General features: G+C 42.9%; 1 protein-coding gene across 5 annotated transcripts; it reads right to left on the bottom strand.

The window, feature by feature from the left end:
- Window positions 1–10,437: 10,437 nt before the first annotated feature.
- LOC125740615 (corticotropin-releasing factor receptor 2) lies at window positions 10,438–59,846 on the bottom strand. Of its 5 annotated transcripts, XM_049012041.1 has the most exons (14): window positions 59,560–59,846; window positions 59,150–59,233; window positions 57,743–57,824; window positions 52,563–52,682; window positions 32,795–32,880; window positions 32,143–32,249; window positions 29,451–29,568; window positions 27,993–28,146; window positions 26,377–26,437; window positions 22,317–22,389; window positions 20,467–20,552; window positions 17,147–17,282; window positions 16,439–16,480; window positions 10,438–14,969 (listed from the first exon to the last, which is right to left on the bottom strand). In XM_049012041.1, the coding sequence occupies exons 2-14, from the start codon at window positions 59,189–59,191 to the stop codon at window positions 14,829–14,831; spliced, it is 1,248 nt and encodes a 415-aa protein (XP_048867998.1). In that variant the 5' UTR covers window positions 59,192–59,233; window positions 59,560–59,846; the 3' UTR covers window positions 10,438–14,828. The 5 variants fall into 5 exon arrangements, with proteins under 5 accessions (XP_048867998.1, XP_048867996.1, XP_048867999.1 ...); XM_049012039.1 differs by having other exon boundaries at window positions 59,150–59,846; XM_049012042.1 differs by lacking the exons at window positions 57,743–57,824; window positions 59,150–59,233; window positions 59,560–59,846 and adding an exon at window positions 52,798–53,001.
- Between the last annotated feature and the right edge of the window lie 3,703 nt (window positions 59,847–63,549).

The raw sequence follows: 63,549 nt of genomic DNA, 5'->3' as shown, positions 1-63,549 counted from the left end.
GGCCCTCTAAAATAGACAAACGAAAATACATTGTTGATAAGCATTGCAAATTGTTTTGGGCTAGGGGCCCCACGGGCCCCCTGCACTCCAAGGGCCCCTGGGCAGCGGCCCCGCTGGCCCGGTCCGTAATCCGTCCCTGGGCATAGGTGTGCTTGTCCCTGTGGCTTTGACAGTGTTACCGGCGCCCCTAGAGGACAGAGCATAGTATTGCGGCTCCTGAACGGCCTTGTCAGCTGGCTTGCTGTGCTGCTAAGATTCTCCGATTATAGCCTCTTCGTTATCTCCCATGTGAAATCCCACTAATGACATGGCAGTGTGTGAACTGGAAGTGGACTCTGGGTGGGATTCGAATTACAAACAACGGGCGAGTGCTTTGATTGCAGGGCTGAAATTAAGCATTAGGCAATTAAGAGCAAGAGAAAGACAGAGCCGCTCTACTGGCTGTGTCTGGTCCCTGGACAGAGTTTGTCATTAACAGAATATTAAAGTAAATATGAAAGACAGGGCTAGGACTGCGCGTATGCCCTTTGCGAGCAGAGCACAGTCACGCTGAAAACTGCGTGCAGAGTCATACTGCCCCCCAGAGGCACAGTGAAGCCGGTGCAGGGAACTCAGAAAGTAGATAAAACGCTTGTAATAAGTACAGTGGTCTTTGATTACATCATGCCCTCAACTTCCTGGGATTGGCTGCAGGAACGTAGCCACCCTCCCCCTGGATGATCAGATTGGACAAATGAGCTGATGGATGCGTTGTGGATGGCGTCTCTGTGCCACGTGAAAATTGCCATTATTCACAGACACAAACAGTCTGTTTCATAAAGTAGAAAGTGTCTGTTCAAGTGAAAATCCTTTAGGGTATTTTATTACAATTGTTATTATTTATCCATGCATGCAACGATAAGATAAGATAAGAAAAAACTTTATTTATCCCGAGGGAAATTCTTTTGTCCTTTACATGCTCAGTGCAACAATAGGAGTAAAGGTAAGGTGAAGAAAATAATAGTGCAAAATAGCTATGAGTGATACTGTATTGTAACTTTATATAAATACACATAAATACTCATACTCTGTAGAAAGTTAAAAAAGAAAAAAAAACTATAACTAAGCTATAACAAACATAATAAAATAACAGATTATTAGTGCATGTGTAATGAAAAGTGACTAAGTGTTTGTGCCTTGAATAATTGCAATAGCAGCATGTGATGATGGATAAAACAAACATTCGATAAACAGAGGAGTAATATTGCACGATCCAAATGAGTCTTGATGACAGATTCTGAAAAGGTCATCTACAGAATGAGGAAGAGTTATACAGTCTTATTGCCACCGGTAGAAAGGATTTCCTGTGGCGTTCGGTTCTGCATTTGGAGGCAGTTAGCCTTTTGCTGTGGGAGCTCTGATGACCCATCATGGCAGCGTGCATGGGGTGGGAGGGGTGGTTCATGACACTGAGAAGCTATTTCAGCATTCTCCTCTCAGACACCTCCGCCAGGTTCTCCAGTCTGACCCCCAGGACAGAACCAGCCTTTTTAATCAGCATCTATCTGTCCATCCACCATCTTCTAACTGTGCATCCCAATCGTGGGGGGGGGGGCAAACATTGCACGCCACATGTATTGACACACAGTCATACAAAGAGGATCACCTATCCTGAGCAGAGCTAGAATCTGATCCGACTGTTTATATATTAATTTATATATATATATATATTAATTATTATATTAATAATAAAGTGTCTGTCATTACAAATCGTCCCCTTTTCACTGATGTAAGGAAACGTATTTATTCCTGTTGTACACTAAAGAGGACATGCTGTGAAATTAAAAATAAAAATAAATCTAAATTGCAAGATGTCTTATTTCCTCCAAAGACATAGAAAATCAAAATAACCAAGAATTGAAGGACACTTTTTTTCCTTGGGTCTCAGGAGGATATATATATATATATATATGCAATTCACAGATTTTTATAAAACTGAGGTTTATCCAAATGGGGACCCGAAGAAGTGTCCCCTAAAGTAAGGAGGTTTCAGGTTTTACCGAACTTTGGGGACATTTTGGTCCATAAATGTGATCTATGCAAACCCACACACACACTTTGCACGTTTTTGATAGTTAAAACCTGCGTACACTTGAAGAATTACATCTATTTCTAGCTGCGTACACTAGATGGCAGTAACAAACCAAATATAAGCACATTCAAAATATGAAACAAATATAGTTCAAAATACAAGTACAGATGATGGAAATGTACTCCAGATAGAAATACCTTACATTACTTATTTATTTGCCAGCACCTTGTGCCCAAAGTGACATACAAGTGTGGATCAGGGAGCAGCAATTGGGGTTAAGGGCCTTGCTCAAAATATGTTTCACACTGTCACAGATAATCATGACCATTTTTCTGGAAACACCTACTCACCCAACATCTAGCACTTCAATAATCCACCACAGGCGTGTTTTGGGCCACAGGTCCAAAGATGATTTAACTCTCTATTGGCACTCTGACCAGGAGGCTATGTGTGCTTGTCTGAGAAATCTCCCTGATTGCAGTTATGCGTCATGCTCAAGCCACTCATGGGGGTTAGTTACTTAGCAGCCAGTGGAGCATCATGGGAAATGTCACCCAGACGATATACGAATCCCAATCACAGAGTCCCATGTTTATCTTAAATCTCACCATACATTTGAGCCTCAAGGTGAAATCCGCAATCATCTATGAGGTGCATTAGAGGGTTAGAAAGTTCTTTAATGAGTCTCGTGTGATCACGGCTCATTGAATTGCCAATTACATTTTTAACCAGCACGTTGACAGCTCTGTGCAGTGCGGGTTAAATTGTAATCATGCTCCTCTTCAGATGAGCCGCGCCTGTTTTCCACACCGTCACTCTGCCTTGCTGTTTACAGGCTAAAGTGTCTCCCAATCCCAAGATCACCTGCGTGCCCTCGATGCCCCCCGAAGCACTTTAAATGTGGATGCTTTTCAGCATGACCAGAACACTCCCGGATCATTCCAGAAGAATCGTACAGACGGGTGGAAATTGTGCGGTGCACCGTGCACAGAGCACTTTCTCATCAACCTCACGGCGTGCTTTACGAAATGTGCTGTTACCGTACCAGGCCGAGCGAGCAAATTTAGCAACATGACCTCCTTTGAGATCATTCGGCTTGTGGGGCATGTGTGTATGTCCCAGTAACTCCTACCTTTACTACTCATACTAGTACTACTAGCACTACATCTTGTTAGTGCCTTCTTCAGAAGTATCGTAAATGTACGAATGTTTGTACGATACATTCCCACATTAAGTATTAAATGATTCTCACTGTTCGTTTAGAGTGTGTTTTGCAAAAAAACACAGTAATTACCACACTGCTATTTTCTATTTTGTCGAAGCGCCCGTTTTGAAAACTAAACATTTTCGCGTGCTTGGCGTTGAAGCTGAACAATCCGGGATCCTGAGGACAATGTTAATTGCAATCGTTGATATCAAAAGCAATACAGGTTAATACCAGTTTGAACATCAGCCATCCTTGCATCCAAGCATGCTTTCCTGGGAAGCTGCCGCACTAAGTACATGTCACAAGCGGCCAGGACCTACTTGTCAGCTGCTAACTTTCCAAGTTGCATTTTTTATATAGGCGCACTTTTGCCTTGAGAATCGCTTCAAGGGTTTGATGGGCTGTGTGTCCAGAGAAGTCGTTCAGGACACCGCTGTTGTACTGAGGTGCTATTTTCGCTCTTGCAGCCTTCCTGTTAGCTCTAACGAGACTGACCATCCAGGCCTCTTCTTCCTCTCATTAGCAAGCCGTTTTTGGCCACAGAATTACTGTTAACTGGGTGTTTTTTTTTCCGTTTGTTCATCACACCATTCTCTGCGAACTGTAGACACTGCAGTGCATGAAAATCCCAGTTGGGTGTCTCTTCCCACCGCATTTGATACCACCAATCACACCACACTCAGAATTACGTAAACCAGGCATCTTGATCATTATAAAGCACATATAAACAATAACTGAACACTGTAAGCCTGCCTGCATGCTGAACACATGCCCAGCAGTACAGTGAAGAGTCTATCTATCTATCTATCTATCTATCTATCTATCTATCTATCTATCTATCTATCTATCTATCTATCTATCTATCTATCTATCTATCTATCTATCTATCTATCTATCTATCTATCTATCTATCTATCTATCTAAATAAACACATAATTCAGCATAACATAGTTTGCTGAACCCAAAGTCACGTTCAAGTCTACATTTTCAAATCCTCACAAATCCACTAGATTGATTGCCTGGATGAGTGTGAGCTAACTAACGTAGCAAACGCCTGTTGGGTTGCGTTGTACATGGCGAATTTCCTACGGAATTTTAAGAAGGTGTCTTGCTGCTCTGTTGGTAAACGTTGTCATCTCTGTTGAAATCAAGTTCAGAGAGTCGTTATTATGCGATGGGGTGTGATGGTACGGGTTTCCCGGGGGCTGTTGATCAGTTAGTGTGTGTCTGGTGTAATGATGCACTTGTTAAACAATCGTAAAGCTGTGCGCAGCATACGTAATTTTTTTTGCATTAAGTGACCACCTTCTCTCTACATTTCAATTGCCCACCCCCAGCCCCCCCCCCCCCCCCCCCCATTCATTTTCCACTGGCGCCAACTCCGGCTGCACATATTAATTTGCAGATGCATGATTCGTTAATTATCTGGTCACTAAGCGTATATTATAGAAAATGTACATTTGGGGGCCATTTTAGTTACATTTTGAGAAACCAGAGCATGCTGTTTGGCACGCTGAGATTTCTGGGAATTGAAGTCTAATTTTCGCAGCAATTGTTTCTTCAAAAATCCCAGCCTCTATATTTTAACCAGTTCCCATTGATGGATAGCTTCCTATTATCAGATTAGGCTGAGGGGGGGGCTAAAAAAAGATCAGGCCGGAGAACTGTCATGAACTGTTCTGTGTTTACATTTATTTGGGTATGATAACAGGGTGTACACCGATTAAACACCTTTGGACGTTAATAAAACTCATATGCAGCTGGGGTCTGTCTATTTGAACAAAATGTGAATGTTTTCACAACTAATGAGAGGACTTTATGAGTTACAAGGCATTTCCCCCTCTTAATCCTAGAGACCTAATTAAACACGGGCGTATAAAAAAATAACGTCAGAATAAAAGACCCTGAGCAGAAGAACAGGTCACTGGGTAATTTCAACTGGCATGGTCCTTCTCACTGATGCCCTGCCTCCCAATCAACTGCCCCTGGGGCAGGATCGGATGGGGCGATATGTCTCAAAATGAAAGAAACCGATTCAGAGCTGGGAAAATTGCAGCTTTATGTTCTTATTACTAGGACTCCAGTAACCAGAGGTGGAGATTTCAGGTCCAGAGAGTAAAAATCCAGACCAGGATTTTGTTTCAACCAACCAGTTGCGCATAAAGAGTCACAGTCACAGAGCACTCAACTGATTGGTTGAAACAAAATCCTGGGCTGGATTTGTACTTTCAGGACCTGAAATTTCCACCTCTGCCAGTGAGTTAGTCATTTTCTGGCTAGTAGTTATGGGATGGCATGGTGGCATGGTGATAGATTCAAATCCAGGCTCTGCTGTGAGTGTGTTGTCCAGTACTCTCTGTGTCATGTGCATATCCACTAATACTTGACTAATCCCCATGGGGAAATTCAGATTTCACCCAACCCCCATCTTGTTTTCCACGAGACACATAAACAGGTGAGAGACAGCTTGGGGGTTGGGGGAGTGTCACAGTGCAGGGTTAGCACCTCTGGAGTTGGGGGTTAGGGGCCTTGCTTAGGGTCACAACAGTTCCATCAGTCTGCTGGCCTTGGCAATCAAACAAGTGACCTTCTGATCACACACAGAGAGGTTCTGCCCACTGAAGCTCAGATATGCAGTTAGGCAGCATCTGTAAATAGCTCCTGTGCTGTGATAGTGTGTGTCTGCCTTGTGATGGACTGGAATTACTTCAAAGGCCATTCCGTACCTCTGTACCCTGTGTTTCCTGAAATCTTTTAAATGGATGATTCAGGACCCCCCCGCCCCACCATACCCCTGTACATGATGGAAGATAGACGGATAATATAGTCACGCATGGTACTTTTGACAATAAAATCATTAAGCATATCCATAAATCCAATTAAACGGTGCAATGACTTTCACTAAAAATCGAATATCCCGGGTAATGATGTACAGTTGGCAGGTGCTTTGAGGAATGAGAGTGGGACCGCTGGCTGGGCCAAGAAGATGAAGCGGAAAATTCTAGAACCAAGAACTCATAATGCTTTTGCTACTTGCGCCGACTGCAAACAGCGGGGAATTCGCCATCTTTGCTCACGTTAAATTCATCAGTGTCAGATACCTTCCTGTTTCATCTGCCGACCTTCGCTGTTTTTCGGATCTCTTCGGCAGGACCTCTCGCTGAAGAGCTTTAAAACAAGCGTGGGAGGTGTTTGCCAGTGATCTGTACACCTCCATAATGACCTTATGTTATGGTGCGACATGTGTTTGTGTCTGTGAATAGATCACATGTCGTGTCTTAGATTTTACTCTCAGTAAGTCGATATACGGTGTCACTTTCGTCAGATATAACCGGGAAGAAATCACACACACACACACACACACAAACACACACACACATAAATTAAAATATGCTTAATTAACTTTGCCTGGTGACTGAGTGATTGTGGGGTTGACAGCCCCCCCGGAGGACAGACAGGACACCGACGCTTTTGCTAAATGTTACGCTCTATCCATTCTCTGACTGGGTCGGTAACCTGTCAGCGCAGTGTCTCAGTGTCATTAGGGGCCCTGAATCAACCAGGGGGCCGGGGGGGGGGGGGGGGTGTTTTCTAAGAGGGGCTCCAACAGCTCTTAACAAAAGTAGCTTGTAAAAGGTATTAGGAAATGCAGTAACACTTCACTGAAGGCATCCACATATATTGCATGATAAATACCTTTAAAATGCATGATAATGCATTCATACTATTATACACGTGGCTATACTTATAAATAGACATAACACATTATAGCCATGCTAATTATGCATGATGGACGCTCTGTGAAGCTATCATCTATAATGCATTATAAATACCTTCAAAATGCATTGGCTTATATTGACCATTATAATGTATTATGAAGGTATTAATAGTGCATTATAGATGAGAACTATTCATAATGCATAATAAACTTGGCTATACTGTGTTATGCCATTTATAAATAGTTATAGCCGTGTGTATAATGCTTTATGAATGAATTATTACCCATTATGAAGGTATCCATAATGAATTATGACTGTTTTCAGTAAAGTGTTTCCAGAAAACACAGACAGAACTGTTTCTCAGCAATGCTACAAAACTCTACCTAGCCTCCTGTTTCCTTGTGATTTCCATGATATTATTACATATTTGAAGTCTGGCAAAGCTTTTAATGTACTTCAAAGAATGGCTTTGGCAACGCCATATATATTAGGAATCCATGGATGCTATAACATGTAACCAGACAGTGAAAAAACACCAGGACAATGTAGTGTTGTGTTTTTGTTCGAAGAGTATAAATAAAAACAATATTAATGCATTCTAATTAACTTACATGCCATGACTGACATTTGATGGCGCCCCAAAAGGCATTAGCATCACTATGTAAGTGATGAATAATTCATACTGAGTCACCCCATATGTGTTAGCATTCAGTATTTGCTCGCGGCTGTTTTGCACAGACAACTTGGCTTCTTCTCTCCTTTAGCCTATTTAAAGAAATTCCACACAACACATCTGTCATAATTAATTGTCCTATATCTATGCAGCCCGTGGCACTGAATTGGACCAATCAGACCCTCTCTGGCATTTTTGGTCACCTCAATTTGTTGTAATATGCTTGTGATCATACCCTTGCTTGCAAGAGAAAAGCCTACCATAGTGACCTGTAAGGTTACGTGGCATAGAATCGTCAGCCCTAACGACCGGCATTCCGAATATTTACCTTCTGCACTTTCATCGAGTCATGTGATGTCGTCCGATCGAGTCATGTGATATTGTCCGATCGAGTCATGTGATGTTGTCCGATTGAGTCATGTGATGTCATCCATACAGCTCCAACAAGCATATAACATTTCTGCTGCATCGCCCAATGAGTAGATCAGCAGACAAAGATGGAAAGAAAAGCAATCATAAAGAAAAGAAAAGCCGTCCTGGGTTGATAACTGGCTGCATGGCTGATTTTAAAACTTTATTTTGCAGTTTGGTCTTTTTGGTTTTCAGTCTCTGTCACTTTAAAATCACCTCTGAGTTTTTCTGAACGGTGTTACCTGACTCCCTTGCAGGTAAAACCCATTTTTCTATTTAAATGTTATGTATTCAGGTTGCACAAATACCTGCAGTTACATACCCAGAGAGATGAACTGACCCAAGAAAACGATGGTAGAGTAAAACACACTTACTACGGCAGGATAAAATTATTTAATTGTTACTGGACACTACCTATCTCATAATGTAAAACAGAACCTTCTCTAACGACATAATTATACTAAATTACTCTCTGTAAAGGATGAGAGCAAAATTTTAACACGGTGCATTCCTTGACTTTCTACAAAGGCAAGTTGAGAGCACATTTAAGCTTGGTAGGTAGAATAAGAGACATTCTTGTAGCAATTAGCCTTGCTGTCTGTATAGGTTTTCTGCAAACACCGTTATGTAAGCTAGCAAATACTGGGAGGGAGTCTGAAAGAGGTCAAGTTCTGAAATAACCACAGCATCCAGCAGGGGAACTTGTTGCGTTTGTTACTTCACAATCAGTGGATTTACATATCAAGGCAGGGATGTACAGCACATCTTATCTTCCCATGAAACGTCCTTCACGGCTACCGGGTAGCTGCTTGTCTATTCTGGAACACATTTTTGGGGTGTCCTTGGCGTGCCTGTTTTGTTTGGTGTAGAACTGCCCCCCCCCCGAGAGTGGAACACAATGGAACCCATAGGAGTAAAATTAACGAGTTACAAAATCGCATCATGTTTATTCATCGTGCTTTTTTATTTGCAGCCATTACCCAGCTGACTGAGGCGGTGACTCCTACGGACATGACTTTTGTCTATATATTAAAAGAAACGATATGAGTCTGTCTGTAGGTGGTTGATGTCAGAAGGCAACTGGAAACCTTTGGAGGTAGGAACAGTGGTGGAGTTTGAGTTTATTCAAAGAAATAATCGATTATACAGTGTATAACTCGCAGATCTGGTGATTGTATGTATTACGTTTTACGTAGGAAAAAGCATGTATATATTTATGTATATATTTATGTACACAGAGGGGTGTATTAACTTTAACTGGGAGCCCTATGCTGACATCAGCATGGACAGTCAGGTATTGCTGATACACGTAACCGGTCCATTTTTCCCGAGGTGGGGGAAAGCATTAATCTGCCCCCGTGCACACACACAGTCACACACAATCACATACAATCACGCACATCAACCAACCCTCGATTCTTAGACCAAAAATCAGGGCGAGATCTCACACTGCACATGCCTGCAATGGTATAGAGTTATTCTAGTGTTTAACCTCAAAATTTAAAAATTAAAGTAAGATGCACTTGACTGAATACTCAAGCTTTTTGTCAAATTTGTTTTAGAGACAGCAGTATGAGTTGAAGAGGAGAGAGCAGACAGCAGTGCATTAGACCCGCAAAAAAACAAACGTCTGATTTGTATTTCCTGTGCTAGCTGCAGTGTTAGCCGTCCCCCGTGCTCTCACAGTGACAGCCTCTCATCATTATTGGCTCGTGTTCCTGTATAATTGACAGCAGAAGTGCGGGCGAGTCTTTACATTTGTGTAATTTTATGCCCCAGTTCCCTCAAGTGCAGGAATTGTGGGAAACCAGGGCTACGCATGTTTTACGTAACCTCATCTGACTGCGAATTATGAAGCTGGCTGTGCCTTCAGAGTCCGTTCAGGCCACGGGTACGGGTATCTGGGGAGGATGCTATAAGTTAAATCCAGGAAGAGTTCATTTCCACGGGGCCAGGTTCCCTGATACTTTCACGCTGTTTGGTGATGGCGCGTAGTCAGTAAGTACTAAAGGCACCATGACAGATGTTAAAACTGAACTGAATTCAATTCAGTTTCTTTCCATAGATATATAATTTTTCCCAAAATGGCCGACCGACCGAACAGAACAAAATAACAGTGGAACTAACACTAATACAATGGTCTAAGACCACAATAGTATATAACATCTGTCACGACTGTTTGCGTTGATACATTTTGTCTTTCTATTTGGTACTCTTAGTTTAATGGCAAACATAAAAGCAGTGAGGAGATCAAAACCATTGTCATTCATTGTACTGAAATGTTTACTTCATGTTCTTCATGAGAACACACACATAATAATATGAATCTCTCCCCAAAGACAGCACACTATATTCATACACTTCCTGTTTCACTTTATTCCATTTTCAGGTAAGGCAGCACTGGTTATTTTAAATAACAAAAATACCAGTAAATGTATTCACATTATATACAAGAAAATAACACAAAAAGCTTTAATTTACAATTTGACGGTATACATTTGTTCAGTTTTGGAGAACTTTCATTAAAAGTAAAATACAGACAGGTTAGCTTCTTAATAAAAAATTCCACTTATTTTAAAGAAAATAATTTGTAGCATGTCTGGAGTGACACAGGAATTAATTTGTGAGAATTACCTTAATATAGGGTTTGCTACAAAGACTGAGGACAGAGAGCTGAAGGCTTGAAGACAAGATCAAAAGACTCGTCAAGGTCAACATAATCCAACTAGTGGGCGATCAGACGATGGGTGGATAGGGAAGACTTGCTTCATCCAATAGAACGGAAATTAAAATCATCTTTGCAAAACATGAGAAATAATTTAAACATGCATTTTTAATCGTTTTATGATTTTTTTAATTTAAATAATGAGCTGACATTCTATGGAATGGTGTTTTAAATACATTTGATTGAAACTCTTTTCAAGTTACAATGGCAGAATTCATCTAAAGTTAAAATTGAAATTGTTCCGAACGACAGTTCCGAAAGTTACTCTAGCTGCTGCAGAATCTAAATTTGGCAGTATTTTGTAGTGAAAAATGGCCGGAGAAAGAAAATGTGAAATACTTTCTATGCTCCATCAAAGTATCTTTGACAATTTTCATGTAATACTGTTTTTGTATAATAGCTCTTCAGAACTCTCAAGTCTGCCCTGAAGCAGATTTGACTAAAACAAGAAATATTGATATAGTCTCCCTCGCATTCAAGTAGTATAATAATAGTAAGATATTTATATCATTCTTCAAACTCACTCTGGGTATTTGAGTATGTACAATGGCCAGTGAATTACTGGGCTTCTTATCTACAGGATATCAGTGTGAGTACTCACACAATCACGCTGAAAATTTTTATTATGTAATCGTTATAATATGAAGTTATACCGCTTTATTTGAACAAATGTGCTCTGGAAATGGACGTCAGAATCTCTGCACATCCTTAGTTGGCATACCATAAAAATCACCATAAAAACAGCTCACTAAAATTAACGTGACCATTAGTCAGAAAACAGACAATGTATACAACCAAAATTGATATAGGCCTATTTATATACACAAAGGGCTGCTTCAACCAGTCTTCATCTGAATCCTTAATGGTATAATGTGCTTCTTTCTGTATTAAAAGTGTTTTTTTTCTGGCCTATACACATTGACTTACTGTATCTAAAGCTAAAATTAATTTGGACTGGATTCATCTGCCGGTAGCTCAGTCACTTTTACTGCTTGCGACTGAGACACGCTTGTTAAATAAACCTCCTATTTCCGTGTGTCATTACTGTTTAAGAAAAGTATCGGCGTCTCTTCCTGGTTCCTGAAGACATAACGAAGACGTGTTTATATATGTATATGCTGTATATTTATATAATTTCATTTGTTGTTTCTACATTCTATGGACTATATTGTTTCCTGAAGTAATTTCCTGCATCTGCTTATTTCAAGAGAACTGTGCCATAATAAATAAAAATTCATTTGTATATATCAAATATGGGCTGGCCCCCCATCCTGGGTTGTTCCCTGCCTCGTGCCCATTGCTTTCGGGACCCACTGCTCCCCTGCGACCCAGTAGGATAAGCGGTTTGGAAAATGGATGGATATATCAAATATCTACAGCCATGGAAAAAAATTAAGAGACCACTCTATATTTTTAAACAAATCTATATTTTTAAGTCAAGGTTTAATCATGGTTCTGCTGGCAGAAGGCAACGCTGAGCAGCAGGTTGCTTCCAGGTTCAAAGTTTCTAAGACAGCAGTAAACAAGAATAAGGTGAAGCAGGAGACACTGGGAATGACCAGAAACCAGCCAGGTAACAGAGAACGACTTTCTAATGCCAGAGACCGTTAACTTATCTGTCAGTTTCTCATGAATCATAGGATGACATCCGGTGACCTTCTAAAGGAATCGGAAACATTAGGTGCAGGTGTGAAGCGCACTGCTAGGACAGTTCATATCAGGCTCCTAGAAGCAGGACTGAAGTCCCATAAAGCAAGAAAGAAGCCCTTCATTAATGAGAAGCATTCAGAGACACCCAGAAAATGAGTGAAAAAAAGATTGTGCTGTGGTCTTCATTTTTTTTTACGGCTGTATGTATAAGAACATGTATAACACACACACACACATATATATGCACACAGTGTGAATGTATGTGTGTGTGTGTGTATATATTGTAACTTATTTACAAATATATCAGGATCTGATCGAAGCCTAAAATGACACTTTTTTTAAAATGATAAATCGCCCCCCCCCCCCCCCCCCTTTCAGCCTGCATTTCCCAGTATGGTCTGGGGCTGTAGCCAAGCCAAGGATGGAACATGAGGCTGCAGCAGCTCATGAGGGTCCCACAAGCACGCTGCGTGGATATAATTACAGACCGACCGCTTAAGCGGGCGGGTGCATGCTGCAAAGCGGAGACCTGCGGAGCAAGGCCCTGCACACAACCCCGCCGTCACCCGACACCTTCTGTGCAAAACGAAAATCGTCGTGAGCCCCCCGGCAAAGATAACAAGCGCCCCCACCCACTCGATCTCCTCTCCCAGGTCAGAAGGAAAAGAACAGCCTTAAACGCATAGCAATTAACACCAAATGAGACCTGGGATGTGACCACAATCCTTCCTACCACTGTGCTTAAGGAAATGTCCCTTTTCTGTGAGTTATAGATTTGCAACGAATATATTTCTAAATCTAAACTGTGCTTTGTTTTAATTCGTGTGTAGTGGAAGGACACATAAAGTAAGATTTTCATTGCATAGTGGAACTGAGTGTTTACAAATGAACCCTTCAATGTCGCGAAACATTTTTAAAATGCTGCGTTAGAAATGGAAATAATGACCCACAAATTTGATTCCCAAGTTGCTTCACCATTGAAGGGAGGTTTTTCTTTGGCCTGAGTTCCTGTTGTTGGCGAGACACGTGTGGCATTGCAATATGAGAGCAGGAAACGCTTTGCAGTTTTGAAAGGGGGGGAAGGGTGCTGTTAAATTAGCACGCTGGTCAATCCACGGGCGCCGAGGACTGGCTGTTAACGACACCGCGATCCATTAGCTGACCCATATGGGAGAGCAGCTCCCAGGTTTCAGATCAGATCACAGGCAGGCAACTCAGCGCTTCGGGTCATGACATCGATGGGCTGCCACAGATTAAGCTGGGGGGGGAGAGGGGGGCAGATAGGGCCACATGCTGATTTAGACGGAGCTTCAATGTGCCAGGATTTACACTCCCCTCCCACACACACACACACACACACACACACACACACACACACAGTCGTGTAATCATATCTTTTGGTGGACCGCTCATTCAAATATATATATATAAATAGCATTTATATATACATAATTCCCAATTAATTATAAGTAAACAGAAATATTACAAATGTGAGGACGTTAAAGCAAAATTTTCAATGGGCAAAACTTTGGCGATTTTCCCACCGTAAGTTATTACAAATGATGTACGAAAGTACTAGAAACTGGACTGCTGTACATGTTGCCACTTTCATTGGTTCTTGGCATTTGGCTGCATTTTTTTAATTTGTCGCATGTAGGTCTCGTGTTCCACGCGTTTCCATTTTCTAACAGCCTCTGAAATACGCAAGAACCGCCAGCCAGTCAGGCCTGTGTCGATTATCTTAGCTTGTCCTCACTGACCTCTTTTTATAAACTTGCAATTCTCTTTTTGTTTCAGGGAAAGATCGTTTTGGGTTATTAGATTATTCTTTATTTTGACTGCTTAATTTGAGGAAATGACTGAGGAAAAGGGTGGATGACTGCCCTCGTTTTACTCTAATGCAATTTAACCATGTTCTAAACCTTTAAAGGTTCTTCAGTAAATAAAATATATGAAACCTACATCCGTCCTTCTATAATACATTGACCCTGACCAGGAAAGATGGAACAATAATAATAATAATAATAATAATGATGATGAATGCTTGCACAGAGTATTAATAGTAAGCCAGACCACTGTGTACGGAAACAGAAGTGCTTCAGAGGGACGTTTCTAGCAGCTCTTTCTGGGAGAAATTGTCCTCCAGCCATGGAAATTTTTGGTCCAGTTTTCTTAGATGCACAATACTGCACCGAGTCATCGGTGTGTAAGAAGATACTCCTCCCATTTACCGGGCCTGGGCACAAACCACGGTCGGTCCATCAGGGAAGCCCAGCCGCTCACGGTCATGAGGCAAGAGGGTTGCCACGGAGACGCTGCTGCGAGGAGCAGGAGAGATCGGGTCGGCGCCCGGCTGTGTCCGGCACAGCGGGTCAGACGGCGGTGGTCTGCTTTATGCTGTGGAAGCTGATGCGGGTGGGCGACGTGGGGATGGACATCGCCCGTGCGACTCGAACCCGCAGCGCGTTGTTGTCCTGCCAGCGGCGCCAGCGCTTCCTCGCGGCCGAACGCACCTGAAACGCAGAAAGCCGGGAGCAGCGGCTCACTTTTGGGAACGACGGTAGCTAGTCGATAGCTTCAAACGTCCAAAGAGTAACTAATAAACATTCACTAACCCGGAAATTGAACAAATTGAAGGTAATTTTTTTTCCAAAATATGCTTTTGCATAAACAAATAAACATGAACTCATGTTGTCATGTTCACAAACAGCCCATTGTCTCTTAATCACTGCAAATCATGCCCCATAAAATTTTATTGCGCAAACTTTTTCTGTGATGGCAATAACCACGACGATGGGGAAGGACTACGCTGCCAAGTCATCTATAGTTTCCCACAAAAACAGTAGTACCTGACAGATGACTGATGAAACAGACCTCACCCCCCCCCCCCAATAATCACCACATTAGCAGGAGAAAAAAAAACTCTATTATATGACACATGATTCATATGAAATGATTAATTACCCTGTTATGACCGCGATGTTAAGTTATCACATTACACAGAGAAATATAACCCATAGTAACGAACGTGACTCTACATTGGAGGGGTTCTTAAAGAACACAGGAAGTTGGATAAGTTCTATCTATGCCTTAGAATATGGTGAAATTAAATAATTAATTGAAGCTTCGGCTAATTAAACGTAATTATTTCCTCTGCCAGTGTGCTTCGTGCCTCTCTTTTCCCTTCTGAATGCTTTCAGAACCATCTATATATTTCTCCAGATTAATGGGTCTGAACTTTCTGTACTGTAATGTTATTAAGCCCTAACATTTGCTGTACCATCATCTACAGCACTGAGAATTCATATTGCTGGGAATTCAGTGCATCGGGGTGATATGCCTGGAATTTACCACAGCAATGAGGTCAGCTAATTAGTGTTCAGTGCTGTATTGATTACTTGGGGATAAATATCAGCAAACACAAACATGCAAGGGACCTTCACCTGCCTCTTTGCTTTGATTTCAAACACTTTCACAGTCATTACATTATACTCAATAGCTACAAACAAGTTAAAACAATCGGCTAAAGCATATTATTGCCTTAGAGCAAAGATTTCTTTGTTTGGTTTTTTGTAGATAGCAGTAGTGGCAAGGTTTCCGACTTGGGGAACCAATTGGAGACACACACACGTGCACACTTATTTAAATGTATATAAAAGTTTAATCACCTTGTAAATTATCTGTAGGGACTGCAAACTACCCCAACGCTTTTGATGCAGCGATTTGTAGGTTTATAATGGAAAAATACAGATTTCTCACGTGAGCATGAGAGTCTGAGAGTGTGAGGGTCACGCCAGACGCGTGAGAGCTGGCAACCCTGCTGTGGATGTGTTGGAGTAAGTTAGTTATGCCGAGTTAACGCAGCCCTGTCTAGCCGCCATGGCTATTCACAGCACAGAACTAGGCCCAATCGGAGCCGAGAGCCAATCAGATCTCGGTGTGTAAATGTGGCGTGAAAAATGGCGCCCTGTCGTGTGCTTACCTCACCATTTAGGAAGCAGTAAAATACTGACACGAAGAACCCCTAGGAAGAAAGAAAATAACACAGACAGGTCTTGTCAGTCATGAACATTGCTGGTCTGTTTTTATCCTGCTTCATAGAACAACAGAGAAGAGACTTCAAAGGTTATCAAATCAAAGGTTAACGATTTAATGCAATTAAAGACTAACTACATACTGTTCGGAATGAGGTATAACAAATTTTTCATTTAAATCGCTTTAGATGAATGATGGTAGCTAATTCTACGTTATCACAGGTGCAGCAAGCCATAGCGAAAGGTATCTTCTCAGTGTGTAATTTTCTGCGTCTGTGGGGAGACACATGCGACATTTCAGCTTACAGCTGCTTACCCTCTACATCCAGAAGCTGAATCTGCAAGTAGCTTTAATAAGTTGCATGCTTTGATGTAAAACATACACAGGGTGTGATGCATATTTTCACGTTTACTTCTGTGTGACTTTTTTGGCTTACGCTGGCTCAGTTTTTTTGCTAATACCCCATCACCGCAAACGTGACGGCTAACACAAAGGTCTGTGTTAGTATCTGTGTCAGGGTACATATTCCAATTTTAGATGCTGGGTAGCTACCAAATATAATTTAATGTCTAGGGGAAGCGACGGTGATCTTTGCAAACAAGTTAATAATATCAGACACTCACAAGCCAGTGCGTCTGTGCGGCAGTGTTCTTACCTGAAATGACTGCAGGAAAGAGTTGAAGTAAATAAAAACGATCTGAGAGATGTCATCCTCGCCGGGGTTCACAAAGAAGAGCATGTAGGTGATCCCGAGTAAAGGCAGCAACACAAGTGTCGCTTTCACCGCTTTCCTGAAACATAACAAAACACAGGTGAAGACAGTTTTTGTCCCCGATGTCACCTGGAGTGATTAGTGTCACAGTGTGAGGTGACTTAGTTGGAGGTTTGTCAACGGCCTTAAAGCCACAGCGAGATGTTTCTCCCGGATTATAAAACAGGCTGAAATTTATGCTGCCTCACCGTAGAAGATATGGCGTTGAGCAGGTGGAGCTATAGCGCTGATGTCGAGTAATGGTGTTGATCGTTACCAGTTTGTCCATGTAAACAATGAGTCATCCAAAGCCACTAAAGTAAGATATGGTGTCCCACAGGGATCAGTGTTGGGCCCACTTCTGTTCAATCTATATATGCTACCACTTGGTAACATTATTAGAAACTACAGTATTAATTTTCATTGTTATGCTGATGATACACAATTGTATCTATCTGTCAAACCTAGCGACGCATCCCAGCTCTCTTCCTTAGCCGACTGTCTGCTAGACATTCGTTGTTGGATGGCAAGGAATTTCCTCATGTTAAATACAGAAAAAACTGAGGTTCTTTTAATCGGTCCTAAGGATGCTCGTAATAAGTTTGTAAACCCCAACCCTAGCGGCCTCCCTACTCAGTTTAAAACAGTGGTCAGAGATCTTGGTGTCCTGGTAGACTCCGACCTCTGCTTCAGTGCTCACATAAATAGCATTACCAGTACAGCATTTTACCATCTACGGAACATAGCCAAGCTTCGGAAGATGCTTTCCTTTCAAGATGCAGAGAAACTAATACATGCCTTTATAACTTCCAGGTTGGACTACTGTAATGCCCTCCTTTCGGGTTGTCCATCTGGATCCCTACATAAACTTCAGTTAGTACAAAATACAGCGGCCAGAGTTCTCACAAAAACTAAAAAATTTGATCACATTAGCCCTATACTGTCCTCCCTGCACTGGCTACCAGTGAAATCTAGGATTGACTACAAAATACTGCTATTAACCTACAAAGCTCTGAATGGCCTTGCACCACAATATCTTAATGATCTTCTGGTCCCTTACAACCCTTCTCGCCTGCTTCGATCACAAGGAGCAGGATATCTGTTAGTTCCTAGAGTAGACAGGACTACGGCAGGCTGCAGAGCATTCTCTTACAGAGCTCCGCAGCTGTGGAATGGTCTCCCGGGGGATGTGCGGGATTCAGGCACACTCTCGCTATTCAAGTCTAGATTAAAAACGCACTTGTATAGTTTAGCGTATAGGAAACCTAGTTCTAGTTCCAGCTGGTTGCTCACTCCCAGTTAGACTAACAGTATGAGGTGAAGAGCTGGGTGGGGATCGGTGCCCTTGGCTTTGGATAAACTGATGCGTCAGTGCTGTCGCTCTAGCCTTTCACTAGAGTGTTGATGTTCAGGGAGTCCCCATGCCTGTGTTCCCGCCTGTCTCTCCCTCTTTCTCATGCTGCTATAGCCAGATCTGCCGGAGCCTAGATGAATATTGCACTCAATCATTTTGCTTGCACTGCCTCTAGTTTCCTCAACTCTGGCTAATACACTATTTTCTTACTTCCTCCCCCACCCCTTCTGGGGTGTGCTGCCCGGAGAACCATAACATCGAGGAATTTATGCTTCTGCTGCCTGCAAGACCACTACCTCCATTTCCGGCAACTACCCTCCAGCCTGCCTGCCCTTGGCTCACGGATGCCTCTCCTTCCTCCCCTGCATATTAGCTTAAACTATATAATTCTTGTTTTGTTTGATTTTTTCTGCTGGCCCCTGGAGGATGGGCCCCCCCTTTGGGTCTGGTTCCTCCCAAGGTTTCTTCCTCTTAGGGAGTTTTTCCTTGCCACCGTTGCCTTTGGCTTACTCACTGGGGGGTCTTTACGTGGCAGAAATGTAAAGCGCATTGAGACAATGTAATGTTGTGATAATGCGCTATATAAATAAAATTGCATTGCATTGCATTGCATTGTTGAAATTCTTTAGATAGCAGGTCTTACTAATCATTCAAAAGAAATTGTGACGTCCCCCAAATCAACATGTCGACATTATACTTACACTCTTCCCAACATCACGCATTTCAGAGATACTTACAAGCTGCAGGTAGCTAGATGCTACGGCCATGTACTATTCAATACTCCACTTAAGCACAGGGAAACAGCATTTATCTCATTGTAAAGTTGAAAATATCTCTCACACCCTCATCCTCATTGGTCCCCAATTACTGTCGCTCAAACCGGTATGAATTGCAAAGGAACTCTTCAGCAAAAATCACAATAGCCCCGCTATTAAAGAAGTGACAGTTTCCTTAACCGTAACACACCCACCGATAACTTACAGCTCCTTAAATTATAGCACTACAACCCCTAATCATGTAGAATTGCCGTAAGCGATTTTCTATTATATTCCAAAAACAGACCTGGGCTGCAATGAGTGCAACGTTCTTTGATCTCGAGGTGCTTTTCCTGCCGTGTCATGGCAGGAAATCACCTTCGGTCTATAATCTGCAGCTCATGCTAAGAGGCACTACCAAGCGATCATGTGACTCCCGTGGAAAGTGTGTTTAAGAGCAGAGTGACTACCAAATGCAGGTGACTATGGAGAATCATAGTCTAAGCTATGACGTGCCAATAAGAATGATGATGGATTTTAACATTCGTTCATACGTAAAACGGCGATATGTATGAAGTCAGCTTATGATGAATTATTAAACACATTACAATACATGTGAAGTTTTAAATGTCATCTAGCTGCATTGTGTAACTGGCTGATTAAGCAGGGACCTGTGCTCTGAATTAGCAGAATTATTTTGAATGCGGGGGTGGTATGGTGGTGCAGTGGTTAGCACTGTTGCCTCACACCTCTGGGACCCGGGTTCGAGTCTCCGCCTGGGTCACATGTGTATGGAGTTTGCATGTTCTCCCCATGTCGTCGTGGGGTTTCCTCTGGGTACTCCGGTTTCCCCCCACAGTCCAAAAACGTGCTGAGGCTAATTGGACTTGCTAAATTGCCCGTGGGTGTGCATGTGTGCATGACTGGTGTGTGAGTGTGCCCTGCAATGGGCTGGCCCCCCATCCTGGGTTGTTCCCTGCCTCGTGCCCATTGTTTCCGGGATAGGCTCCGGACCCCCCGCAACCCTGTAGGATAAGCGGTTTGGAAAATGGATGGATGGTTTTGAATGCAGTCTGAGCTCACAATGCTGGATGTTTCCCTCATCCCCCCCTTACCTGTACTGTATTGTTTCAGAGGTTGTGGAGGCTCTCAGTTTTGTCATAAGAATCCTCACAATGTTGAACAGGAAAACAAAATTTATCTAGGGGAGGAAAACACACTCGTTTTAGCAGGATGTATAATTCACATGGATGCCAGACTTAAGTTGTGCATTGTACATTTAGGTGAGAGTCAGGGATTTTTCCAGTGTTTTCAAACTACCGTGATAAGCCTGTAATTTCCCCAGAAAGCCCTGTGCTGATGTTCACTCAGTATTCAGAGGATTAGAATGGTTTAACCCATCCTCTGTGGCATGCACTCAGGGCAAGTTTTCTGTTGGACATTTTACAGCTATCCAGAAGTGTTGGGAAATGGGCAGTGTGGCAGAGGATGGACACACAAACACACACACACACACACACACACACACACACACACAGTCTAGGCTCTGTGTCATTGTTTCTGGTTGATGACACATAGAGAGAGGAAAAGAAAACCCTGAGATCAGATCGAAGGGCTCTTCAGTACAAAAGGAAGACATTTTAATGATGGCTGTCCTGAAACTTTTGGGTTTGTGTGTATTTTAGACAAGAAATCAACCAGAAATCAAACCAGTAATTCTGCACCAAACAGGGTGGAACGTTTGTAACCCTGTGATGTAGTACCGTTTGTTTCCAAGGCTTTGGCCTGAAGATCTGTACATGTGCAAAGCCCTTAGATCTTTTACACACAAACAATGCTGTTTGCTTGGCTTAACTCCCATCCCATTGCTTCCTAAATAAGCCCAATGTTTCTTTTAACTATGACTTATGAAATGCTTCTGTTTATTTTTGTTTTAATTTTTAGCCCCCCCATGTGTGACGGGACACTACAAAATTAGCCAGCCTTGCTGAACTCAGCTGTATTTGCACATGCAGTTGTCCTTGTACAGTAACATTCCCAGGCGCTTTTCGGAAAACAATAACTTAATGAAGCTGCATTATATGACTAATGCATCAGATCACTCAGGTGTTATATATTATTAATACGTTAGAGCACTGGGGAGTTTTTAATGCATACACGCCCCTTCTGTAAGACAGGATTGGGAAGGACATTAACCCAGGAGAGCATCATGGGATTAAAACCAGAGTATTCAGCCTCTTCAGTCTTCGCTCTGTTCATGGTTCCCCGTACATTTAAAAGCGCCCCAAAAATACACAACTTTTCTCAAATATTTCTTCACAGAAAATCGCCGTGTGGCGTGGAGCCCCACTGCCTGTGCTCCTCTCAGAGTGTACTGCGTCGTACGCCCTGCCATCGCTCGATCCTTTCCTGAAACTGCCCAGGGAATCGTGATAGCGCACGATGAGAAGGCAGCTGCGTCTCCAGAATCACGCGGGAGTTCCGGAATCCTCAGGAGGGACCGCAGCTTGACGTGGCGTCGGTTGTGGGAAATGCGCGCCTAATCGCAGGCTCGCTGGGATGCGATTATGCATGTGCTAACACGCAGTAGCGCATCTTCAAACTGCATCCCTGATTTTAAGGCATTAAAAGGGCACGTAGCTATCAACTTGAGACAGATGGATCTTCAAACCGTTTGCCAAACACTGGGCCACTATATCCACCATCTAATTCTAAAAGCCAAAATGGGTTGATTCTATTCATTCATGCCACTTGTCAAGGGACAGAAAGTCTTTTAAGGTCTGCATCTTTTAAGCTTTTAGTGGAAGTTACCATAAAAGCTTTTTTAACCACAACAATAATATAAAATAGTTCTTCACAAAACGATGATTATTCAGTACTGGGTTCTACACTGTTACATTTTCAGGTAGTACATGTTTCCTACGCCGTACATTCTACCTTATATGTATTTTTTTTTTTTACTTACCAGAAGCACAAGTATTACTGGTCCTTGATATATGTAGTCAATATACTTTCCAGGTTCTTTCCCGAACCAACATCTGTAAATAAAATAAACGTAAGTGTCACTTTGCGTAATAACCCAGCTACATTTAGAGAGAGAGAGAGAGACACAGAGAGAGAGATGCAGTAGAGAGAGAGAGAGATGCAGTAGAACATAAAAATTGGTCCTGCATTTGGCCTCCAGTGCCACAGACCTCATATTACAGTGGTACCACAGAGGTACTGGTCTTTATTGCAGGGGGGGCAAATGTTTCAAACACAATGGACCTTATATGATTTGTAATGCAATATTTATAGCTAAAACTGTCACTCCATTCATGGCTACTGTCCCTAGACATGGACATTGAGTACAGCTGTGTGTGTGTGTGTGTGTGTGTGTGAGTGTGTGTACACATAGATACACCATACACACCTAAATGAAAGGACATCTTATGAATGTAATAATATGCATCATATTTCGAGTCAATGGAGCAAATGCAGGATATGTATTTTGTATCTGTGTTCTGTATCGTGGTGTCCTGTACTTCTGTTCTGTATCTGTGTTCTGTATCGTGGTGTCCTGTACTTCTGTTCTGTATCTGTGTTCCGTATGGTGGTGTCCTGTATTTCTGTTCTGTATCTGTGTTCCGTATGGTGGTGTCCTGTATTTCTGTTCTGTATCTGTGTTCCGTATGGTGGTGTCCTGTACTTCTGTTCTGTATCTGTGTTCCGTATGGTGGTGTCCTGTACTTCTGTTCTGTATCTGTGTTCCGTATGGTGGTGTCCTGTACTTCTGTTCTGTATCTGTGTTCCGTATGGTGGTGTCCTGTACTTCTGTTCTGTATCTGTGTTCCGTATGGTGGTGTCCTGTATTTCTGTTCTGTATCTGTGTTCCGTATCGTGGTGTTCTGTATTTCTGTTCTGTATCGTGGTGTTCTGTATTTCTGTTCTGTATCGTGGTGTCCTGTATCGTGGTGTTCTGTATTTCTGTTCTGTATCTGTGTTCTGTATTGTGGTGTTCTGTATTTCTGTTCTGTATCGTGGTGTTCTGTATTTCTGTTCTGTGTTGCGTCCTGTATTTGTGATCTGCATATGTGTTCTGTATTGTGGTGTCTTGTACTTGTGTTCTGTGTTGCGTCCTGTATTTGTGTTTTGTATATGTGTTCTGTATTTGAGTTCTGTATATGTGCCCTGTATTTCTGTCCTGTATTTGTAATCTGTGTTCTGTATTGTGGTGTCCTGCATTGTGTCCTGTATTTGTGTTCCGTAATGTGGTGCCCTGTATTGTGGTGTTTTATATGTGTGCCCTATATTTGTGTTCTGTGTTGCGCCCTGTATTTTTGTTTTGAATATGTGTCCTGTATATGTGTTCTGTATATCTGCCCTGTATTTGTAATCTGTGTTCTGTATTGTGGTGTCTTGTACTTGTGTTCTTGTGTTGCGTCCTGTATTTGTGTTTTGTATATGTGTTTTGTATTTGAGTTCTGTATATGTGTTCTGTATTCCATCCATCCATCCATTTTCCAAACCGCTTATCCTATTGGGTCGCGGGGGGTCCGGAGCCTATCCCGGAATCAATGGGCACGAGGCAGGGAACAACCCAGGATGGGGGGCCAGCCCATCGCAGGGCACACTCACACACCATTCACTCACACATGCACACCTATGGGCAATTCAGCAACTCCAATTAGCCTCAGCATGTTTTTGGACTGTGGGGGGAAACCGGAGTACCCGGAGAAAACCCCACGACGACACGGGGAGAACATGCAAACTCCGCACACATGTGACCCAGGCGGAGACTTGAACCCGGGTCCCAGAGGTGTGAGGCGACAGTGCTAACCACTGCACCACCATGCCGCCCCGTGTTCTGTATTCATGTTCTGTATATGTGCCCTGTATTTCTGTCCTGTATTTGTGATCTGCATCTGTGTTCTGTATTGTGGTGTCTTGTACTTGTGTTCTGTGTTGCGTCCTGTATTTGTGTTCTGTATATGTGCCCTGTATTTCTGTCCTGTATTTGTAATCTGTGTTCTGTATTGTGGTGTCCTGTGTTGGTGTCCTGTGTTGGTGTCCTGTGTTGGTGTTCTTCCTGAGGCAGCCGGATGAAATAGGATGAAACAATCGGAACCAAGGTTAGACAGACACCTCAAGGTCAATGAGGGAATTTAAGCATGAAGCACCAGGAAGCCTAAATTGGGAGGTGCAAGACTTAAGGAGAGATGAAAGGGCAGAGTGTAACATTGTGTCTAGAATGAAAATGCACTAAAAAGTTCTTCATCGTGTCTTCACATTGCACCCCCAAAGGAACCAGAACTCGGCAGTAAGATATTTAAAAAAAAATTTGAATGACAAGTGTGTCTGACAGATGACATGGTAGCAACACACTCAGTTCTGTGTAAGGCCGTATTTTCAATCTATCAATGTATCACTGAAGACTGCTTGAACAATGAGAAGAAAGGACACTAAATCAATTCCTTAGAATTATGCAGGAATTAGCCCTCAATGTGCCTTTCTCATTCAGAGCAAACACATCAGTAATGATAATATATCAGGAACAATGAGGGCAGATTTGTAAGAAACAACTCAGCAGCACACGCTGGATGGCACAGCAAGGTGGAGATAAAATAAACGTGATCTGCTTCACTGGAAATTTCTGGGACTGGGTGTTAATAAGGACACGGCATATAAATTTGTCTTCCAAATGAACAAATCAGGTGTCAAATGTTTATTCAAATGAAGGAATGCGAACTATTTCTTTGTTAAAAGACTTTTTAATCTTATGTTTGTTCCGGTCACCTGGAACCTATCCCAGGCAGGACAGGGAACAAGGCTGGGAACATCCTGGACGGGATGCCAGTCAGCCGCAGTGCACAAGGCTGGGGACACCCTGGATGGGACGCCAGTCCATCGCAGTGCACAAGGCTGGGGACACCCTGGATGGGACGCCAGTCCATCGCAGTGCACATGTATGGTAATATTCTATATCCAATTTAGAGATGCAGTTAGCCGAAATGCATGTCTTTGGACTATGGGAGAATGTGTAAACTAATGCACAGAGAAGGGCTTCAAACCCCGAGTTCTGGATGTCTGAGATACCGTGCCACCTTTAAGAGATTTATTTACGTTCAAAATTAAAATGAATCCTACATGCTATTACATACACTGCATTATTTTCTGGATGAATTCCAAACGTGTGACATCCATTTGTCATCTTTTCATGTAATATAACTACAACCAGTTATAAACATGATCTGGGTTGTTTTTGTTTTTCAAATTATAATTTTTTTATTGCGTTGATCTTTTGGTTCTGTTGATTTACAAGGCTGATGTGGCGCATCTGGGGACGACAGATGGTATTGTGATGAAGCAATCTCTCTAAAAATGGTCAAAGAAGGAATTCCACTGGGGGTAAAGGTCAGGGAGCAAAGACATAACCCCATACATGGTACATGAGTAAACTGGCAAAATCAAGAGCTTTATATATAGCAGACTGCTAATATAGAAGCATATATCTGTTACGAATTAATTTGCTGCCTAACATGTGCTGTGCGGGTTTTAGATTCCCTGCAGTCAAAAGCTAAAAATACAGCAGTATTTTTAAGGTATAAAACGTCACTGTGGAGAAACACCTCCTTTCTCGCATCAGGTGGTCACACATGAAATACCCAAAGCGCATATTAGCCCAGAGATGCTGACTGATGCTCTGTCATATACAGAGCTGGTTATGCAAAACCCAGGAACGCTGGAGGTTTTCCGGCTAAATTGGCACAAAAATGCACCGATACTGGATTAGGTTTTAGGTTTATCGCCTTGCGTTTTTGGGATTATTTGCCTGATCACATTAATAAAATGATTAATAAAATGATTTGGTACTCTACAGTAGGATGTATGTCTTCACATAAGCATACTGTAACTAATTTTAAATATTTATCAATTTGACCTAAACCCTGAGCCCCCTTTGAAGTTATTTGTTTAAACGTATCTAGTGAATTGAGACACAACAAATGTCTTCATGTGTAGTCTGCAGTACAGAGGCATTCACTTACTGTTCATCCTCATTGTAGAGTTTTCCAATAGCCCAGGCCACAATGATTGGACATGGAATACCTGTGAGAGAACATGACAATATATGTTAAATTATACCTATCTGTTCCTCAGCTAACAAAAGGAAATTCTCCAAAAATATATATATATATATATATATATATATATATACATATATAATCCCTGTTGAGTGAAGTTGGACAAGAACCCTTAGCCTAAGCTTCCAATGAGTGGCCAGTCATGAATGCAAGATAGTTCTGCTTACAAGCACCATACAGTACAAACACTGCTTAAAATCCGGCATCAGAAAATGTCTTCAAATAAATATCGCCCAAGAGAATCGAGCAGGAACTAAGTCTACTTTCAAAGTAGAGAACAGACCAGCCAGGAGCAACAAGAGAAGCCAATGGAATAATCAGTAATGAGACGTGAAGTTAGCGAAAGGATGACCTTAGCTTGGGTGTTAGCGGAAGAGGCTATGAGTCTGTGGGGAACTATGAGGACTGTTCTCAGTCGCCTGTACCCTTGCGTATTATCCTTGTTATTACATTATTCAGTTCATGAATCAGCTGTAATGCAATTCACAGTATGATGCGACATGTACAGCAATCAAATACATCGTTTATAATTCACTATAAGTATAGATACTGTTGTGTGGTTCTGTCTTACATGTTGATAAATGAGCTTCGTTAGAGTCACTGTTTATACTCAGAAAGCCTTCCGGATTCTTTTATAGACCATCAGAGACAAATTAGCACTGTCAGTTATGACAGACATTTATGTTAGACTGTAAAGTGTCTTCTCCGTGTTTGGTGCCCAGAGATCTGTGGTCGAAAGCCGGGTTAAGCACGAGGGTCTCCGAAGGTGGATCCATGCAGTACTGGCTGCTGGCTCGCGAGTCGCCATGCCGACGTCTGTGACATGTTCCCACACAGAGACAATGCGATGGCAGCTCCGGTATAAATACCGGTGACTCAAAGCAATTCTTCCTGTCACGGCAATGCAGAGGAATATTCCGGAAGCTCTCCCAGCCAGCAAAACACTGTCTGTCACTCTCAGCATGGTGAATTTTCTCAGCGTTTACTTTTATTAATTTTCACATGCTGAGAGCGGGTCACGGACATGTACCCTGGAAAGCAGCAAACCCAATTTTCATGTCTATGACAGCTGCATATTACGAAATGAATTATTATTTTACTCTGCATTGGCATCTTCTGTTTCTTTGACAGCCAGCACTATATATACACATATACACATAAATCACTTCCACATGTGAGTCAGGCGCTGATACGAGCCTCACACTTCAGCTCAACATAAGCATATCTAATTCACACAGTCACACACAGACTGAAAAGCACCTCAATCAGGGATCTTTAAAGACTGTTCCTCATCATTTGGCGACAGCACTAATCATAGGTATGGAAAATTTGCACGCACTGCTTTTCAGTCTCATCAAAACCCTTCTTCTAAAACACAAGCATTTACAGGTAAAATGAATTAAAAGCCATCTAGCTTATGTTACAGCAGTCGGGAGATTTCCGGCGCTGCAACGTCAGCTGTAGAGCTAATTATACATTGTGTAGGAATACTGCAAAAAGCAAATGTAACAGATACTTACACCAACCAATGAAAAGGAAAACCCACTTCCTAAGCTTGTCAGTCGAGTACGTCATCACTATGGCTGTATGAAGGTAGCATCCTTCCACGAACATCCAGAAGAAGTTGGTCACCACAAAATAATTATATATTGTCGTTATAAGGCGACACCAAGGCTGAAAAATAAAAGGGGAAGTGCAGTAGAGTGCAAAAGTCTTAAGCGACACTATGATGTCTGTCAAAGTGTGTTACTGTAGCTTGGCCGTTTCAAAACCTCTCTTAAAGTCACCCCACCATCTGCAGGAACCGTCCAATACACCCACGTGTTTTTTGAGCTGACCATTGGCACACCTCGTGTGACTAATAAATCCTTCACTGACTGTTCATTGGTTGTGAAACGTAAAGAACACACAGGATGGGTGAGAGGCCCCTGCGGAGAAGTTAAATTGGGAACTGAAGCAGTGTTCATCTAGCCATCCAAGAAGTTATCAGCCACATTTTGGAGAGCAGAAATTCTTGTTAGTTTTTGTTGCATTGCTCTTAATTTGCATATGTTTTAATGAGTTTTTTTTTCTACAATAAAATACACATACTGCCCAGATGAATAGCCTTAAACATTTTCTTTGGCTGCCTAAGACATTTGCACTGTAGTTTGCATAAATAAATGTGCATATAGCCAAAGTCTGATTATAATTTTCATATTATGCAAAAATTCATCTCAGTCGTAATGAATGAAAAAAGAAAACAAATTAAATGTCCGTTTCCCAAAAGTATCAGTGCCATGATTATGAATTAAATTGATTTTATTAGAATTTACTATCCTGCGTGTCACTACAAATTCCTTTGGGAAACATGGCCCAGTTTGATATAATGTAGCGCTGCATGTTTGGACATGCTAAACGCTTTGCAGATTGTTGTAGAGAGGCACTGCTCATTAAAATTACTTTCTTAAAACTGAGCATAAGATGGACAAACATGACCTGAAATGAGGCTGTTTGCTCGTTAGAGTCAGATCATTATTGCTAGTAGATATCCACATTTTTCACCCAGGGCTATTTATACCTTAAACAGAACAGCTCTTCAACACTGTCTAAAATCAAGACACTTATTCTATACTCTGGATCCCTTCAAAGAAGTCGCTGTTGTTGTTGGACACGAGACGTGAACGTTTGTATTAAATAACAGATTTTCTAATCCTGAGAGAATTGTGATAGAATGCAAAAGCACATTCACTCGGAAGCATTTTCATAATGGCATAACTTCAGTTGCAAAGACGCTGTGAGGTCGTGACTCATGCGATGTCAACAAGCTGTATGGTGAGTAGAGGGTGGGGGGGGGGGGCAGTACTCTGTCAGCTGTAAATTACATGCTGTCCAAAACCATCAACAACGGACAGCACGATGAAGCCGGGTGGCACGAGCGTCAGACGGCGGAACATCAACTCAATGCGAAGTCTACATGCGGCAAACGGTGGAGGTACCTCGTTGCTCTCGTGAATATTGTGGTCGATCAGCTGCAGAAGGAACCACATTACGTTCCTCAAAATGAAGGTGGTGATCAGGTTCCAGTGGATAATGTTGCGTAGGCATCTAATGCTCCTTTACGGGGAGAAAAAAAAAGATAAATCAAAACATAGATCCGTTATTTTTCACTGCTCCACAACTTTCAGCTGCCCTCCGTTGTTGCTTCTCTTTGACGTGAAGCATCTCTTGGAGAATTCCTCTCACTCGGGGAACTATTCAGCCTGACATTAATAGTTCTACCCAGAAAGGCACATTTTGCCTCGAGCCTTTTGTGCTCTTTTGCACACTCAAAGTGGTTCTCTGATGCACGTTCCCAAACTGTAATCTTTGCTGAGGAACCTTTTCTAAGGTCCATAAGTTAACTAAAAACATCTCTGTTATTCATGTGCAAGTCTTTCTCGAGCTATAGCTCTGAACACTGGACCGTTAGATTTACGAAGCTTATGAGTATGACCACTTTAAACTTAATACATATACTAAGTACATTTCTAAATTTATCAAGTAATTATTCAAGAAGAAGTCCTTTTGATAACTATGTAAGTCTGTAATGTTAATATGCAAATCACATTTGGATTAAGCTATCTTTATTTTTTCTTGCAACCATGCAATTTTTCAGTTAGCTACACAAAAAAATGCTTCTACACTGGCGCATCTTAATTGCATGTTTAACACATATCTTAGCACCCAAAATAGATTGGATGAAAAACTTGCAGGTCCACCAGTCCAACAAAATCTAAGCTGCGTTACTTACTTTTAAAAGCTTAAGGTTACAGAGAGCCGTGGTAATTTTTCTTAATTTTTCTGTTCACAAAGCGTAGCCAAATTTGTAAACACAGGCTTGCGCAAGATGAACATTAGTACTGTACCCTTCAAGGACAAAACGCACAGCTCAGTATGGTCTTTGTATAGGTGGAACCTCTCTACTAGAGCTGACGGTTCATATTTGTTCTAACACAGGGACGGATTACGGACCGGGCCAGCGGGGCCACTGCCCAGGGGCCCTTGGGGTGCCCCAAACAATTTGCAACGCTTATCAACAATGTATTTTCGTTTGTCTATTTTAGAGGGTCTACATTTTTTGATCCTCTGCCTACAAGGGTCCCTGACCCTATAGGGAGGGCGTTTGGCTGCCAAGGGTGGTTGTGGTGGTGGTGCTGCTGGTGGTGGTGGGGGGGAGGGGGGCCCTCGCGAACGTTTTGCCCAGGGGCCCACACAACCCATAATCCGTCCCTGTTCTTCCATCATCTCCCAGCTCCCAGTTTTACTTACACAAAGATGTTATGCGGACAGAACGAAAAATGATTGGTTCAGAGAGATAACCAATGAAATAGTAGGGGAGGTGGGGCTAAGCAGCTAGTGGAGGCGGGACCAAGACATATGATTGGCTGATACTAGTTGCTTGAACCAACCTACTCTACAATATGATTAGTTATTTCTCTGAACCAATCATTTCTCGTTCTGCCCTCGGAGCATTATTGTGCAAGTAAAACTCCAATGAGTCATCTCCTAGGGATATGGACTGGTGAGCAATTGCCTATGACAGAATTAATTTCGCTACCTTACTCTGATCCTACATGCTCTTCAGAATGAAGCAATGCATTTTTAATTTGAAAACTTGATTACTGGAACCAATACCACTGATTCACAAGTGACTTTATTGTCAGTTCTGGGTAGTGGTAACGTTAACACTTTCAGGTTTTGATCTAAGTTGCCAGAACATTTGTGCAGTATCAGATGAGGGTTTCTCTCTGAGGAGCCACTGGTCTGGCCTGGCACTTTAAAGGATGCTCTCCGACAGGGTGTTAACATTAGTCAATGAACAAATGAACTGACAAATACATTTGCTGCCGTTGCCTCTTTCAAATGTCAAGTCAAAAGTATCATTACTGTCAGCTCAGTACAGTGATACGTGAATCATACAGAAAGATTGGATGATGAAATTTCGTTCCTCTTGGTCATAGCCCAAAAACAGTAATGAATATTATTTAAATATGTATAATATATGAAACATAAGATACGTCGAGACACAGTACAGCAAAATTCAACAAGGCAGTAAAATCTAGGTATGAGAATTCAAGACATATAGTTAAAATATATAGTTAAAAATGCCCTTGTGATTTGCAGTTAATTATGTACAACAGACTCGTATCAGTGACTGAAAGTGGCATGTTTGTACTGTAAGAGCACCACCTGACGCTTGTTTCTTAATCCGGTCCTCAGGGACCAACAGACTGTCCACGTTTCTGCTCCCTCTAGGGAGCAGAGAGGGAGCAGAAATGTGGACTGTCTGGCACAGAGCTGGGAGGGAGCAAAAATGTGGACTGTCTGGCACAGAGCTGGGAGGGAGCAGAAATGTGGACTGTCTGGCACAGAGCTGGGAGGGAGCAGAAATGTGGACTGTCTGGCACAGAGCTGGGAGGGAGCAGAAATGTGGACTGTCTGGCACAGAGCTGGGAGGGAGCAGAAATGTGGACTGACTGGCACAGAGCTGGGAGGGAGCAGAAATGTGGACTGACTGGCACAGAGCTGGGAGGGAGCAGAAATGTGGACTGTCTGGCACAGAGCTGGGAGGGAGCAAAAACACGGACCACACTAGGGGTCCCCGAGGACCGGTTGGGAAACATGAAACTAATATAGGGTTGTACTCACCGCAAGCACAGGAAAAGAATGAAGGCCACAACAAGAGCTCCAACGGATATGCAGTGACCTAAGTAGTTGATGATGAGAGCAATCTTGTAGTGCATGGGGTACTTCCTCTGACGGTCATTTGGCGACAAATGAAAAGGGAAAACAGTTTAAGCTTAATGTACATATCCTGGGTGACGTAATATGCAACACATCAATCACAAACATCCTATATCCTGGCAAATAGTCAAATACTCTTACAAACATGTTAGAAACAAAAGAAGAGAGGCACAAGAAAAGATCTCCTGACTACTTTCCAAAAAGAAATTCGTATTAGAGAGTTTTCCCTGATGTCTGGTGTATTCTTTTACTTAAATGTGTGGGAAATTGAGTTCTGTGCCATTTTCTGAACACCCTGTCCTTCACAGCTTTGCGTACTTGGCACAAACAACCAAAAGTATATTCAGCATGACTTTGTTTATCTGTAACAATTTGCTATTATTAACAAATGCAGATCTCGGGAAAAAAAATTCTAAAGATCATGTTTATATAATAAATTAGCAGAATGTTTAACGCAATGAATGAGAAAAATGGAAAAAATCAAAGCTCTATGTGTTGAGTGATGCATCTTTGTGAACTGAGCTACTGGACGTGACTGAACGGGGCGGAAAGAAACCTTCTCCTCCAAGATGGGTTCACAGCCGGAGTAGTTACTCTTAAAAGCCCAAGTGCCGTTCTCCATGCATTCCCGGTAGGCATTTCCTGGAAGATGGAAAATTATCATAAATTCATAGAGACCGCAGAAAGCCACCAGGCATTGTTATCTCGTCCTGGCACATTTTCTTTGGTTATCAATAGACAAGCAGAGCATTCCTGAATGGCTTTTTCAGCGACCTTTCACAAATCAAGCAGTCCATCTGCCTCAAACTGCGCAGCATTTAAATCGACCTTGAAAGGAGAAACATTTGAACGCAGAGCCCTACAGTATACAGACAAATAATATTGCTTAATTTATTACACTGTGTCTTTTTACATTGGAGTGGAATACTTCAGTTTTAATTTCTGGCACCTGAAGAATGATACATCAAACTCGGGGGGGTCGGGACAGATTACGGACCGGGCCAGCGGGGCCGCTGCCCAGGGGCCCTTGGGGTGCAGGGGGCCCGTGGGGCCCCTAGCCCAGAACAATTTGCAACGCTTATCAACAATGTATTTTCGTTTGTCTATTTTAGAGGGCCTACATTCTTTGATCCTCTGCCTACAAGGGCCCCTGACCCTATAGGGAGGGCGGGGGGTGCAAGAATCTGTGTTTGACTTTTTATTTCACAATAGTTTAAATGTATTATTTCAGATACATTATGTTTTCAGCAGACTGCAGTTCAATTAGGAGATTTTCCAGATACAATGCAGATACATCTTGTCACCAACAAAAGAAAGGAACGTATCCATTCATTCAGCACCTAAAGGTGATCTGTTACTCACAATGGTTTTTAAAAATGTTAACTGTTAAAAACATCGCTGCTTCATTAGGTCATGTTATGTTCCCAGACACACTCTGGAAGAATGTTGATTGCTTTTTTAGAAACTGTAATCAAACCTCAGGTTCGTTTCACCCGCCTACGGAAATTTAAAGAAGAAAATTAATGGGAGGTATTTACACAGACTCCCGAAATGATTTGCTTACCTTTAAAAGCTCTTTCTGTAATCGTAATTAAAATAAACGATTACCGACTTTCCCCCTCGATTTTTGTTGGCTTTATCCCCTTTTTCCAAGAACACTTGCAAAAACATTATGTCATTTAAAAAATCCTCAAATCCCGTTCTACATATCTACATGTCCTGCACAGCATTATAGGAAATTTAAATTTCTAATTATCAAGACCCAGTAAAAAGCTGCAATACACAAGGCCAGAGTTTAGTGCTCTGCAACATGTTGCCTGATGGGTAGCTTCGGTCAAGGTGGGATTAGGGATCACAGCCATTAGGAAATTGAACAAGGATCCTGAAAAACAGACAAAAATCACCCTTATCAGTTTTCATTCTACTATTTATAACTCTGTTAATACGTAATCCTAGACAGTACACTTCGATAAGCTCGACCTTATGACGTTACGCTGAACACGTGATCGAAAGCAAAGTGGGCGTGTCCTAACCAAGTGCTTCGGGGTCATCTGGGATTTGACACTAATTAGCACATGATTACACAGTAATAAAGCACCTTGAACTGCAGGCATCCTACAATTTCATAGATGGGGCTGGATGGGGGATGATGAATGAACAGCTAGTAGATCGGCTTTCTGTTTATGCAATCTAAATGATAGATCGCTCAGCAAAGTGATATTTAATTACTTTTATTGTTTCTTTCGACCCACATAAAGTGACCCCCTTCACCTCTCCTGCCATTATGTTTAACGCATTTAATTAGCATTAAACCCTGAACCACTTTTATTACTGAAGCTTACCGAGCGAAATGTTAGTTTTACCGACATATTTGAACAGACAATAGATCTGTCTCTTTGCACCTCGAGTTCTCTCTCGGAAACACAGCCATGAAATAAACGAGGAGTCACTTCTCACACAAGTGCCGAGAGCTCTGCTACGGAGTATATACAGCACAGGCAACCCTTTGGCAGAGAACACAGGTTCGAGGAGTGTCAGGTATAGTTATTAGCAGGCGAAAGGCCTGCCTTTGCATTAAATTCTAGTTGCATTTCACATTCTGAACAGTAAATCGTTTTTTGACCACATCCTACTTGTAAATTGCTTGTTGTTTTAACTTTGTCTTCAAGAACCGTTTAGCGGAAAGTGATAAAACACTGATTCAGATGAAAAATTGGTTGGCAGTGATCTGGAAAAAAGATTAAATAAAGCAGTCACGTCTTGATTGCAATTCCGCTGGTTGCAGCTGAAGGAAGTGCTTAAAATGACAGGGAATTTGTTCGTCTTCCAGCGAACAAGATAAGTATGGTAATGGTAATATTCTTCTGGAAAGAGATGCTATTGTACCATGAGGCATTATTCTCCTGTAAACAGTCATAACCCCCACTTAGTGCTAAGATCAGACAGGCTCATTCGTCATGCATGCTATTCAAGCATCAAACGCACAAAAGCCATAAAGGAACCCTTGTTAGATCTCATAAGGTGGAGCTTTTATCGCTCCATGTAAAATTAAACAACTTCCCCTCCATCTGTCACAGTCACTGCTTGTTCACGGCAGCACCGGCGCATTTGCAGGCTCGTCGCATTTTGCGGCGTGTGAGGGAAATCGCTTAGGCGGACGGACGACGTTCCAGCCCTAAATTCACAGTTGGACTGCTTGCCACAGGAATTAATATGCATGTAATAGGGGGGTAAAAAACGGTTAGGGGCTATTTATCGAGTATTTGAAAAGAGAACTTGTGCTACATTAAGATGACAGTACTAACGAAATATTTATAAAAAGCTGCCATTCAGACAATATCCACCTTGTCTTCTTACACAAAGGTTCTTTATTTAATTTAGCTAATGGAGTATCTGCTTAGTGTATTCTGGCTGCTTGTGTGATTATTTAAATGGGACATAGGTCCTATTTTTTTATATGTCTAAAATTAGTGCCTTGTAGGAGACACTGTTACACTGCTGGCGGAGCGATCACCGCCTTTCAAGAAACGTCGTAGAGAACAAACGTGTGAATGTGATGCTCTACATTAGTAGCAGGGCTAGTAGCTCAGTGCTGCATTAAAAAGGACATACATTTATGCAAAACACATATTTGTCATTTTTATCATTTAAATCCATATAGTCCTTTGAATGATTTTCATTGTAAAGTTTCAGTGAAGTATAATTAATCAGTCCATGGGATATTTATAATTCGCAAAGAAAAGGCACGTCATTTGGAGTTTAATGTTCACAAAAATATTTCACAGACACACAGCTTATCTTGGAAATTCACATTGCAATTAGTTTTTGATAGCAGAGCTGCTCGAACTTAGGCCTATTTTAAGCATAAGTGTAACAAATGCTAATATTATCCATTCATCCATTCTCCAAACCACTTAACCTACTGGGTCGCAGGGGGTCTGGAGCCTATCCCGGAAACAATGGGCACGAGGCAGGGAACAACCACGGATGGGGGCCAGCCCATCGCAGGGCACACTCACACACCATGCACTCACACATGCACACCTATGGGCAATTTAGCAAGTCCAATTAGCCTCAGCATGTTTTTGGACTGTGGGGGGAAACCGGAGTACCCGGAGGAAACCCCATGACGACACGGGGAGAACATGCAAACTCCGCACACATGTAACCCAGGCGGAGACTCGAACTCGGGTCCCAGAGGTGTGAGGCAACAGTGCTAACCACTGCACCACCATGCCGCCACTTATATAAAAAAATATGTTTTTTTAAATTATGCAAATGGATCATTCTAATTTTGAATTTAATTATATTATATCCTCTGATATCATTGTGCCCGATTGAAAGGAATTTCAATTCAATTTCAATTCAGTATTTGGCTGCAGAGCCGGCGATTAGTCAGGAGCGATTCGTTTTCGCCATGCCTGCAGGCATGCTGTCCTCATGCATGTTTATTTAACTGAGAATGAGCAGTAAAGCTTACAGCTTACAAGTGGAAAACAAATACACTGCACAGATTTATCTACAGACACACAAATAACTAAAAATAAAACAGAAGGAATTAGAGAAAAAAATAGCACTGTGCTTTTTAAGAGCACATTTGTGTCACATAAATTGAGAAAACCATGTTTTATGCTGCAATGAAACATACGTTTTGATGTCAATTTATGGAAATGAAGGCAGGTGCCTGACATAAGTAATGCAATATAAATTCTTATCATGTAGGATTGCCAGTACATGTTTGCCAGGTCCTAACAACACAAAACAGGCTGTTAGTGGGACACACGGGGGGGGGGGGGGGCGGCTGTGCCAAACTCAATACGCATTGTGTCGCTCTTTAATGGCCCAAGTGAGTAAGTGATTCGCCGATAAGGGGGTACCGTGTCATCGGATTAAGAGAGAACACTCGTCAACAAACACAAAAAACGAGGACGCAGATGAGGCCCATTTCCTCCTCATTTTTGAAACTCTGCAGCAGTAAATGAGTCACATTGAAAAGAATTCTTCAGAAACCTCAGATTTACTACACTGCAGGCAAATGACTGATGCCCATTGAAAAACAGTCATTCCCTCTCTTAGGGGGTGGAAAATGAGCGGCGGGCATCATTATCTAAAGTAAGGAGCAGGAAATCCCTCTTCAGCTGCTTCCTGTTCCAATAAATAGGCCATGGGGCCCCTTTATCTGAGATACACCTTCTGTGTTTCTCCTCTCCCTGCCATTTCTCTCCTTCAGCACCAAGGAGGAGGAGAGAAACGCAAGTGGAAGAGTTGATCTATCAGGAATTATTCAGTCGCTGTGCAAACTTCGCCAGGAAGTAGCGAAAAGGCAAAAATAGTCAAATAGTCAAAAATAAACTGTAGATTTCCATACAAATCTAAAGGAGATACCACTCATCTGACATTAGATTGGAGAATAATATTTATCACGATGAGAGGATTTAATTGGTGAACTCCAGACCTTACAGACGGAGCTGCTCTGTCCCTGCCAAAGGGACACAAACTCCCAGTTTTGCGTAAATAAACAGTATTTTCCATGAAGGACCTTCAACGTAAACAAACGAGGACAAAATGGCGCGACAGTTATAAATGCTATTTGTCTCATTTATGTGAGTCCAGGACAGCCAGAAATACAGAGGACATGTCAGCCACCCTTTTCTGCTGACGTGTGTTTGAAACTCAGAAATATCTGCTTTTATCCCACTTCTGGTTGCACATCATCCAAATCTAAGGTCATCCACTAAGAAAATGGCTGTTGTAATCAGATCGGCATTTTCTTTTACTTCCTGTGTCCGATAAATTACAAATATAAATAATAAGCCTGGCGGTTTCCAACAGAGTGCTTAATTTGCATATCAGGCTCCTCCCTCATTGTCTATCTCCCAGGACTCCACATGCGCAATATTATAGGGATTAAACTGTAGCCATTATAGCTGGAAACTTAATATGAGCCTTGCAGGTGAATTAATTTGCCCATGTGTTTACCAGTCGTTAGGGGTACCTCGCATGGCCGCGGGCGCCGGGGGGGAGGAGGGGTTCCTGGCAATAGGACCTGAGTAACAGGACGTCAGAATCATACTGAGCTCAGCTTCAATGAATATTAGCCCAGTTAATTACGTCCAGCTTAAAATATGATGAACTCAATCACAATCAAGACTAAGGGTTCAGCAGATAAGCTCATAGGACTTAGGTTTGAATAATAGGAGAATCGGCCTCTGATGGTGTCACTCTATACGAGGCAGTGGGTGTCTCCTTGGGCTTTTTGAGGTGGTCCTTCCCTGAATCCCGAGAGCCCTACGCTAACGTCCGCGCCGCCCACTTCCCTGGCAAAGCGCCGCACGCTCTAACTGGCTCCACAAGACAAACAAGGCGTTGCGGAAACGACCGCAGCAGAATTTAAATGACCAGCAGCTTGGGGCACAGATCGCAGCCCAGGGAATGACGGGAACGCCGTGTTTTTCCCCCCCGCCGTTCGGAAAACCACTGAGCCGCTGAGACGAAGGGATAGATTCCACGATATCGTCACGAACGAATGCTAATGCTAACGACATCGATGTTATTCAGGTACCCACAAGCCGTCGGTGATCAGTGGATATCATTCTGATACCAGCTTCAGATACATACCATTGGTCACATGCTGCACCCCCCCTCCCTCCCCCGACCCCCCTGCGCGGCCCTGTCAGCGCAGACGCCGCCTGTATTTACACTTCACCTGACGTCCGTGCTCAGCGGTAGCCCATCTGCAGATTACACCGCGAGCTCTGGCTTGGTGGCCTGCCAGCCCTTCGCTCTCCTCTTAAAGGGCACATCTCACAGTGGGACACCACAGAAGCTCTACAGCCTTGAAAACACACTCATTAAATATTAAAACTTATGCAGGGCCGGTACACATGGCTACCCAAAGATCCTTCGTGCTTAGGGTGCCTTTGTGAAGAGTCTCTGCTCCGGAATGACATGCCAGGTGTACCGTTAAAAAAAGGGCGCCTGGTCAAGCAGAGAAGCAAACATTTGACAAGACTTGCTCTGGCTGAGGAACCGATCCACGCCACACAGGCAGCAGAATGGAACGGATACTCTGTTTGGTTTGGGGGGAGGGGGTATCAGTCTTAAGGCTGGATCTAGGCATAGGCAGATCAGCAGAAGGAGGCCCAGACTGGCATAAGAGAGCCAATAGGGACCCCCTCCCAATTGGCGAAATATATCCCAAGCCCCCCCCCCCCCCAGTATGTAAAATCTATTGCAAAGGACCCCACCCCTCTTCATTTTTTCAAAAAATTTTTGGACCGCTGAACAGATGGATACAGCTCTGATCAGACTGAGAACATAGTGCAAGTCGGCCATCTTGGATTTAGTTAGGAATGAAAGTGAGCAGACAGCTGGTCTGCAGATGGGGCGAGAAGCCTGGCATGTCGTCTCTGGAGACAAGACGGAAATGTGTCGTACATCCTCTTCCTTAGGCGTAGGTGAGTGAACGTTCAACAGAGATGGTTAGTCTATAGAGCGAGAGGAGGTAGTACCTCTGTGTTTGAGATTAGACTATGAAACAAGTAACTTTGAAAAAAACTCATTACTGAAACACATTTTCACTCTTCTTTAGAAAAATTCACTATCGCGTTGTTGTAAAATGTTTTGCCTTCTTACCTCCTCAATGCTGCCACTGGGCCCTATTTGCACTGGCGCCAAATGTGCCGCAAAGTGATTCTGCTAGTTTCGTACCAGCTCATTGCGCATTTTTACGGCATGCGTGCACGTCATCAAAATAGCAGATGACTTTGTGCCTGCTTTCCGCTTGTAGGAGTTGTTTTTTTTAAATGAGGCGTGGCCGAGCACATTGTCTGGGCATTCTTATTTTAAGGCGGCGAAATGACATTTTGCTTTTAAGCAACAAAAAAAAAACACATCTAAAGTTAGTGCCGCATTGTCTCTCCACATAATCCGCAACTGGTCCCTCCACGTAATCATACCGTCCAATGAACCACTAAAGGAAAAAGAATATATATTAAGCAAGGAAAAACCAAAATAGCGAAATGGATTTGGACACGCCCATAAATGTTACTTGAGTTTTGCGCTTTGTGCTTTGCGTTAGATGAGAGCCCCCTCTGTTTCAGCCATTCCGAAATACCTCTGTTCACGAAAATTGGGCTGCAGGAGAAATGCGCAGCACTGCCATGTTTCTGGCAGTTGTTTTCAAAGCTCAGCCTTCCACTCGCCGTCCCCCAAAGGCGAAAGAAAGCCCTTATCCTCCGCCGGGCAACTGCGGCTGATTCACCTTTCGCTGGGTCATTAGTCTCGGACGCATTTGCATAGCTACCTGGGAGGAAGCGGCGCCAACCCTGGCGTGTTAAATCGTGCACCTTCGGGGCGGAATGCCGCACGGGGAACATGGACATTGGCGTGCGGCAAAGCGGCAGGCTTCGTGCCGTGAAATCTCCTGCTGTAGCGGAACATTTCTCGCGGTCGTGAACCCCGTAAGCAGCGTTTAACAAAAGCACAGACACTAGAGGCATATGGAGAGCGAAGGCCGTGCGTGAGAAGCAAGTGTGTGATGGCTGCATTTCGTCGTACTTAAATGTAAGACAAAGCTGTGAAAAAGTTGTTTAATGTACAGCCTCCAACTGTTTATCCTGAACTTATTCCAGGCAGCAGAGGGCACAAGGTATGGGATCCCTGGATATGACGCCTGTCCTTAATGGGACACGAGGCAGAGGACACCCTGGATATGATGCCTGTCCTTAATGGGACACGAGGCAGAGGACACCCTGGATATGATGCCTGTCCTTAATGGGACAGGAGGCAGAGGACACCCTGGATATGATGCCTGTCCTTAATGGGACACGAGGCAGAGGACACCCTGGATATGATGCCTGTCCTTAATGGGACAGGAGGCAGAGGACACCCTGGATATGATGCCTGTCCTTAATGGGACAGGAGGCAGAGGACACCCTGGATATGATGCCTGTCCTTAATGGGACACGAGGCAGAGGACACCCTGGATATGATGCCTGTCCTTAATGGGACAGGAGGCAGAGGACACCCTGGATATGACGCCTGTCCTTAATGGGACACGAGGCAGAGGACACCCTGGATATGATGCCTGTCCTTAATGGGACAGGAGGCAGAGGACACCCTGGATATGACGCCTGTCCTTAATGGGACACGAGGCAGAGGACACCCTGGATATGATGCCTGTCCTTAATGGGACAGGAGGCAGAGGACACCCTGGATATGATGCCTGTCCTTAATGGGACAGGAGGCAGAGGACACCCTGGATATGATGCCTGTCCTTAATGGGACAGGAGGCAGAGGACACCCTGGATATGATGCCTGTCCTTAATGGGACACGAGGCAGAGGACACCCTGGATATGATGCCTGTCCTTAATGGGACAGGAGGCAGTGAAGGGGCAGACCACAGAGCAGGGTATAGAAGTCGGCAACACTTTGTTGACTCAATAACGGCAGAGTTACAAATTCCTCTGATATTAAACCCAACATATAAACTGTGCACCAGGAGCTTCATGGAATGGGCTTCCATAGCCAAGCAACTGCATGCAAGCCTCGCATCACCAAGCACAATGCCAAGTGTAGCATGGAGCGGTGTGAAGCTCGCCGCCGCTGGGCGCTGGAGCAGTGTTCTGTGGAGGGACGAATCACGCTTTTCTGTCTGGCAGTCGGATGGAGGAGTCTGGGTTTGGTGGATGCCAGGAGAACGTTACCTGCCTGACTGCATTGTGCCGACTGTATGGCTTCGTGGAACAGGGATAATGGTATGGGGTTGTTTGTGAGGGGTTGGGTAAGGACCCTTAGGTCCAGCTTAATGCTACAGCATACCAAGACATTTTGGACAATTCTATGCTTCCAACGTTTTGGGAACAGGTTGGGGAATGAAGGCCCTTTTCTGTTCCAGCATGACTCTACCCAAGTGCACACAGCAAGGTCCATAAAGACATGATTGGGTGAGTTTAGTGTGGAAGAACTTGACTGGCCTGGGCAGAGCCCTGACCTCAACCCCACTGAGCACCTTTGGGATGAACTAGATCAGAGATTGTGAGCCAGGCCTTCACAGGTGCCTGACCTCACAAATGCTCGTCTGGAAGAAAAATTCCCACAGACGCACTCCAAAAGCCTTCCCAGAAGAGTGGCAGCTGTTATTGCCAAAATAGGGGGACCAGCTCCATATTAATGCCCAAGGATATATAATGGGATGTCATGAAGGCTTCTGTGGGAGCAATGGCCAGGTGCCCCAATACTTGTCAATACTGTGTAGTTCCAAATGGTCTCGAGAAACCTGCGTGCCGGTTAATTGGTTAGTTGTTTATCCTTATATGGAAGAATAATGACCCATGGCTGATACTGTACGTACTTTTAGGAACACGCTCTCACCTTGGAATTTGCCTACTTTGCTTTCATGACAGCGGGGGAACGACAAAAAAAGCACTTCAATAACGTTAACGAAAATCCTGGGAAAAGGAGCGGCTGAAAACAGCCACTACCCTGAGAGCAGCGGATGCGTGAGTGATGGGCCGTGACGGAAAGGCTCTGGCGTTAACGAAGGGCATGGCCCGTGGCCGTGCTGTGCAGTGTCCAGGGAGCGGCTATGCCCAGTGTAATTACACACGGCGAGTACGGAGACACGAGACGCATGCGGCACCCAGTGTCCGTGAAGGACCGCACTCCATGTGCGAGGGCTGTGAGCTTTGCTCTGCCTACATACCGCTGTGCTCTATGGCACATTGACAATATTCCATTTCTGCATTGTATCAGTATTTATTGTACTATACTGTGGTCTGTTTCCATTGTTAAATTTCGCTGTTTTGTCTCGAACCGCCTCATCTCTTATCGGCCTGCAGTTTTCGTCCTGGACCCTGCAACTGCAGCATAAGATTTTCACTGTGCTCCTTGGAAGACACGCGACAAAAAAAACTCGAAACTTCCTGAAAATTGCGAGAAGAGATCGAAACAGTCGTGTTCTGAAAATGAAGAGGCACGATGGTGAGAAAGCTAGCGAGAATTAATCAGCATTTGTCCCAGTGACGTATTCCAATATTACTCGAATCTCATACGTAATAAGATCTGTACTGAGAAATGTGTGCAGATGCGAGATCTTAAGTGATTTGTCCTTGTGCCAGCCCCCTGCCCATTAGGTAGCTATGCAAAATGTGGCGAATGTACAAATTTATGCTAGACAAAGCATCGTCACAGCATCTGTCCTGGTTCACATTCAATTAGCATTCTTGTCATTTCTGCATATCTATTCATTGGCCAAATTACATTTTCGCCGTTATTTGTCCGATTCCTTTCGGTTGCGCTTTGCAGACGTCTGCTTGAATAATTGCACTGCTCCCCCTCCTTACTGTTGACTGTCCCCCAGTCCGTAGCTGGAATCCTTGCCCTAGCTATGGCGGGAATGGCATCCGGCCCAAAACGTACTCTGCCACCAAAAGGAGACCATCAGAGGTCAGTCGACTCGCAGAATGGAATCACGGAATTCAAAAGAAATGACTCCCCGTCCAATAATCCAAAAACCTGGCTCAGGAAACACAGATCTGGCGACTGCCAATGAGTCCGGATTTATATAAACACAAATGCCCGAAAAAAACTGCCCCCCCATCCATGCCCTCCACCCAGTAGGCCGTGGGCACTGATCAATGAAGCAGAAGCATTTAATGAATTCACCCAGCGGTACGGCAAGTAGGCATCTTGTTTTCAGGTTATTAGCTGACCCCATGCATACTAATTGTATACCCAGCAAATAGTCTCCTCTTTAAAATTCACCGTCTATTTCAATGCTATTGGGAAGAAAAAAAAAACTCACCAATAAAGAAGACTGAGGCCTAAAATAAAGTGTGAAATTTTTTAATTACCAAGCCAGACTCTACTTCAAAAAGCACCTAGATAGGATTTAGTGATCAGCGCTGACGCTCCACAGCAAACAGTGTGCAACAGCAAAACACGTCCTCCGCATTTAACCCGTGTGTGACATAGCAGGGGGCAGTTAATTCAGCACCTGGGGAGCAGTGCTTAGAGGCAGTACCTCGCTTACGGTATTTCAGTGGTGCCTTGCGAGTTGGGGATTCAAACCTGCAATCTTTCAAATATAAGCACAGTTTCCTAACGATCAAGCCACCACTGCACAGGTGCAGCACGTGTTGCTCCAGCTGCATGCCTCCGCAGCTGTGAGGTCTCTCCCTGTTTCTGTGAGGCCTCGCACTGGGTGTCCTGGCTACCTGCCACCCTCCAAAACACTTAGGTACCTCGAAATTACCCCGTCTCCGATTGGCTGTGTGACTGCGTGCCCTGTAATTACCCACCATCCAAGGTGTTGCCCTACTCTGCGTCCTGTACTTCCTGGGATGGATTTCAGGCTCTGTTATGGACAAACACGAATAATTAATGGATGCTCAAAAAATACAACAGCCAACAATTCATGCAGGCTCTCACTTAAGAGCAACTATTAAATATTTTAAAATATATATAAAAAGTTATTGAATACAATTCAATATTTGAAGACTTAAAAGGTAAATACTTAAAATATGTTATATGTGATTATAAGTACCGAAATCTGTATTTGCTTTCTGATTGGTTTATTTGCTCTTCAATTGGCTGTCTGATTGGTTTATTTGCTCTTTAATCAGCTCTCTGATTGGTTTATTTGCTCTCTGATTCGCTCATTTCAGTACTGTGATCTTCTTAAACACCCACTGACAGAAACATGCAGCTAATGACTTCATGTATTCTACTTTCCACGGGCTTGGAAATATATTTGTAGTTTTTACTTTCAGAGTGGATGACGTTGACACCACTGATCCCAGAAGAGGAACATGGTGCTGCTGGGCTGTGAGAGGAGACGTGTGAAAGATGTAGCTCTCTGACACGTGTGCAGATTCCCCCATGTATCAGTTTCAGGGACTCGCTTATTTATTGTATAAGACTGACACACCCTCAGCAACTTTCTCCTCCCATATGTGGCGACAGTCAGCTGAACTCAACACTAGGGACACCAGAGCTGGGGGCATAACACACACAGACACACACACCCGGGGCATAACACACACATACGGACACACACACACACCCGGGGCATAACACACACATACGGACACACACAGACACACACACCCGGGGCATAACACACACATACGGACACACACAGACACACACACCCGGGGCATAACACACACATACGGACACACACAGACATACACACCCGGGGCATAACACACACATACGGACACACACAGACACACACACCCGGGGCATAACACACACATACGGACACACACACACAAACACACCCGGGGCATAACACACATACACGCACAGAAACACACATGTTTGTATTCTTATCTTTCTGATCATTTCTCTGGGAAAAACCCTAATCCTGAAAATGACAACCTGAACCCCCACCCAGCTCTAACCCCTACCCAACCTTAACCATAAGAAACCAAACAAAAATACAAGGCTTTTCACATTTTTGATTGCAGTTATAGATTTTTATAAAAAATAATTTATAAAATTGAATTTTAAAATTGTCCCGACAACATCAAAAAAACAGGTTTTTATCACAGTGCGTGGGACTTGGTAATAAATACAAAATCCCCCACCCCCTCACCCGTCACGCTCACATATTGTATAGCAGCTACAAATCACATGCCAGCACATGTTTGTCACTAACAGCATAGGAGGAAATTGGTGCTTCGGAAAGATGGCAGAAAGACAGGGTAGAGGCGGGCTTTATCTCTCACAGGACTACCAAACCGGAACTCGTGATCTTCAAAGGGTAAACAAATCAGGGCAAGCAATTCACTCCTAGTGAAAAACAAGCTTTGTGTGCCAAGCTCCTACGATCCCGGAGAGTCGGTGTCAGCCGCTTGATGGATAGACGAGGAAAAGTGCCGCTCGCCTATCAGTCAAAGTTTCTGCGCTAGATTTGGTTGTTTCATTCATTCTTCTGCACATGCAGACATTTCTCCCTCTTTGCGTAACCTGGATACTCTTCACCGGAAAAGTTCGACGGATTCTCTCTCGTTTATCCATAAAATGTGGCTGAAATCAATGAGGGAAGTCTCGTATTGAAAAAGAGAATTATTGACTTGGCTCTATTGTCTCTTTGAATCCCCACACACACACAAAAAACACTTTCTCTGCAAGGTTACTGCATCCTGAGGGCAAACCACTCTGGAAGAAGGTGCATGAGAGAAGAATCAGACCTTCTACTGAAATCAAAGGCAGGTCCAAAGGCTAGAAGGACATTAAACAGGCCATAATTACCTTTTGGGTGCTCAAATATCAAAAAACGTTAAACAATATCAGGACCGAATTGTCTAGCCAGAAAGTCAGGGGAAACACTTAGCATGTGAGCAGCCTATGTGCAAATAAATTGTCTGTTGAAAGCAGGAGTCAGTGTTACAAAGCCACAAAGAGCTCAACGGCTTGATATAAATCGTACAACATACTACATTATCAGATACATAATCTGTACCCCATAATGAATCATTGGTAACACTGTGCTTCAGGGGGCACAAACGATGTAGTATTTTGATATTACTTAAGATTTTAACCACAAACTCTTATTTAACACACAGTCTTATTTATATAGTGATCTCATATCCTTTCATCATTGTTGAGCTATAGCTGTTACTATATTTGTTAGTTCTGTAAAGCATTGTGAACTACTGAAGGAACTACTGAAGGAACTACTGAAGGAACTACTGAAATAACAGGTCACGAATAACACGTGAAATACTGATATGTTTATTCATGATTCATGAATCATGAAATGCCTTTTATCCCAAGCAGCTGCTATATTTGTTGCAACACTTTATGGAGGAAAGTGTAGGGACACCTGGCCATTGCACTTACAGAAGCTTCTATGACATCGCCTTCTAAATCCCTAGGCATCAATACGGAGTTGGACCACCCCATTGCAGCTATATCAGCTGCTACTCTCCTGGCTGTGGGATTTTTTGACCATTCACCCAGCAGAGCATGTGTGAGGTCAGGCACCGATATTGCGCGTGAAGGCCTGGCTCGCAGTGAGGAGTCTCACTCCTATTCTTAAAAAAAGGAGCTTGTGTTGAGAAACGCTCCTTTTTTTAAACTAAGTAAATCTCGCTGTGTCAGAAGTACAGTCTGGGCACCAGTTTTAAAGGAAACCCACTTCTCTCCTTTGAGTGACTGGTATGCAGCTGTTTCGACTGCATGCTATGTACTGAACACACACACACACACACACACACAACCCACAAAATTTCTTATACGATTTCAGATGCACTGCAGTAAACAAACAAACAAACAAATCCATCCATTTTCCAAACCGCTTATCCTACTGGGTCGCGGGGGGTCCGGAGCCTATCCCGGAAGCAATGGGCACGAGGCAGGGACCAACCCAGGATGGGGGGCAGCCCATCACAGGGCACACTCACACACCATTCATTCACACATGCACACCTATGGGCAATTTAGCAACTCCAATTAGCCTCAGCATGTTTTTGGACTGTGGGGGGAAACCAGAGTACCCGGAGGAAACCCCACGACGACATGGGGAGAACATGCAAACTCCACATAAATGTGACCCAGGTGGAGACTCGAACCCGGGTCCCAGAGGTGTGAGGCAACAGTGCTAACCACTGCACCACCATGCCTCCCCCAAATAAATAAAAATACAGCTAAAATATTTCCCCCCAGTGTGAATTTGGTGTGTAAACTCTCAAGGTATCCATGATAGGTATTGATTGCCAGCGCTCTCTGTAATGGGCTTTCATGCAGAACAGCCACACCTTCATCTACTGACCTTTTCATCCATAGATGTGAAAGGCCAGGCACTTGTTAGTCTGTATTTACAGTGGATTTCATAGCACTCCTGTACATGGACTTCAAAAAATTTCAACTCAGAGAAGGCTGACATTTACCATCTTACCAATTCCATCCTGACACTGACATTTGACTGCCTCTTGATTATGTTGCAATACGTATCTATCCATCCAACGTATTTAGCCACAATAGGATTGCCGTGAAATCTTATGTAAAGTGCTTTCAAATTTAAAAAGTATCACCGCAATTTCATAAAGGGGACTGATTTTTATGATACGAGGAAACACTCATACCGGTTATATAATGTCATGGAGGTACTGCGCTTGTATCGTTTTGGCTTCCCCGCTGTCTTCAGTCCTGATTGCAATTACCAGCCTTCAGCACTGCCAGTAAACCAGAATCCATCCATCCATCCACCCCTGCATTCCAAACCACATATCCAGGACAGAGTTGCAAGAGATCAAGAGTGCAGAAATTCAATGTTTTGTTTTTTGTGTTTTGTTTTTAAAACACATTTGTCATCAGTTTCAATCATCCAGACTGATTCCAACAGCTCAAGAGCAGAGAATCATGCAGAAATATTTAAATAACTGTCATAAAAAGTATTTACTGTGGAAATATTTTGTTTTGCCTTTCAGTCAAGTAAGCAATCGGTAAGCAAAGGGTTGGGCATAAAGTGAGGGGGGGGGGGGGGCTGTTTGAGGATTATGGGTAAATGTTCTGAGAGTGAAGGAAAGTGATGCGTATTTTGAGGAATAAGGTCCAAACGGAATTAAATTACGGAAGTTAAAAGTCGGTAACAGAACATACACAAAGCAAGAAAGCAAGACATCATCCACCACCATCACCAGCCCTGACCTGCATAACAGAAAACGTGGACACTGGAAACCCATGATTCAAAACGACAGCAAAAAGAGAAAAGCCAACTCTGGACGGAGTCCCCAGTCTAAATAATTCATTATGCTTCATGTGAATGAGAGTGGAGCAGAACAGAAGGCTTTGGGTGGCGCATCTCCTGCAAGTGAGAACCTGGAAGTGCCAGGCAGAATCAGGGGACACTGGATGTCACATTTATAAGGGGGGGGGGTGTCTTATTTCAGGAGTCACATGGCTGTGATAAGGATGGCAAAAGCAGAACTCAAAAGGAAAATCATCAAGGAGGGAAGAAAATCAAAAGCAGATAGACTTCAGTGGCCCCTGGGAACTGCGTTTAGGGCCAGACTGGGTTTAGGGCCAGTTTATGTGTTTCCAGTGAATGAGGGACACATGCAGTGCGTCCATGGGAATGACATCATGGCGATGACCGTCAACCCAGATAGTACTGCACCCTCATTTGTAGCGATCGCACTGCTGATCGCACCGATGAATTTCTGCAAGATCCCTGACAGTTTTCAAGACAGTCCTCCCATAGTTTCATTCTTACAAAAAACTAATTATATATTTATAGAAATATTCCACAATGGGGGTCTATGTAACGTTTTTCCGTATTCTTGTTTAACAAATTTATTTTCTAATCAGTCCAGGCAATGCAATGTAGAGCACAAACGCAGTGCATATAAGAAGCTCTGGAAGGACAGTGTCAGGTTACTCTGCAAGGTCATCTCACTGCAGCAGCACTGGAGAGACAAAGAGGCAACATCACTCCTCCTGGGGCAAAGTCTTGAAAAGAGGCTATGAAATTAGCCATGAAACTAAGGACTAAGGAGACGGGCAGGTAAGTGGATAGAAAAATAATAAGGTATCTATCAAGAAGGCACACTCTCATTTCACCCAAGATTGCCGTCATTATCTGAACAGGCGGTGAGAGATTTGGGATGTATTTAAAACTTTTTTTTTTGACAGATCAATCCAGTATAAGACTAACGAACATGAAACTAGACAACCATAGAAATTACATATTTTCACAAGAGCTTTGACCCTCTCTATGCATTTTATTTCACAGTAGTCAGAAATCTGATGAAATACTAAGCGTGACAAAGTAAACACTGATGTACCTGTCCCAGCTCCCAAAATTACTACAGTAGCTCGTGACCATGAACCTCACTGTTAGTTTAATGCCGCACAAAGACTTACAGCAAGGTGCCCTTTAAATAAAACATGACAATGCAGACCCTAACCCTTCTTAATAGAAGCTGGGGTTAGTGTTCCTTTTGTCTGGACAACAGAGTGTGTTAATTACACTGCAGATGAATTAATTAATCCTCTGATTGATCCTGGAACCTGGCATCGATTTGGATTAATGTGAAAAGAATAATTTCACACTTAATCCCATGAATGGTGAGTGATTACTTGGCTCCCATTTTGAAATATGTTTGGATCTTTTTTCCCCATGCACTGTATGCAAAAAAAGAGAATATGAAAAATATAAATGAAATATGAAATATATATATTTTATATATATAATAAAATATATATTTATATATATATAAAATATATATTTTTTTCATTCATGAACAGTTCGTCATGCATGACAACCAAGGGAATGATGCGAGCCTCCAGTGATCGTCCCCCTAAATGACTGAAACGGTCTGCATTTCAGGCATCTTTGGCCACTACACAGGGCAGAGTAAACAAACAAACATGTGTTAATTCTGCACTCAATAAATCCTCTATTCATAAGCTTATTTTGGCAGTTCCGCAGGCTGAAAAATGTTCATTTTTCCATCAGTGAGACTTCAGAATGCCCCCCTCCCCAGTATAAAGTAATGAATTGGCTTAGTTTCAGGTTTAGTGGTACAAACAGCTCCTGCCACTCAAAACATAGGTACTCAGTTGTAGTATCAATAGACAATGATTTGTGCATAACAAGAACTACTCAAGATCAAAGTCCTTTCTAAGTAAATCGTGCTAAAAGAACCAAGAGAAATATAGACCCTGTCTTAAAAATACATAAACCTCTTTAGTAAAATGCGTTTTCCCCTCCTTTAACATGTATTTATTATAAAACAGAAAACTTCTCTGGATGGCCTAACCTTACATAATCATGGTGTGAATGCAATTTACTTTTGGCTGAGTAAATATCAGTTATTACAAAACTTACCATTCTGGATTTGAACTGATAGTCATGTAAAATTTAAGGTGAGTTAACGGAATGGTTGGTTCAATATGGTGTTCATCAGTCAACTGATTGATTGATTGATTGAATGAATGAATGAATGAATGAATGAATGAATGAATGACAACAAAACCCCTAGGACTGGGCAGAGAAGTGGTGATAAATAATCATCAGTTATCAAATTAATTGATAACTATAGAGATTGAGTAATTCCACCAATAAGCTTTTCATCTCCTACTTCCAGCAAGATCGGTACAACCGTCCCCATTGCTACCGTCATGTGACTGTGTTATAGCAGTGAACCTGCAGAATACCGTTAATGACATAAAGGAATATGACGGTGAGTTTGTAATTGGGATAGTTTATCTATGCATTGTCCACTAGAGTCATGAGTTGCAGCTGTGTATTTAAATTTAATCACAGTGGATTATGGGAAATGATCATTTCGAGCAGCAGTTAAAGTAACGAGAGAAAGATGTGAGTTACATCTGCTAAATTAATTTTAAAACGTCAGAATAATTTACTAGGTCTGATATCTTCTAAGGCTTGATATTTAGAAATAAGCGAATGATTCGTATATATGAACCACATATTAAGGCTTCGTTTATATAAACAAGTTGCCCAAAGCGCTAATTTGCGACCATTTATAATAAAAGGAGAAGCAAACTTCAACTGCCTCAAAGGGAAATTCCTAAGAGCCTATACAGTAAAATGGCACATTTTATGAATATCTATAAAAAGATTGCGGTAATGAGTTGATGTGAGAGACGCCCTCCTGTCTTCAGCCTGACAGTCAGAAACGCCTGTTATCTGTAAAGCATCCCAGATGGTCCGCAATAAGGGCTTATTTTATACTCTTCCCAGTTAAACTATTAAAAGAACGTGCCCTACTGACCGAATAACTTAGTTATACTTGTCATTTTTATGGCAAATCATTAATGGGTAGTAAAAGACCGGTTTGTAAACTTTATTGACACGCATTCCTTCATCTCATAATCCGTCTCTCTCACTCCAGATTATCGCGATTTACAGTGTAAATTGCTCAGTTTTTAGATGATCGAGAGATCTACAGCATCGTACACTCAGCATTTCCTATATTTCGCGAATAATCAGCAAATTGTGTGTATTTATACTTAATGCGTCCGATGTGATTTTCTACTCCTCTTTATTATAGGACGTTGAATTTGCGGTACAATGGACAGCTCCCCGTTCCCGGGGTAGGACTTGCTCGGATTTGTCAAAGAAAAGAAGGTCCATATACGCTTCAGCTTTCTCATGCGCTTGCCATTGCATTCAAATAGAACTTAAACAGCATATTCGCAATTTTGCAAAATTATTAATACATTATTCATGTTGCATTTTTAATGAATGCACGCACAGAAGCGGGTACAGCACACATTGCAATGATTTTTGAATAGTAAAACGTGAGATCAGCATATAGAAGGTATCTGGAAGTGAACTTACGTGTGGTGTTGTATTTCACTCCGTTAATGTACTCCGGACACGGTCTCTCCACTATCCGACCGCTGGTAGTGCGCGGCCAGCATGTTCCGATCTCGTCAGTAGTGGCATTGCAATACAAACCTTAAAACACATTAAACATGGCAACATTTAATTGAAATATGTACAAAAGTAATATAGTAAGCAGAAGAGGCGATGAAAAACAAGGCAGGCGTGAAATAGGTCTAAAGACCCGTACCGTCTATATTCATTAAAGAAAAAGATGCATTTTCGTAGAAAGTGTCCTGAAAAACATCTATGAGACTACAGTTGGGGTCCCCGAACTCCCCGATGAAGATCTGGAAAATAGCAGAATCCATCGTTTCGGTCGTGAAGTTCTTGGTGGAGCGGCGGACGCCTCGCACAATGCCGGAGTTTGAGTCAAATGAGTATAATCCCTTCCCTTCCCTCTCCACATTTCTGTCTACAGATGCACTCAAGCCCAATACACCCCCCCCCACCAAAAAAAAATATATAATGCACCAGCCAGCCGTAAATTCCACTTTCCCACTATACCCGCTAATAGGATTATCACTAAAAGCATATTTTGATGATGGCAAGAAGTTTCCTAGATAATCTGAATTGCTGCGATTTACATCTTTTTTTACCCATAATAAAGGGGGTGGGCGCCTCCGCGGTCGGAATGAATCTGTTCCCCGACCGGTCATCACCAGAACCATCATAAAAAGGGATTTTAATCCGAGGAACCAGTTTAAAGCGAATCGAGTGTGTAGTTATTTATAAGGCGAGCACTTAGGTTGCTCACGCTATCGAATCATATATTTTTATGTTTTATACATTGTGTGCGAGCGCTTTCAAATTACAGAAAAAAACACGATTTAATCACCAGTTAAATTAACGTGTCATATTAACGTGTAAGTTTAACATCTTAATGCTTGCTTAAATTGGGGCTTTGGACAATATTTACTTGCAGCGCTAATCCTAGTCTTATCTTCCCCAAAGAGAGACACGGCGCTGGTTATTCATCGTCTATTTTTCTTTTCTTTTTCTAATCCTTGTGAGCAGCAGCAGTGAATTAAGTGCCTGACCCAGTGTGTTATGTTTAAATTGCAGGTACATGACAGACGAGGATGTTTCATGGCGCAAACTGTCAGCAGTTTTGCTGTGGAATTAATTTAAACGCAGAGCCGTCTGACTAAAAAACATAAGGGTGACACACTGTGGAAAAGTAGCATACAAAAAAACGTTAAAGAAGTAAATCATTAAATTAAGGCGAAAAGGGCAGTCCCGCGTGGCAGATTTACCGGGAGCATTTCAAACATTATTGTGCTAAAATTGACAGCAAGATTATGATCTTGACAAAAAATTGTTGCCCTAAGGCTGCTTCTTCCCCTGCTAGTAAAACAGCTTGAATCTGAAATATGCAATTATTCGGCCATCCAGTAATAATGGCTCTGATTGTTTAAGGGTCAAACACAGTCCTCAGATCATATTGCTGTTTAGGAAGTATAACAGGCCTGTCCCACACCTCTGTGTGTTACGCAGTTGGGAAGCCAGTTAGGTGCCCAGTGAGTTGGGAAAAGGGGGCTGTATTGGCATGAAGTAGACAGGCCTCAAATATGCCTCCCGTGGGAGGTGCAGTCGATGCATTGGATGTACGCCCCCTAGTGGTGATGTTGATTCTTGAGACCTGAGTCAGTGTATATCTGCCCCCCCCCAACCCCCATAATATGAAGGCAAGAGGGGGATAGTATATCCCAGAACATCTCCAGCTGATAGCAGACATGTAAAGCAGTGAAAGGGAGAAGAATTCTGCTGTCAAAACTGCCTGATGGAACATGATCGAATATCTGTTTTCTATACCTGCAAAGTTAGCTGACTCTGGTAAAATACGGTACAAGCCAACGGCAGGCCTTTTCTGAAAGACAGAGCCAGTGCATAACATGTCTTCTAGTTAGCATGTCTAGCTAAGTATCATTCTCTTACATTCAGCTTGTTACCTTCTCACCAACACAGTAGGCAGTCAACATCTATTAGATGCTAATTCTTATAATATGTCAATGCTGCTTGTGTCCTGCCTTTGAAATAATGTTTTGATTTACGTAATTGCGGTCAGTGATCATTCCACTGGCACGCTGAGGTACGAGCAGGAATGAGGTGTCTTGATTGCCTCTTTAATCGGGGTAATAACCTGGGTAAATGTTAATATATTCTGATGTTTTTTTTTGCTCCGGGTAACTGACGCTGTTAAAGAAACTCCTGCTGGTCATGTTTTATGGGAAGGTCTGATGAGAATGATGATTAAAAATGGCATTGATCATGGTGCATCAGATCATTTATACCAGGTAGTGTTTTTATTAAAAGTGAAAACAAGCATTCAGTCTAAGACGAAGTTATAGATGCTATAATAAATCAGCTACGCCTATTTTAGGGAGGATTGATAATCATGGATGGGCGTCGCTAGGCCTATTTAAGGGGGATCGATATTCACAGACAGGGGAGTCCATCCATCCATCCATTTTCCAAACCGCTTATCCTACTGGGTTCGCGGGGGGTCCGGAGCCTATCCCGGAATCAATGGGCACGAGGCAGGGAACAACCCAGGATGGGGGGCCAGCCCATCGCAGGGCACACTCACACACCATTCACTCACACATGCACACCTCTGGGCAATTTAGCAACTCCAATTAGCCTCAGCATGTCTTTGGACTTTGGGGAGAAACCGGAGTACCAGGAGGAAACCCCACGATGACATGGGGAGAACATGCAAACTCCACACACATGTGACCCAGGTGGAGAACAGTGCTAACCACTGCACCACCATGCCGCGACAGAGGAGTCCCTAGGCCTATTTTAGGGGGATTGATAATCACAGACAGGGGCGTCACTAGGTATATTTAGGGGGACTGATAACCACGGGCAGGAACATTGCTAGGTCTATTTCATGGGGATTGATAATCACGGACAGGGGAATCCCTAGGCCTGTTTTATGGGATTGATAATCACAGACAGGGGCATTGCTAGGTCTATTTCATGGGGACTGATAACCACGGGCAGGGGCGTCCCAAGGTCTGTTTTATGGGATTGATAGTCACAGACAGGGGTGTCACTAGGCCTGTTTTATGGGATTGATAATCACAGACAGGGGCATCGCTAGGCCTATTTTAGGAGGACTGATAACCACGGACAGGGGCGTCCCTAGGCCTGTTTTATGGGATTGATAATCACAGGCAGGGGCATCACTAGGTCTTTTTTAGGAGGACTGATAACCACAGGCAGGGGCGTTGCTAGGTCTATTTCATGGGGATTGATAGTCACAGACAGGGGTGTCACTATGCCTGTTTTATAGGATTGATAATGACAGACACAGGCATCGCTAGGCCTATTTTATGGGGTGATTGGCCTCCCAAATAAATGTGTATTTATTGGCTTAAGTCGTAGTTTACTAAATTGTTTTGCTATTATCAAATATTTCAAGTTAAAATATCATAGTTTTCCTCTGATTGATCTAGACCACTGGAATACAAAAGTCACACACATGAGTTGTATTGCTAAGAAGAAAATTCCAACTTCCAAAATGAACAGAGATATAAAATGAAGATAATGCCACGGATAAGTATTCCGACACCGTCGTCCTCAAACGCACCACACGGCTACCAAACCACCTAACGCCAGCTTTTGTATGTTTTCATAATTATACACTTCAAACCATCCTTTCACAAACGCGAGCAGCCTACATATGTGAGACAAACAACTTGATGACAATTAACAGATGGTTTAATTACCACCATGCTGGTTTTCTGTTTATTATTTGCAAGGCTCACATTGAGAGGTATTTGCAGAGTACTCGTAACTTGGCAGCAAAATGATGGGATAAAACTGGCATGGATTAAAAGGTCAGAGTTCACCTTAGCAATGAATCAGGGCTCCCATGTTGTGTTTTGCAGTTAACGAAGACAAAATGTCAGTGTCTTATATACAGTAATATATGAGTTTTTACAATGCACAGTCACTTATAAATATATAAAATTGCATCATAAGATGCAGGCTAACACATGTCTACCGCCCTGTCTTGTACCGGGGTGTTTGTGTGGGCATGTAGCACGGGACCGTGACAGGAAGGGCGCTTGTGATCTGTGATACTTGGTGTTATTCCTGTAAGGGTGACGAGGCCCTCAGCCTCTCTGGTGCCATCGGAACCAATGCACTGCAGCCTCCCACAAAACCAAAGCTGTGGCATCTCCACAAGGGAGCCCTCTAGTGGAGGGGTAGCCAGTCACACCTGGTTACTGAAAGTATAACTATATAATCATAACGCTCATTCAAGCTGTATCTACTGTTTGAAATTCAGATTTCATGCTCAAACGCCTCACTTTGCACAAAATTATTAACTTTGAAAATTAACCAGCCTGATGCTGATTCTCCAAAAATAGAACAAAAAGCTCTGCACATTTTGAAAGGGTTTGTTTTCTCACTTTTTACAAATTTAAATTACCCCAGAGGCATTAATCATCACTGAAAGTGCATTTATCCTGAGCCAAAGAGTTTTCTTCTTGCTCAGTTGATGTCAAAGTGGCAAGAGGGGTCAGTCAAAAATACTTAGTAGGATGTGGTAGGTAGGTGCAACATGATCGCCTGCAAAGGACCAATGTATGATGACCGTCGAGGAGAATCAGCTCCCGAGGCCATATGGAACGAACAGGTGCCTGCGACATATCCATTACTCTGTCGTTACTTGGTGCCGTACTGGGGGAATGTGGGGGACGGCTCACGGAGTGACTCAGCGACTCTCGTGACTGCGGTGCAGTCAGTATGCACATCACTCAGGCCGTGTTATATTAGTACTTTTGGATTTGCTTAAAGTTTCGCTGGACTGTACCATTTCGGGACCACAGGGGTGTTTTCTACAAATGAGGCACATTTTGATATTTTTTTCATAGAGAATTCCAGATTATACTAAGGTGGTGGTGGTGGTTAAATGACAAAATTTTGCATGTTGTAGTTTGCAACGTTACCTGAAAAGCACGACACCACTAACATCAGGGCCTAGCGCCCCTCCGTAGGGCACAGGAATCGAAATATACTCCTTGGTTGTTGAGAACGTGGGATAATTCTGTATGATTTTGTTGCTGCGTTCTCAGAGAAACCAAAGAAGGACAGAGATAAGAATATGACACGCTCACCTGTGATATTGTAGAGGGCAGACAGAGCCTCGCAGTATTTTTCTAGAAGGTCAAGTAGGGATAGCTCACACTGGATTCTGGGCTGGAGAGAACAGAGGAGAAAATACTGTGAGAAAATATCTTATGTTCATTCATAAAAAGAGCAAACGAGAACTACACAAAGATGCAGATAGATTTGCGCTTACAGCTACAAACAATTCATTGCAAAAAGTAATGATGACTTAGGTGCATTTCAGGCAGCAGCCTAACCACCCAAAAAGTCAGTGACACAGTGGTTAGGACCCCCAAGGGTCTTGAATTTTCAGTATGAACATTGGCCCCAAGGACCATTCACAGCCAATAGGAGCACATGGTTTAAGCTTCCCAATGGGTGACTGGCCCGTGACGAATGAGTGAAGGGTCAGGTTTGCGGGTTGCAGTTCCTTTCCCAGGACACATGCTTTTTTTTCCATCATCCCTATGGGATATCAAAGATCACTGGAGTCAGAAGCCCTAAAATGTATTTTTAACTCAGCATCAGTTGCATCATCAGATATTTTAAAGTATTTGCAAGTCAGTATGCTAACTGGAAATCTGTTAGCGACCATTAGATTACATTTACAGCAGATATCTCTACTCTCGTGTGCATTAAAACAAAAAAGCATGAATATATCTTGCGTTGCACCCTTTGCATATTAAATATTCAGGGTAGTTAAATGTATTTGGTAAAAAAAAAGAAAAGAAAAATGTATAAATCACACATATATATATATATATATATAGACTTATAAATATTGTTACCAGAATTACAGGTGAAGAGATGGACAGATGGATATGTCATAACAAGCTGTTATTCTATGATTAGAGTTGATATGCTTTTCATTAAAGTAGGATGCTGATAATGAAAACTGAATTTAGGACGAGTGATAGCAGAGTGAGCTGGAGAGGGTGAGGGACCTGTTCGCTCATCAGGTACGCCAACGTACCACTGCACGTTTCCTGTGTAAATAAGCCAGCCGATGCTGAACCAAGCTACCGGGGAGCCTTTCGGTGAATGAATCAAACATTTGTTTCCACATTCAATGGATGGTTCCAAGGAAAACGCTTTCATGAGTGCAAAGTCATTCACGAAAGTTAACAAGATTAACTGATTATTTTGTATTGTCGTTTCTAGTGAAGTAAATTTATTGCAAATTTGCAAAGCTTTGTCATTTAACACTTGGTAAGGACTCCGCTTGCAAAATTACTGTAACTTCACATCTCTAACCAGCGCGATTTTTTCTGTTAATAACAGAATTGTTTAATACTGTTTTACTGGGTGAAACATTAATCTAGTTGTCCTATGACACTTGGCTCAAAAATATTGTCTCAGGATGATTGTGGTAAAGACAAACAAACATTTGAATGTGCGTAATGACGTATACTCACACACACAATAAGAAGACAAAACAAAACTTGCTTTAAGCTCATATTGCTGGCAAAAATCTTCTTATCTTCATCTTTCCCATAATCCTTTGTAAAAATAAAGATAAATTCAGTTCAAAGTCCAGTGTTCATTTATAATGAGATGGGAAATAAAGACAAGTTCCACTGGTTACTCCTCTGGAAGTTCTTAGAGTTATTTTGATTTGTAAATATCACAAACTCAAATCAGATGTTTCTTCATTTTTGCTTTTTGCTTAATTATGTGGCAAAGCAAGAGACAAAAACAGCCATTAAAATGTTCATGGATTACATATGAAGTTCTTCGGCTGATTAAACAGGCAAATGGAGATGCAGGAATAGAGTTAATATAGAGCTGAACTTTCGATGTTTGTTTAAAAAAACCAAATGCACACCTGTGTTATCCACGACACCAGAATGAAGATGTTCTCTCACAGATATGCACCCTTCTGTAGATCCACAAAGATAACGGGCCCATCTCAGGCAGGTGCTGAACCGCAGTGCCAAAAATCCAACAAAATTAGATGTATCTCCTACTTTCTGTACAAGAAAGGTCAGCAGAGATCCGGTTCCAGGACAAATGGCCAGCTGGGTTTGGTGATGCTGCCCTCGCAGCTCTCACTATGAGCCCTGCTTGGCTTCAGGGTGCTTCTTGCCTTCTGTTAGCGTGTGCAGAGCGGCTGAGCATGATATAGAGGCACCGGGTTCTGTGAGACGAGGAGGTTCGCCAGCCTTGTAATATGATCCGTGGGCTGAGAGCTGTGTCGGGTCTCTGGGCCAGAAAGCAAAGGCACGCGGCTCTGAGGAGAGGTCATCCACTTCAGCCAATGTCGGGCCAGATCCTCTAACGCTGGCCAATGTCGGACTGGTGCCTCTCAGACCAGCCAATGTCAGGCCGGGTCCTCTCAAGTCCAGCCAATGTCGGGCCAGGTCCTCTCACATCGGCCAATGTCGGGCCAGGTCCTCTCACACCAGCCAATAAGGGAGGTTGTGCCATCCTGCCAGGGTCCAGTCTCACTTGATTAGTAGCGATCCCTTTCTCTTCTTGCTTTTGGCATCAGAACTCTACACAATCCAGGCATGTTTGACGTTTTTCAACAGTAATATTCTCTTTTTCCTTTTTTCTCCTAGCGTGTGCTCTATCTTAAATCTTTTTTTTCCTCTCGGCTTGTTTTAATTAACATTTCCGATTAAAATCACCCCAAAACTTTTCCCACACAGCTAATAAGAAGGATTTTATATTTGGAAAAAAAAATATACAGAAATGTGTTCTAATGTTCTGGTAAGTATGAGAGAAAGTGAGGAGAACCAGAACTCTTTGCAGTTTGGGAGAGGGGGGGGGGGGCATGATCAATTTCTGAAACCTAAATGCAGTGCGTGCATTTTTCATACCCACAGGAGGCAGATTTTCAGGCACATCTGCTTGATAATGCAAACAGAAGAATCATGTGGAGGCTAGTAAATGCAAAGAGGATCAGGAGGTTCTGGTCCCGTGCTGCTGATCTTCAGGGCAGCAGTGATGCCTGATGTAAGCCATGCCGTGCATGTGGCACTTCCAGCACCTCAGAAACAGCACCTATCAAGGGATTCTCACACAATACAGTGTTTACAGTTTGCCGGGAACAGTACGATGAACAAAAGCATCCAATCGGTGGCAGTTCTGGATGGGAAAACACCTTGGTAATGAGAGGAGTCTGAGGAGAACAGACAGACTCATTAGAGCTGACAGGAAGGGCGCAAGTGCAGAAATAACAGCTCAGTAACGAGGTACAGAATAATAATGTGGCCACTGAGTGCATTTCAAGGCACGTATAATTGTTTTTTCTTTTAAAGTTGTATTATGTAATGTAATAAATGCCATATTGGCATAAGACCCTAAATGCGTATGTGTTTGTGTTGGACATTGAGTAGGAACAGAGAATGTCCATAGATGATTTGTTTTTTTTTTTAATTTTTCCACAAATCCAAGCCAATCCAGATGTCCGCACTGTATCGATCCCATTTGCCGGAAAAGCGTGACGGTAAATCGGTGTTTACCGTGACGTGTTGTGTTTCGGAGTCTCTGTGTGTTTTGCCACGTCACTCAAGGGTTAAACGCTCGGGAAAAGCTCTGTGCTAAAGGGCGGCTAGAGCCTGTGTTTTATTTTTTTATTTTTTGGTGGGTGAGAGGTTTTTCCATTTGAAGTTACATAAGGAGCGGGAGCCCAACAGCAGACTCACTGCACCCCAATATATCAACTAGATCTATCACTAAAGCCGGATTTATGGCCGGGGGGGGGGGGGGGGGGTCCTTTGTGAGAAAAGGCCAGGTCGCTTGATGACAAGCCCCCGCACATTTCACACAGACCACAGCCCAGGGAGGTGCGGCTGAGAGCAGAGGATTTAAATAGTTTGGCTGGACTCCCCCAGTCAGATCTGCTGGAGTGGAGCGTCAGGTCTGTGGGTTATTCTCCTGCTACGCTTCTATGTGTCGGCAACATGATCCATCTGAACATTCATCGAGCAGATGTTTTTATCCAAAGCGACATGCGTTTGGGGAAGCAGGGTCAACCAGTGTCTGGTGCACTTGGGGGCTAAGGTCCCTGCTCAAGGGCCCGGCAGTGACATCATACTGCCGGCAGTGACATCACTCTGCTGGCAGTGACATCATTCTGCCGGCAGTGACATCACTCTGCCAAGCCTGGAGTTTGAACTGGTGTCTTTCCAATTTTGGGCACAGAGTCCTGTAGCCACTGAGCCACTAAGCTATTTACAGTTTTTCCAGCCAGTACTCTTACTGGTAATACAGGACACAATAAGGGCTTTTGGAGGGAGTGTATATTCATATCCTGAGAATACCCACATTTTATCGGCATATTCGTTACATTACTCTCCAGCGCCACGATTATCGCATGTCACCCTCCGTTTACAGCATGAGCGGCCCACTTGCAAAACATGCGACAGCCAACCGATCGGTTTTCCGAGACGAGCCAGCTGGGCCTGCTACAGGAAGCATGAATGATTCCAGGTCCGACGTGGAAAAGATCAGTAACCGGACGGCGTATTGAATACCAGCGCTTTCGCCGCAGGGCCCAGCAAACACAGCAGGAGCCACTTTAACCGAACGCCAAATTAGTTTTCATCGAATCATTGTTCATGAAATTCTCCTCACATCCTTGACATTATTTTACCTTTAACAAAAACTCGAACCATAATCAAAACACCATTTAAAAAAAACACTCAGGCCATTAGTAAATTGATTTTTCTTCTTTTTAAGCAATAGCAAGAGTCTAATAAAACCTCTGAAAATATACTAGAAATCTGTTCTTTTTATTAATGTATTACTGGCTTTGATTTTTTAAAATGTGAGGTAAATGGAAGAATTTCGCTAATGAAGCACCAAACATATATTTTTTGGAAAGTTGGAATGACTTTTTACTACTAAAAAAAAATCACTTTACAGCTGGACTGTTCCATTCCATCTGTGGGTGACCAACCCCGTTGGGATCGGCGAGATTATCACTGCCTCGTTAATTAGACCGTACTGGATACGTCTAATGATGTACAACATGGCAAGAATCCTCCCTTGGGTATAAATTAAGGGTGGCATGATTCTGGAAACGTCCACAGCATGTAAAGTGACATAGAAATGTGGCGGCGGGGGGGGGGGGGGGGTGGGGGGCAGAGGTGAAACCTAAGATGTTATACTTAAGGAAGCGTAAATAGGAGACCCATGACACTTAGGATGTTGATACTCAGACTGATGGGACAACTGCTACTGCAAATAATGTCAACAATGTCAACCGAGACAGCAGGCAACAGTCACCATTTATATAGTGACACACTGGCAGGAGTAGCTGAGGAGTTAGATTCGAGGTAAGGGAGTTCGGGGTGTCGAAAGCTCTCTTCGTATCATTACAGGTGGTGACACCACCCTTCCTATAAGCAGGCTGCACCTTAGTTACACAGGAGGCTGGCAGCCGTACCCAGACCTGATCCTGGAAGTGCCTGACTTACAATCTAACAGAACAGTTGTTTGAAAATCACATGGCAAGGCTGTATTTAGGGTTGGGCTGTATCTAATTTTTCCGTACATTGTACTGCAGTTTATGGTATTTTGGCTATATGCTCAAAAGCAACACCATATACCCAAAATATATAGGCAAAATGACGCTGTATGTCATATGTATGTCACATGCTGCGCTGTCCATCTGTCCATCTTTAACCGTGTGTCCTCCCTTCATCAAATAGCTGTCAACAATGTGTCATGGCGGCCAGTTGAGGTTTAGCATTAGCTGCAAATGAACTATTTGTAGAATGCAGTGTGGCTGGTTTTTTCTCTGATTCCGAAAATATATCAGAATGCAGTGTTGTGCATTCCTGCTATTTAAACTATAAATATTATA

The sequence above is a fragment of the Brienomyrus brachyistius genome, chromosome 4 (assembly GCF_023856365.1).
Source record: "Brienomyrus brachyistius isolate T26 chromosome 4, BBRACH_0.4, whole genome shotgun sequence".
In the NCBI taxonomy this organism is placed as follows: Eukaryota; Metazoa; Chordata; class Actinopteri; order Osteoglossiformes; family Mormyridae; genus Brienomyrus; species Brienomyrus brachyistius.
This window is presented reverse-complemented; position numbering and strand designations above follow the sequence as displayed.

Bases quoted from the DNA above. Each gene is read 5' to 3' on its own strand.
- LOC125740615 (XM_049012039.1), bottom strand. From the start codon at position 59,191: ATGAGCTTAAAGCAAGTTTTGTTTTGTCTTCTTATTGTGTGT. The intron at 52,683-57,742 runs GTGAGCGTGTCA...ATGTGTTTTAAG, and splicing joins TGCCCTCTACAATATCACAG to GTTTGTATTGCAATGCCACT. The intron at 20,553-22,316 runs GTAAGTAAAAAA...TTCCTCCCCTAG, and splicing joins CAGTAATACTTGTGCTTCTG to ATAAATTTTGTTTTCCTGTT.